At 46.2% G+C, this 71519-nt stretch overlaps 1 protein-coding gene and 2 non-coding genes across 3 annotated transcripts; all 3 read left to right on the top strand.

Annotated features, from left to right (window-relative positions):
* Nucleotides 1-13525: 13525 nt before the first annotated feature.
* Nucleotides 13526-59095, top strand: GMEB1 (glucocorticoid modulatory element binding protein 1). The gene is made up of 10 exons (XM_049774775.1): nt 13526-13544; nt 26734-26888; nt 33699-33781; nt 37576-37700; nt 39961-40064; nt 45708-45865; nt 47281-47409; nt 50116-50253; nt 53542-53664; nt 56752-59095. Exons 2-10 carry the CDS (start codon nt 26761-26763, stop codon nt 57450-57452), a joined length of 1689 nt encoding a protein of 562 aa, XP_049630732.1. The 5' UTR covers nt 13526-13544; nt 26734-26760; the 3' UTR covers nt 57453-59095.
* A 7281-nt stretch (nt 59096-66376) lies between these two features.
* LOC126012566 (small nucleolar RNA SNORA51) lies at nt 66377-66509 on the top strand. The gene has a single exon (XR_007497021.1). It is a non-coding gene; the product is annotated as a small nucleolar RNA SNORA51 (small nucleolar RNA).
* A 414-nt stretch (nt 66510-66923) lies between these two features.
* Nucleotides 66924-67087, top strand: LOC126012425 (U1 spliceosomal RNA). The gene has a single exon (XR_007496900.1). It is a non-coding gene; the product is annotated as a U1 spliceosomal RNA (small nuclear RNA).
* The last annotated feature ends 4432 nt before the right edge of the window (nt 67088-71519 follow it).

The raw sequence follows: 71519 nt of genomic DNA, 5'->3' as shown, positions 1-71519 counted from the left end.
GGAATAATTTTGAGCACCACAGATAGAGGCCCTAAACACTCCAGGAAATAAACAATGTTTTTAACAGGACCAGGGAGATAGCACAAGTGCCTTGCATGTGGGAAGCATGGGTTTGAGAGCCAGGCCTTTTCTTTTCTTTTCTTTTCTTTTTTTTTTTTTTTTGGTTTTTGGGCCACACCGGCGGTACTCAGGGGTTACTCCTGGCTGTCTGCTCAGAAATAGCTCCTGGCAGGCACGGGGGACCATATGGGACACCGGGATTCGAACCAACCACCTTTGGTCCTGGATCGGCTGCTTGCAAGGCAAACGCCGCTGTGCCATCTCTCCGGGCCCGAGAGCCAGGCTTTTTCATAGTAATCCTTGAGCACAGAGCCAAAAGTAGTCAATGAGTATCACTGTATGTAGGTCCAGACCAAAACAAAATCAAAATAATGTTTCTAGGGGCTCGTGCAACAGTACATCAGGTCGGGCATCTGCCTTGCAAGTGGTCAACTCAGGTTTAATCTCTGGCGTCACATATGTTCTCCTGAGTGCCCCCTCCCCCCAAAAAAAGCCTCCATAAACAAGCTCCTATCAATGGCAGATCTATACACACTGGCTCCAGGAAGCTATACCATGTAGCTTCAGCATGTTGGTGAGCTGTACCCTCTAGCTTTGTGTAATCTGACTCTATGACATTTGCACAGCAACAAAATTGCCTAAGAATTCTCATCTCAGGGTCCGGAGTATTATGCAGGCAGTAGGGCATTCGCCTTGCACACGGTAACCTAGAATGGACCACAGTTCGATTCCCCGGTGTCTCATATGGTCCCCCAAGCCAGGAGTGATTTCTGAGCACATGACCAGAAGTAACCCCTGAGAGTCACCAGGTGTGTCCCAAATAGCAAAAAAAAAAAAAAAAAAAAAAAAAAATTCTCATCTCAGAATGCATGCAGACATGATTACATGTGATCACTGTATTGACATTTGCTACATCAAAGATGAGCCTTGAAGATGTGACGCTTGGTAAAAGACACCTCTGGGAGAAAGCCCTAAGCACTGCCTAGTACTATCTTACCTGCTCTCCTGCAAAAAAGGGGAAAGAAACAAGACTTACAATAAAATACCAAGTGAGAATTCTTTCTTTTTCTCGTATTTTGGGTCATACCTGGCGGTCCTCAGAGACTTCTGGCTCTGGACTCAGAAATCACTTCTGGCAGGCTCAGGGAACCATATGGGACACCAAGGATCGAACCTACGTCAGCTGCATGCAAGGCAAGTGCCCTACCACTATGCTATTGCTCCAGCCCCTCAAGTGAGAATTCTGTGTTTAAAGTATCTAGAAGGGGCCGGAGAGATAGCATGGAGGTAAGGCGTTTACCTTTCATGCAGAAGGTCATCAGTTCGAATCCCGGTGTCCCATATGGTCCCCCGTGCCTGCCAGGAGCAATTTCTGAGCATGGAGCCAGGAAAAACCCCTGAGCACTGCCGGGTGTGACCCAAAAACCACACACACACAAAAAAAAGTATCTAGAATATTATAAAGAAATACAATTGATGAGGGGCCGGACAGATAGCACAGCAGTAGGGTGTTTGCCTTGCATATGGCCGACCCAGGACAGACCTGGGTTCGATTCCCAGTATCCCATATTGTCCCCCCAGCCTGCCAGGAGCGATTTCTGATCGCAGTCAGGAGTAACCCCTGAGCACTGCCAGGCGTGGTCCTAAACTCCCCCACCCCAAGTAGAAAAAAAAAGAAATACAGTTGATGAGGCTATAATGAGTAAGGAGCTTTACCCATGTTTGATCAACCCAGGTTTGATTCTCAAAATCCCACGTTCCTCCAAATATGAAATGATTCCGAGTGCAGAGCCATCAGTAACACCTGAGTACCTGAGTTTATGGTATATGGCTCAAATACGCACACACACACACACACACACATACACACACAGACATACATAGACACTCACACAAAGACAAAAAGTTGACTTTAGGGAGTGGAGCGATGGCGCAGTGGTAGGTCATTGCCTTGCACATGGCTGACCCAGGACTGAACACTGTTTGATCCCCTAGTGTCCCATATGGTCCCCCAAGCCAGGAGCGATTTCTGAGTGCATAGCCCGGAGTAACCCTTGAATGTCACCAGTTGTGGCCCAAAAACCAAAAAAAAAAAAAAAAAAAAAAAAAGCTAATGGGTCTGGAACAATAGTACAATGGGTAGGGTTACTTGCCTTGTATGTGGTCAACCTAGATTTGATCTCCAACATCCCATATGGTCCAATTGGCCTACCAGGAATGCTTCTTGAGCACAGAATCAGGACTAGCCCCTGAGCACTGTTGAGTGTGGACCAAAAACCAAAACCAAACAGAACAAATTAGGTTGAGGGCAGAGGAAAGGGAAGAACAGCTAGTTTCTGTTTGGGAAAATGAAAAAGCTCTTAAATAGAAGGCGTAATGGTTGCACAATCATGTGACACTACTTCCTACCACTGAAATGCTCACTGACATGATAAAATTTTATTATATACAATTTTGTTACATTTTACCACAATTAAAAACAATACCAGTAGGGGGCCAGAGAGATAGCATGGAGATAGGGCGTTTGCCTTCTATGCAGAAGGACTGTGGTTCAAATCCGGACATCCTATATGTTCCCCCAAGCCTGCCAGGAGCGATTTCTGAGCGTAGAGCCAGGAGAAACCCCTGAGCGCTGCCGGGTGTGACCCAAAAACAAAACAACAACAAAATACCACTAGGGCTGCAGTGATAGTGCAGTGATTAAGGCAATTGCCTTGCATGCAGCCACCTGGGTTTGGTCCCTGTCATCCTATATGGTTCCCTGAGCATCACAAGAGTGATTCTGAGTGCAGAGCTAGAAGTAAACTGAGTACAGCCAGGTGTGACCCAAAAAGAAACTTTTTTTTTTTTTTTTTTGTATCACATCTGTTGGTGCTTAGCACTTACTTCTGACTCTGTGGTCAGGGTTCACTCCTGGCAGTGCTTAAAGCAGTTCTCAAAGCTTTTGACCTCGGCAAACTCTGTCATAACAAGCTAAGCCCTGTGTTTATGTCTTTGTATGTCTCTGGAGCTGAGAGTTGCTGTGTCCTGCTTCAAACCACCGCTTCGAAAGCTATGCATTACAAAACATGCTCATTGTAGCCAGACACCACTTCTGTTTTCTTTTTCTTTTTTTTTTTTTGGGGGGGGGGGTGGGGTTACACCGGGCAGCGTTCAGGGGTTACCCCTGGCTCTATGCTCAGAAATCGTCCCTGGTAGGCACAGGGGACCATATGGGATGCCGGGATTCGAACCACTGTCCTTCTGCATGAAAGGCAAACACCTTACCTCGATGCTATCTCTCCGGCCCCACCACCTCTGATTAAAAAATCAGCTCAGGGGCTGGAGGTAGAACATTTGCCTGCATGCAAAAGGATGGTGGTTCGAATCCCAGCATCCCATATGGTCCCCCGAGCCTGCCAGGAGCAATTTTTAAGCGTAGAGCCAGGAGTAACCCCTGAGCACTGCTGCTAGGTGTGACCCAAAAACAAAAACAAACAAACAAAAAAAAATCAGCTCAAATTATTTTATATATTTTTGTTTTGAAGGTTAAAGTTTTTTTTTTTTAATAAAGATACTATTTACAGTTGCGTGGGGGGTGTGAAAAATATTTTCTTCTTCCTAGAGGGGCATGACAGAAAATAATTGAGAAACACTGGCTTAAGGGGTCATATGACAACCCCAGGATGGCTGCATGCAAAACAAGTGCTCTACCCATTGTACTATCACTCCAACTCCAAACTAACTTATATTTTTCAAAAACTGCCAGAGACAAGACCATAGATCTGTCAAGTGTGTACTCATAAATGAGTTGTGAATGGTCTTTATCACAGATGGGGATACTAAGGCCTAGAGAGGGCCTTCATTAAGGTCCTGAAGCTTCTGGAGGCAGTGAGCTAAACTCAGTTCTGTGAAATAGGGAGATTGTATATACCAGTTGCAGTATAAGGGGTTAGAGAGATTTTAAGACGTGTGCTAGCAATGGTAAGGCATTTACCTTGCACACAGCCAACACAGGACAGACCCCGGTTTGAATCCCGGCATCCCATATGGTTACGAGTCTGCCAAGAGCAACTTCTGAGCACAGAGCTAGGAGAGTAACCCTGAGCACTGCCAGATGTGACCTTCCCCCCACCCCAAAAAAAAGTCTTTTTTTTTTTTTTTTTTTTTTGGTTTTTGGATCACACCCGGCAGTGCTTAGGGGTTACTCCTGGCTGTCTGCTCAGAAATAGCTCCTGGCAGGCACGGGGGACCATATGGGACACCGGGATTCGAACCAACCACCTTTGGTCCTGGATCGGCTGCTTGCAAGGCAAACACCACTGTGCTATCTCTCCGGGCCCCCCAAAAAAGTCTTACTTTGCATATGACTGACTTGGATTTGACCCCTAGAACCTCATACGATCCTCAGAGCCCTGCCAGAAGTGAGTGCTATCTGAGCCCAGCGCCAGAAGTAAGCACTGTTGGATGTGACCCAAAATCCAAACCCCCATAAAAACAAACCAACAGGGGCCGGTCGGTGGCGCAAGCGGTAAGGCCTTGTCCTCGCTATCTTAGGGCGGACCACAGTTGTATCTCCAGGAGTCCCTTCTATATGGCCCCCCAAGCCAGGAGCAATTTCTGAGTGCATAGCCAGGAGTAACCCCTGATCATCATTGGATATGGCCCCAAAACAAAACAAAAAAAAAACAAAAAAAAAAACAAACAAAAACAAAAAAACATAAAAAAACAACCCAAACAAAAAAATCCCCCCAAAACCCAACAAAACAATCAGTTGCAGTTTTAAAAGTAACACTGGGGAACCAGAGAGATAGCACAGCATTCGGGCGTTTGCCTTGCAAGCAGCCCCAGGACCAACGATGATTCAAATCCCGACATCCCATATAGTCCCTCGTGCCTGCCATGAGTGATTTCTGAACACAGAGCAAGAAGTAACCCCTGAGCGCCACAGAGTGTGGCCCAAAAACCAAAAACCAAAAAAAAAAAAAAGTAACACTGGGTTAGGGATGTAGCTCAACAGTAGAGAACTTGTCATGTATGTCTGAGCCACGGATTCAACCTCAGCACTGTAAAATAAATAAAATAATATACCACATAGTAATACCTCCTGACATTTCTTGGTTAGACAACATCGCAGACATTATTCTAAGTGCATTTGTGAGCATGGGTCATCTCATTACCTTTCCCAAATACAGATAAGGAAACTGAGACTAAGATAGAGAATTATCGAAGGTCATAATGTTGAATTCCTTGAACATTATCCTCTATGACTCTGAAAGCAGAATGTCAGCCTTTGTCTTTTCCATGGTGTTGGATGGAGGGGTGAGAGAGAGAGAGAGAGATGGCTGGGATGGGAGAGGAGATGATTCACTTCACTTTATCAACTGTATCGGATTCATCTTTTTTACCCCCTCTGGCAGAACTTCTTCCTTTTTTCTTTCTGACTCCTTTTCTGATTCACTCCCCATCTGTTTGTGGCTTCTGGTTTCTGAGAATATAGATGCTGAGCGTTGGGTAAACTGTGGGGGGATGGGAAGATGATTTAAAGTGCAGGCAGTCCTTAATAAACATTTGAGTGCTATGCAGCAGTCAATGTTCTAGGGGCTTAGAGTCCTGCTCTGAATGACACACTAGCCCTGTTCTCAGAGATTCATGGGGGATGGGGGGGTTAGGTGTGCACTTTTTAGTGGGGAGGTTGATGGCTAGACAGGAAGTGGGGTGGAACGGGAAGGGAGAGATGGGTCAGCAGTAGGGCTACAAAGGAAATGTAAGTTGGGGACACTATTATAAATAGAATAAGAAAGGTGCACTCTAGGGCCCGGAGAGATAGCACAGCGGTATTTGCCTTGCAAGCAGCCAATCCAGGACCAAAGGTGGTTGGTTCGAATCCCGGTGTCCCATATGGTCCCCTGTGCCTGCCAGGAGCTATTTCTGAGCAGACAGCCAGGAATAACCCCTGAGCACTGCCGGGTGTGGCTCAAACCCCCCCCCCCAAAAAAAAAAAAAAAAAAGGTGCACTCTAAAGGATACAATGCGATGAATTAAAGATCTGAAAGTATTCCAGAATTTCATGGGAAATGGTCACAAGATCATGTGCTCAAAGAACTCTGAGGACTGTGTGGCTGGGGTTGAGGGCCAGGAAAAGGGTGAAGTTGGAGGTAGAATAGTTGTAGCTTAGTGATCAAGAAAACCAGGTTTCCAAGGGAAAGGGGTCATGTGGAAATATAATTTTTTGGGGGGTCACACCCGGCAGCGCTCAGGGCTTACTCCTGGCTCTGAGCTCAGAAATTGCCCCTGGCAGGCTCGGGGGACCATATGGGATGCCTGGATTTGAACCACTGTCCTTCTGGATGCAAGGCAAATGCCTTACTTCCATGCTATCTCTCCGGCCCCTGGAAATATAAACTTTTATTATTTATTTTTGGTTTTGGGGTCACACCCCGGCTCAGGGGTTACTCCTGGTTCTATGCTCAGAAATTGCTCCTGGCAGGCTCCGGGACCATACGGAATGCTGGGGGATCGAACTGTGGTCCGTCAAGGCAGATGCCTTACCTCTAGCGCCCCCTCTCCGGCTCCAGAAATATAAATTATTAATTCGTGGTGGATATGTTGAGTTTGCAGTCACTGTTAACTGATCTGGAGGCCTGTGGGATCCACAGGCTGTGTATACATAGATGAGTAATGTAGAGCTGAAAGGTAAGTTGTGCCTTTGTATATTGGTGTGTTTTTATGTGTGGGGGTAGTTGGGGAGAGTCACACTCAACTGTACTCAGGGCTTACTCTTGACTCTGCACTTGGTTGTTTTTTGTTGTTGTTGTTGTTGAACCCAAGGTTCCTCAGGGGTTACTCCTGGCTCTGTGCTCAGAAATTACTTGATCACTTCTGGGGGCTAGAGAGATAGTAGGACGTTTGCCTTGCATACAGCCAATCCTGAATCAACCCCGGTTCGATTCCCTGCATCCCATATGGTCCCCTGAGGCTGCCAGGAGTAACCCCTTAGCACCACCTGGTGTGGGCCCAAAACAAAACAAAAATCACTTGTGGCAGGTTCAGGGGACCATACTGGGGATCGAACCTGGGTGGGCCCTGTGCAAGGCAAATACCCTTCCCCTTGTGCTATTTCGTCATCTCCTGTGACTCTGCACTTGTGATTCAAAGAACCCATGGCATGCCAGGGTTCAAGTCCAGATCAGGTGCATGTTCCAATTTCTTTTTTTAATTTTTGTTTGATTTTGTTCTTTTCTAGTTAGTAAAAATTTACAAAGTCAGTCAGGGGCCGGAGAGATAGCATGGAGGTAAGTCAGGAGTAACCCCTGAGCATTGCCGGGTGTGACCCAAAAACAAAACAAAACAAAAAGTTCTGTTCCAATCACTGTTGTTTTAATCAGTCTTCTGTAGTTGGTGGTCTTGCTTTTATTTATTTTTTATTTATTTATTTTTTTGGTTTTTGGGCCACACCCTGTGGTGCTCAGGGGATACTCCTGGCTGTCTGCTCAGAAATAGCTCCTGGCAGGCACGGGGGACCATATGGGACACCGGGATTCGAACCAACCACCTTAGGTCCTGGATTGGCTGCTTGCAAGGCAAATGCCGCTGTGCTATCTCTCCGGGCCCGGTCTTGGTTTTAGTACTGATCCTAGGGTGAAGCCTAGAATAGAGTCTTTCATTATGTTTCCAGAAGTTCTGCTCAGTTGCAGTTGTCTCAGTCTGACCTCTGGAATTAGAGATCTTGGTTGTTGTACAGGTCGTAGGCCAACGACTTTTTTTTTTTTTTGGTTTTTGGGTCATACCCAGTGGTGCTCAGGGGTTATTCCTGGCTATCTGCTCAGAAATAGCTCCTGGCAGGCATGGGGGACCATATGGGACACCGGGATTTGAACCAACCACCTTAGGTCCTGTGTCGGCTGTTTGCAAGGCAAATGCAGCTGTGCTATCTCTCCGGCTCCTAGACTAGGGTCTTATTTTATTGGTCCCGGGAAAGGTTCTGCCCAGTCATGGTTGTCACAGTCTTCTGTAGTGATCTTGGCTTTTACATAGATCAAAGGATGACTTGTCTTCTGATTTCATCTTATCATTAGCTGGTGAAGTAAGACAAACTGCTCTTAGACCAAGTTGTTGCCATTCCTCATTGTCAGGATGTCATATCAAAAGTGGTGCTTGTTGGTTGCTTGTGAGTGTTAAGAATGTCCCAGAGAGTTTGGAGTTTGGTTCCTGGAGCTGTTGCAGAGAATTGTATCGGTCCTGTCTGAGATCTAGGGTTCGGGGTTGAAAGGTCGCCATCTAATCACATGGAGTCTAAATTGGGACCACATGACATATGTTCAAGGTGGGAGGTGCACCTGTATTGTAAAATGTATGAGTTCTTTTTTTTTGAGTTCTTATCCCTAGTAGATAAGAGCTTGTTTCTTTTTTTTTTTTTTGGTTTTTGGGCCACACCCTGTGACGCTCAGGGGTTACTCCTGGCTATGCGCTCAGAAGTTGCTCCTGGCTTCTTGGGGGACCATATGGGACGCCGGGGGATCGAACCGCGGTCCGTCCTAGGCTAGCGCAGGCAAGGCAGGCACCTTACCTCCAGCGCCACCGCCCGGCCCCAAGAGCTTGTTTCTATACGTAAAATTTCCCCTTTCTTAGTTATGCCTGTGCAAAAAGAAATGGTGCTATATTAGATTGCTGATGCATTTGGGGGTGAGATTATCAGGCTCCATCATTTCTGTGCTCTGGTTTTGACCTGAGCTTTAATCCCAGGCAAGACTTTTTCTTGTAGGTTTTTGTACCAAGCAGAACCAAAACAGATGAAGTTAAGGAAGAGGAAAAAAAACAAAAATAAGACAATGTGTGTGTGTGTAAAGGAAAAAATAAATAAAAATGAGTTTAAAAAAAGTAATTAAGGGAACAAAGTGATGCAGGAGAATACCTTACATTTGGGAATAAACAGGTTAAGAGTTAGTATTATAGGGACCGGAGAGATAGCATGGAGATAGGGCATTTGCCTTGCATGCAAGGTGGTTTGAATCCGGCATCCCATATGGTCCCCCGAGCCTGCCAGGAGCGATTTCTGAGTGTAGAGCCAGAAGTAACCCCTGAGTGCTGCGGGTGTGATCCAAAAAAAAAAAAAAAAAATATATATATATATATATATATATATATATATATATATATATAAAGTAGTAGTATAAAGGTCTGAAACTTATTAAGGAAATATAGGCTTCCCCATTATTTTTTTGTGTGTGGTTTTTGGGTCACACCCGGCAGCACTCCAGCCTGGTTCCAGGCTCAGAAATTGCTCCTGGCAGGTACGGGGGACCATATGGGATGCTGGGATTTGAACCAATGACGTCTTCCATGAAAGGCAAACACCTTAACACCATGCTATCTCTCCGGCCCCATTCTTTTTTTTTTTTTTGGTTTTTGGGCCACACTCGGCGGTGTCAGGGGATACTCCTGGCTGTCTGCTCAGAAATAGCTCCTGGCAGGCACGGGGGACCATATGGGACACCGGGATTCGAACCAACCACCTTTGGTCCTGGATCAGCTGCTTGCGCTGTGCTATCTCTCCGGGCCCACATTCTTTTTTTTTTAAACTTGATTGACTGATTGATTGATTGGTTTTTGAGCCACACCCGGGAGCGCTCAGGGGCTACTCCTGGCTCTGCACTCAGAATTCGCCCCTGGCAGGCTGGGGAACCATATGGGATGCTGGGAATTGAACTGGGTCTCCACCTGAGTCGGCTGCATACAAGGCAAATGCCCTACTGCTGTGCTCTCTCAGGTCTGAGGAGGAGTTATTCTTGAGCACAGAGCCAGGAGTGACAGGAATAACCCTTGATAACCATCGGGCGTGGCCCCAAAACCAAAAACCTGGATCTGAAGAGATAGCACAGCAGTAGGGCATTTGCCTTGTATGCAGCAGATCTAGGACAGATAGTAGTTGGAATCCCGGCATTCCAAAAGGTTCTTTGTGCCTGCCAGGAGCGATTTCTGAGTGCAGAGCCAAAAGTAACCCCTGAGTGAGCACTGCTGGGTGTGACCCCCCAAAAAAATGAAAACAAAAATAAACCAAATAAATAAAAATTAAAATAAAAAAATAAATCACATCAAATTAGAAAGCTTCTGTATCTCAAAGGAAATGACTAGAATAACACCCACCACACATCTGATAAAGGGTTAATATCCAAGATTATATATCTCTATCTCTACCTACCTACCTACCTACTTACCTAGCTACCTATGTAAACCAGAAGTAATCCTTGAGTAACACCTTGCACACAGCCAACCTGGGTTCAATCTCTAGAATCCCATATGGTTCCCCCAAACCTGTCAGGAGTAATCCCTGGCTGGTGTTGGGTGTCCCCTCCCCCCAAATAAAAGACACTAATATGGAGACTGATTCTTGTTATTTGATCCTGGAAATAGCCCTGACAGGAGGCTACAGTGGAAAAACTATATATCTTTAAGGCATAAAGAGAGATAGTATAAGGGCGCTTGCCTTGCACACAGATGACCCAGGTTTGAACCCATGAATCCCATATGGTTCTCCAAGCACCACCAGGAGTAATTCTTGAGTGCAGTGCTTAGAGTAACACCTGAGTATCAATGGGTGCGGCCTCCACCCTTTCACCCTCAAACAAAAGAATGAGGAGGGATAGGGTGCTTGTCTTGCACGTACCAAGATGATCCACCTAGCCTGCCAGTAGTAAGCTGTGAGCACAGCTGGTTGTGGCTCCCTCCCGGAAAAAAATGATTTCCAAATTGTTAAAAATAATTGTAGAGAAGGGCCAAGGATGTAGATCAGTGGGGAAGTCCATGCCTTCATGTTTTTTAATTTTTTTGCTTTTTTGGGCCACACCCAGTGACGCTTAGGAGTTACTCCTGGCTATGCACTCAGAAATCGCTCCTGGCTTGGGGGGGCCATATGGGGCACTGGGGGATCGAACCCAGGTCCGTCCTAGGTTAGCTGCATGCAAGGCAAATGCCTTACCGCTTGCACTACTGCTCCGGCCTCCAGGTTTTTTTGTTTGTATTTGTTTTGGGGCCTCACCAGGCTGCATTCAGGGGTTACTCTTGGCTCTGCACTCAGAAATCACTCCTAGAAGGCTCGGGGGACCATATGGGATGCTGGGGATTGAACCCAGGTCCATCTGAGGTCATCTGCGTGCAAGGCAATAGTCCTACCACTGCGCTATCGCTCTGGCCCCAGATCAGGTTCTTGTTTCTATTTCTGGAAACTCAAAATAAAGCAAAACCTAGAAAAAGCTTGGAATACAGGATGTCTGACAACATCCTCTGAGTCCCAACGGTTCACTTCTTGGCTGCCATGCCTGTCCTTGAATCAAGCAAACTTCCTGTCACCTCTTTCAGAAGATAGAGATCAGAGATGTGGCTCATAGGGTAAAAGATGGGGAAGCAATTCTTCCTCTCCCTTAGAAAAATGCCAGCACATCACCATCCCATTGTTCTAGGGTTTTAGATTCATGGACGAGGAAGAGAGTAGGATTTCAGCCTGAATCCCGACTGAATATTTTTATGTTCTGTGACTTTAAGGGATTAGTTAATTTCATTTGACCTTTAAAAAACAAATCTGGGCTGGAGCAATAGCACAGCAATAGGGCATTTGCCTTACACATGGCTGACCCAGGACATCCAGGGTTCAATCCCAGGCATTCCATATGGTCGCATGAGCCTGCCAGCAGCAATTTCTAAGCACAGAACCAGGAGTAACCCCTGAGTGCTGCTGGATGTGACCCATAAACACATTCACAAAGTAAATCTAGGGGTGGGAGCTGATAGCACAGTGGTGGGGCCCTTGCCTCGTAGCCAACTCGGGACTAATCTGCGTTCCATCTCTGGCATCCCATATGGTCCGACGGTCCCCCAAGCCTGGCAGGAGCGACTTGTGTGTGCAGAGCTAGGAGTAGGAGTGGCCCAACCCCACCCCCTCAAATAATAAATGTATACAAGGAAATAAAACAACCTACTTAAGGTTGCTTTGAAGATTATATGAGACAAACACTATCCCAGGCGGGGTATTTGGGCTCAATTGAGAACTTGTTTTGCATGCAGGATGCCCTGGGTTCCATTTCCAGAGCCAGAGGGTTCCACCAGCATTACCAAGAGGGGAACCCCTAAGCACCACAGAATATCAGCCAAAGCACAACTTCCCCCCCCCCCCCCCCGCCCTCCAAAACACAACAACTTTAAAAGAAAAATCTTCCAGGACTAGATGCTGAATGGAGGTAGTGATATCCTATCAGTAAGTGTCTAAAAGAAAGGGGAAGAGGAAAAAGAAAATAGTGCTAGCCATAAAGGCAGGCTGGGGGCTGTAAGTAAACCAGAGATACTGATGGAGGGAAGTAAACACTGGAAAAGGGATTGTTTGTTAAAAGATTGTAAGCATGAAAAAAAAACATGAATAATTTTGTAATTCAAGTGATTATATTAAAAAAAATCTTACTAGGAGAAAGATCAACAAGGAAGCATACATGGAGCCAAAACAGTACAGTGGGAAGGGTAGGGTGTTTGCCTTCTTCCAGGCGGTCAAACCAGGATCTTCCAGAAGGTCCCTGGAGCAGTGCCAGGAGTAATTCCTGAGTGCAGAGCCAGGAGCACCACCAGGTGTGCCCTCCCCCTAACCAAAACAAGACAGCATACATGCCACACACACACACACACACACACACACACACACACACACACACACACACACACACACTTTCCACAAGGCCTGGTCATAGAAAAAAGTTCGCAAACCAACACGCACACAAACACACACACTTTCCACAAGGCCTGCTCATAGAAAAAAGTTTGCAGATGACTGTTCCAAGTCCCAGTAACTTTCCCAACAACTTTTCAGGCAGGCATCATTTCTTTTTGCAGTGGACGAGTCTTGGAGGAAGTTAAATAACTTCCCAAAAGTTAAAGAAATTGAACCCAGACCTCACTCATCAAGAAAAGACTTGAAAATAAGCCTGGGTCAGAGAATATTAGCCATTTGCTCAAAAAAATACACACACGACCCGATCTTCTGCTACCAAACGGAGAGTGGGACCCTAACCTAAGAAAAACTTGCTAAGACTTAAATTTCCTCCAACAGGGATTTGGGGAAGTCGAAAGAGATTCCAGAGTGTCGGGTATGGTGTGGGTCCGGATGGGAGCTGTCATTTTCCTCCTGAACTTAGACGGCGGGCGGGAGAAACTCCTGACCTCCCTACCGTCGTCCTCCCTATCCCTAGCTATCCATCGGCCATGCCCCCTCCCTCCAAAAGCCCCCCCACTGCCTCCCGGCCAGGGCCCCCAAACCGCGCCCGCCCGCCGAGAGGTGGGTTTCCTCCGGGACGCGTCCCCTTTAAGGCGCCCAGCCGGCGGCGGCGGCGGCGGCCGGAAGTGTGGCAGGCCGGCTGGCGGCGGCGGCGGCGGGAGCAGCCGTGGCGGCCTAGTGCGCATGCTCCGTCGCCTCCCGCCCTGGCCGCTCGCAGCCCGCCCGCCCGCCCGCCCGCCCGACGGAGCCGGTGAGGAGGGGGAGGGGGCGCGCGGCGCGGCGCGGGCGGGCGGGGCGGGGGGCGCGCGGCGGGCGGCGGCGGGCGGCGCAGGGCGGGGGGCTGCGGCTGCTGCCTCCGCGGGCGGGCGCCTCCCCACGCCCTGTGCGTGCCGCCGCCGCCGCCGGGGAGCGAGCGGACGTCGCGGCGCCGCGGGGGGGTGGGGGGACGCTGCCGCTGGGTCCGCCCGAGCCGCCGGGCCGCCCCCAGCGCGGACGGACGGGCGGACGGACGGACGGACGGACGGACGCGCGGACGCGCAGCCCGCCTCGGACCCACCCGGCCGGCGGGGGCGGGCGGGCGGGCGGGGGAGTGGGGGCGGGGCGGGCTCCCCAGAACCCCGAGCCGGACGGCCCGACCACCCCGGGAGGCCTGGGCCGAGGGGGACATCTTGGGCATCTCGGGGTGCTGGTAGTGGTGCTAATGGTGGTGCAGAGGCCCGGCCTGCGAGCACTCGAGGGGGCCCTGCAGGGGTGCAGCTGAAGACAGAGGCCTCCGTGGGGTGTGGGGGCGCCCGAGGCAGAGTTTTGGGGGCGCCGGAGGTGAAGGGACCCCGGGGAGGGAGCCTGCGAGGCCTTCGCCATCCATCCCCGGTGGTGCTCAGTCCCCAGGCCCAGTGACAGCTCCAGGCGCTGGGACCCGGACCGGATGGGCAGAGGGGCTCCGAAGACCGACTGAGCCAGGCTTCCCCGGGAAGGAGTCGCTCCCAGGGGCACAGGCTCCACGTAGCACCCCGATGGGGAGTGAAGGGATCTCTTCTGGAGGATGGTTTTTGAAGGGGCTGTGCCTGGCACCCCTGCTTTACAACAGGCTTTAGTCGGGAGCCAGGTGGGAGGCAGCAGAAGGGAGGTTGGTATCTTAGAAAGGGAACCTTGGAAAAGGACTTACTTAGCTTTGACCTTGGGCCAGGGGACAGCAGGCAGGAAAGGCCTGGACTGGCCCCTAAACGCACACACACACTAGGGGCTTTGGTGGGAGTGGATTCATCAGCACCCAGACACACACACACACACACACACACACACACACACACACACTAGGGGCTTTGGTGGGAGTGGATTAATCAGCACACACACACACACACACACACATACACACACGGCTTTGGTGGTAGTGGATTCATCAGCACGCACGCACACACACACACACACACACACACACACACACACACACACACACACACACACACACACACACACACCAGCACCCAGAGATGGGGGTTTCCTCCTATGAAGGGTTAGGGGAACTGTTGAGTAGATGGATCATTCTAGGCTCTGGGGTTCTTCCACTTCCCCCTATTGCCTATTCTAATGGTTACCGAAGTGCTGGAGAATTTATTAAATTTTTGGACCTTCTTCCCATATTTGTCAGCCTTTTTTTTTTTAATCAGTTATACATATTTAATAATACTAATACAGTGACTTTCATGTAGTCATTAACCAGTTAGTTTACTCACATTTACTCCCAACAAATATGTAGTGAATTCTAACTTGTAGTTGATTTCAGTGGATTTGTTGAAGTCCCATTTTGATATTGTCCTAGGGTGTAGACTTTAATAGGATGAATCTTCAATGAAACCCTTTACCCCATTGGTTTCTCTGAACATCTATATAATAGTCTTCAATGTATGACTTATCTGAACTTAATGTACTCTGGCTATTTCCCTGTTGGTGGTTGGCTTCATTACCTTTGGTAGCATTCTAGGTCACCTACTTCATGAATGAAGGAGAATAAAGGGACGGGGAAGGAGTTTTGGCCTTAAGTAATAACACAATTTTAATTATTAATTTTTAAGAATTCCTACACTTGGCTAGAGAGTTCAGAGGGCTGAGCACATGCTTTTAATACATGAGTTTGATTCCCAACACCCCTTTGTGTCCATCCCCCCACAACACTTAGGTATGACTGCAGGACAGGAGAGATTCTAGAGCAGGCTGGGTACTAGCCATGCACATGGCTAACCCTCACTTGATTCCCACATACCACATAAGGTTTCTTGAGCCCCACCAGGAGTGATCTAGTACTGCGCCCAGGAGTAAATCCTGAGAAAAGCAGGTTTGGCTCCAATGCAGAATAGACTGCACAAGGGCCCAGGGATGTGACTTAGTGGTAGAGCACTTACTTTATATGTTTGAGTCTTGGGTTTGAGTCCCTGTACCTCAAACAATAGGGTACACATAGTTTATATAAAAATTATAATACGTGGGGCCAGAGAGATAGCCCAGTAGTAGGGCATTTGCCTTGCATGCAGTCAACCTGGGAGGTGCCAGACCCCGTTTCTATCATTGGCATCCCATATGGTTCCCTGAGCCTGCCAGGGGCGATTTCTGAGTGCAGAGCCAGGAGTAACTCCTGCGCTGCCGGGCTTGACCAAAAAACAAATATATGTATATACATATATATGTTACAGTGGAGTATATATATATTACAGTGGAGTAAATATAGTGGGGTTAAATTTCAGGATATACATATACATTTCTGTTTCTTTTTAACTACCAACTCTGATATCCTTAAAACATGTGACACTGGTTTTTATTTAATTTTTTTTGAGCCACACCTGTTTGATGCTCAGGGGTTACTCTTGGCTAAGCACTCAGAAATTGCCCCCTGGCTTGGGGGGACCATATGGGACGCCAGGGGATCGAACCACGGTCCTTCCTTGGCTAGCACTTGCAAGGCAGACACCTCACCTCTAGCGCCACCTCACCGGCCCTGTGACACTGGTTTTTAAGCAGCTTTCTAAACAATCTAGAGTAGGTCAGATGTCATTTGTTTAGTTTCTGATAACATGTGAGCAGTTGGGTGCTTACTTTCGAGGTATCTTTTTAATCTGAAAATAACTGTAAAATGATTTTTTTCTTTCACATAAATTTTTTATTTCCTTTATGTGGAATTACAGTGTTGTATGATTCCACAACAAATACTTTTAAGGTAGTCCTCCATTAAATACCCAAAGGAGCCACTCAGTCATCTTTCCTCAGGAGTTTTTGTTGCTATAAACAAGAGCCACTTTTCACTTAGCTGAAAGAGATGACCTTGCAGTTAGCCAGTATAGTCTGTGGAGCTGGTTTCAGGTTACTTGCTAGAATATGGTATTTAGGGTAATAAGAGATGTTCAAACCCAAACTTGCTTCTCTGAAGAATGTTGAATCAGACCTGTGTCTGATGGCACTGAGAAATATACTGTAAATGATTATAATTATCCTCTTTGAGGATAAACCTCTCAGGTTAGAGAAGCATTCAAAACATTGTGCTTGAGTTACAAAATGTGGCAGGGATAACGAATAAAACCTGAGTGCAGGGGCTGGAGCAATAGCACAGCTGGTAGGGCATTTGCCTTGCACACTGTTGACCCGGATTTGATCCCCAGCATCACATATGATCCCCAGAGTCTGCCAGGAGCAATTTCTGAGCACATAGCTGCTGGCTGCAGGTCCCAAAAAACAAAAAATATGCATTCATACTGAGGAAAGAATAAAATATTATTGACACTCATTCAAAATATTAGGGGCCGGAGAGATAGCATGGAGGTAGGGTGTTTGCCTTGCATGCAGAAGGCCGGTGGTTTGAATCCCAGCATCCCATATGGTTCCCCCAAGCCTGCCGAGAGCGATTTCTGAGCATAGAGCCAGGAGTAACCCCTGAGTGCTGCCAGGTGTGACCCAAAAACCAAAATAAAAGTAAAACCCAACCCGAAAAACAACAAAATTATAAAAAAGAGTCAGGTACTAGACTGAAACTAGAAGCATCCTAGATTGGACAGTTAGTACAGGCTTAATTAAGGAGGCTTTATATGTGGCAAACACTCAGTCCCTTTGTATTTGGTCAACCCCAGTGTATAGTCCCATGAGCACAGCCAGATGTAAGCCCTTAATCTTGCTGGGAGTGGCCCCAAAACAAAAAATAAAGAAAAGAAACTAGAAACGTCCTCCTAATTCTGCTTCTGTATTCCATTACTTAATTTAAGCAATTTGTTTGTTTGTTTGTTTTTTGGGCCACACCCAGTGACTCTCAGGGGTTACTCCTGGCTATGCGCTCAGAAACGCCTCTGGCTTGGGGGACCATCATATGGGACACGCCTGGGGATTGGACCTTGGTCTGTCCTAGGTTAGCTCATGTAAGGCAAATGCCATATTTCCTGCACCACAGCTCTGGCCCCAACCTAAGCAAATTTTTAAAAATTAACCCCTTCCGCCATATATATATATATATATATATATATATATATATATATATATATATATATTTTTTTTTTTTTTTTTTTTTTTTTTTTTTTGGTTTTTGGGTCTCACCCGGCAGTGCTCAGGAGTTACTCCTGGCTCCATGCTCAGAAGTCGCTCCTGGCGAGCACGGGGGACCATATGGGACGCCGGGATTCGAACCGATGACCTTTTGCATGAGAGGCAAACGCCTTACCTCCATGCTATCTCTCCGGCCCCTTTTTTTTTTTTTTTTTTTTTTGGAATATATATATATTTTGTTTTGTTTTGTGTTTTTGGTTTTTGGGCCACACCCAGCGGTGCTCAGGGGTTACTCCTGGCTGTCTGCTCAGAAATAGGTCCTGGCAGGCACAGGGGACCATATGGGACACCGGGATTCGAACCAACCACCTTTGGTCCTGGATCGGCTGCTTGCAAGGCAAATGCCGCTGTGCTATCTCTCCGGGCCCGCCTTATATTTTTTTTAACACACTGAACACATCTTTTAATTATGAGGCCCAGAATATGCTCAGTATTTAAGCATACACCTCATGGATGAGTTCCTGGATTCTCCAGCGCCTCTCCAAAAAAACTCAAATTCTGTAATGTTAAAATAGGGCCCGGAGAGATAGCACAGCGGTGTTTGCCTTGCAAGTAGCCGATCCAGGACCAAAGGTGGTTGGTTCGAATCCTAGTATCCCATATGGTCCCCCGTGCCTGCCAGGAGCTATTTCTGAGCAGACAGCCAGGAGTAACCCCTGAGCAACGCTGGGTGTGGCCCCCCCCAAAAAAAAATACAGTAGGAGCCGGACCACTGCAGTAGGGCATTTGCTTTGCAAGCAGCTGATCTAGTGGTCCGAATCCTGGCATTCCATAAGGTCCCCCGAGCCTGCCAGGAGCGATTTTTTTTTTTTTTTTTTGGTTTTGGGCTACACCCTATGACACTCAGGGGTTACTCCTGGCTATGCGCTCAGAAATCGCTCCTGACTTGGAGGACCATATGGGATGCCGGGGGAATCGAATCGCGGTTTCATCCTAGGTTAGTGCTTGCCAGGCCTTACTGCTAGCGCCACTACTCCAGCCCACCAGGAGCGATTTCTGAGTGAAGTGCCAAGAGTAACTCCTGAGCACTGCCAAATGTGATCCCCCCCCCCCCAAATACAATAAACAAGTGTTCAACAAATGTTGCTGCAATTATTTTAATTTAGCCTATGTTTCTATATTCCAAGCTTTGAAGAGATTTATTTGTTCAGTTAATTTAAGATTTATTTATTTATTTATTTTGTGGTTTTTGGGTCACACCCGGCAGTGCTCAGGGGAAACTCCTGGCTCCATGCTCAGAAATTGCTCCTGGCAGGCACAGGGGACCATATGGGAAGCCGGATTCGAACTGATGACCTTCTGCATGAAAGGCAAACGCCTTACCTCCATGCTGTCTCTCCGGCCCCCAGTTATTTTAAGATTTAATGGCATTTTTATGCTTTACCATGCCCCTTTTTGACTTTCGTTTGATTCCGAAGGCCTAATTATTTGGTCTGTTGCTGGCAGCCAGCCAAACCAGTCCATTAATTCTTTTCTTTTTTCCTAGATTTTTGGTTTTTTTGGGGGGCCACGTCTAGGGGTGCTCAGGGTTTACTCATGAAGGAGTTCAGGGACCTCTTGAGATGCTGAGGATTCAAGCTGAGTCAGGAAACTTAGGAACAGATTTGAAAGAGATTCTGAATTCAATTTAGGGAATGAAACGAGACATAAAAGAGCCCAGAGCAATAGTACAGCGGATTTGGTGCTTCCCTTGCATGCTGTCCATCAAGGGTTTGATCCCTAGCAGCTCATGGTCCTCTGAACCTGCCAGGAGGATTCCTGAATGCAGAGCTCAGAGTAAGCTCTAAGAACATCTGAGTCTGGCCTAAAATCCTTTTTATTAAAAGAAACTTGGTTAGACACAGTATGGAGTTCAGGAAAAAATGTTTGAATGTGAAAATCATAAAGTCAGAGTTGTAAATCAGATATGTGAAGTTTTAAGAGTTTAACAATACCTTCTAACAAAACCACATAACTTGAACCATTTTGTTCTGCTTCACAAATTGAGGGAGAAATAATGGAGGGTTCCAAGACCAAACAGTCTGAACATTGAGTAGAAATAAAAAAATGATTAAAACAAAACAAAACAAAAAGAATTTAACTGAATAAATACATGAAAGTTGAATAAACTAACATTTGTTAGAGTCTATGCTGAGCAGAGCCAAGGAAGACAAAGATTTTTAGATAAGCAGCACCTGTCTTCTCAAGAGTGTAGTTCAGTTACGGAAATATATGCAATAGAGGACATTACTGTAGTAAACTCTAGAGGATCTATACAAGCCAACTAATGGAGGATTTCAGAAAAGAAAATATTTTGGGGGCCCAGAGAGATAGCACGAAGATAAAGCGTTTGCTTTGCATGCAAAAGGATGGTGGTTCAAATCCTGGCATCCCATATGGTCCCCTGAGCCTGCCAGGAGCGATTTCTGAGCTTAGAGCCAGAGTAATCCCTGAGTGCTGTTGGGTGTAACCCCCCCAAAAAAAAAGAACCCCCAAAACTTTGGGTTTTGGCGATATCTTAGTAGTAGAGCATTTGCCTTGCTCAGACCCTGAGATTGATCACACACACACACACCATCCACACACACAGAGTAATAGAAAGGAAAAAGGGGCTAGAGCTATAGATTGATCACACACACACACACACACACACACACACACACACACACAGTGTAATAGAAAGGAAAAAGGGGCTAGAGCTATAGTAGAGCAGGTAAGATGCTTACCTTGCATGTGGCAGAGCTGGGTTCTATATCTGAAACTACAGACTATATGTTCAGAGTGCAATGGTTGGTTGATGTGATGGGAACTTTGGATTCTTTGGGTAATAGAGTTCAGATAAGTTAGAAAAATATTTCAGAGCTAAATGAGAAGACTTGAGTGCTAAGCCAAATATAATGGCAGAGCTGAGATGTGGATTAGGTTATTAGATTACTAATTTCACCTTCAAATTGACATTCATCATATATCTACTCTATTCAGCACAATCCTTCTATCTTCACAAGTATAAGTAAATACAGTGCTTTTACACTCCTTTATTTTCTTTTTTTATCCTTTTTTTTTTTAATTTAATGTAATTTAATTTTTTTGGTTCTTGGGTCACACCTGGCAGTGCTCAGGGGTTACTCCTAGCTTTAAGCTCAGAAATCGCTCCTGGCAGGCTCGGGGACCATATGAGATGCCGGGATTCGAACCACTATCTTTCTGCATGCAAGGCAAACGTCTTACCTCCATGCCATCTCTCCAGCCCCTTACACTCCTTTTTTTTTAATATGGGGACTGACAGCTGTAAAATATCCTGGGGCCCTATGAGTTTTCGTAAATTCCTAACAACACAACCAGAGAGATAATACAGGAATTAAGGTGCTTGCTTTGTGTTTTGCCAACGTAGGTTTAATTCCCAGCAGGCACCAAAAGTGGTCTTCCAAATGAACCAGGAATATTCCCTGAGCTGGGTATGGCCCAAAACCAAAATAAAAGATCTAAACATTTTGCCTTAGGGGTTAGAGATAAGAGTACAGCTGTTAGAGTATTTGCCTTTACTGGGCCAACCTGGATTTAGTCCCTGGCATTCCATATGGTCCTCTGAGCATTGTTAGAAGTGATTCCTGGGCCCGGAGAGATAGCACAGCGGTGTTTGCCTTGCAAGCAACCGATCCAGGACCTAAGGTGGTTGGTTCGAATCCTGGTGTCCCATATGGTCCCCCGTGCCTGCCAGGAGCTATTTCTGAGCAGACAGCCAAGAGTAACCCCTGAACACCTCCGGGTGTGGCCCAAAAACCAAAAAAACAAACAAAAAAAAAAAACTTAAAAAAATAAAGAAGTGATTCCTGTGTGCAGGGTCAAAAGTAAACACCCGAGCATCCCTCGATGTGGCCCCAGAACAAAAAATTTTGAGTTATATTTTTTCCAAAATTTGAAAGTTACTATTTTGTTTGTTTGTTTTTTGTTTTTTTTGGGTCACACCCTGGCTCTACACTCAGAAATCACTCCTGGCAGGCTCGAGGAACCATATGGGATGCCGGGATTTGAACCACCGTCCTTCTGCATGCAAGGCAAACACTTTACCTCCATGCTATCTCTCTGGCCCACTGAAAGTTACTATTTTTATTCTTTCTTACCTTCCCCCACTTTTTTGATAGGGACATTGTGGTGCCAAGAATGGAAATGGGGTGGCCACATGCAAAGCCTGTATTCTCTCTCCATCCCCATCTACTCCCTGCTTAAATTTTTAAAATTTTGCTTGTTGTTGATGTTGTGATGACTGGGGGTGTTGTGTAGCTTGCTTTGCTCTAGTGCTTGTTCACATGCTTACCAGCACAGACATTCTCAATTGAGGCATACAAGGTCTTGTTGTGGTCTGGGAAGATAGCTCAAAGTTATGTCAAAAAACATGTCTTTTGGGGCCGGAGAGGTAGTAAGACGTTTGCCTTTCATTCAGAAGGTTGGTGGTTCGAATCCCGGCATCCCATATGGTCCCCTGAGTCTGCCAGGAGTAACCCCTAAGCGCTGCCGGGTGTGACCCCCCCCCAAAAAAAAAAAACCATCAAACAAAAGCATGTCTTTTTGCTTTGCCTCTTTGGGGGTGGGTCACCCTGCTTGTGCTCAGTGGTTATTCTTAGCTCTTCGCTGAGGAATCATTCCTGGCTGTGTTCAGGGGACCATATGGGGTGCCAGGGATTGAACCAGTGTTCGCTCTGTTTCAAGGCAAGGGCCTTGCCCACTGTACTATTTGTTCAGGCCCAATCCTGCTTTCAGGGGTCTCAAACTTGCGACCCGCGGGCCGCAAACGACCCTCCATACAACATTTTGTGGCCCTGCCCTAGAGGAATCTCTTTTTGTTCTGTTTTGTTTTGTTTTAGTTGTTTTAGTTGTTTGGGTCACACCCCCCAATGTTCAAAGCTTACTGCTGACTTTGCACTCAAGGATCTCCTCGACTTTGCCTCCTGTGGCCCGCAGGTAAATTGAGTTCGAGACTCCTGTTTTAGAATCAGGAAACATTGTAGTTTCCTGATCATGGGAAACACTCATTTTTCTATGAATTCTGTAAAGGAAATGCCTGGTGAGATAGTCTCTTCATTTAGTCTGAAGCAGAGATATTAACTAGTTTCTAGAAGGATCACAAATGAAGTTCATTAGTAGAATATATGCATTACTTTGTATAAAGCATTGGTCTTGATCTTCACTAAAAAAAGAATTAAAAAAAAAAGTTCAGGGCCAGAGAGATAGCATGGAGGTAGAAAGTTTGCCTTACATGCAGAAGGACAGCAGTTTGAATCCCAGCATCCCATAAGGTCCCCCGAGCCTGCCAGGAGCGATTTCTGAGCATAGAGCCATGAGTAATCCCTGAGCACTGCCGGATGTGACCCAAAAACCAAAACCAAAACCAAAAAAAAAAAAACGAAAAAAAAAAAGGTCTTGGTGGGAGAGAGATAGCATGGAGGTAGAGAATTTGCCTTGCATACAGAAGGACTGTAGTTCCAATCTTGGCATCCCATATGGTCCCCTGAGCCTGCCAGGAGCAATTTCTGAGCATAAAGCCAGGAGTAACCCCTCGGCACTGCTGGGTGTGACCCAAAAATCAAAAATAAGGGCCCGGAGAGATAGCACAGCAGCTGCCTTGCAAGCAGCCGATCCAGGAGCAAAGGTGGTTGGTTCGAATCCCGGTGTCCCATATGGTCCCCCGTGCCTGCCAGGAGTAACCCCTGAGCACCGCCGGGTGTGGCCCCAAAACCAAAACTAAATAAATAATAAATAAATAAATAAAATATTCAGGGGCCAGAGAAATAATTGGAGGTAGAGTATTTGCCTTGCATGCAGAAGGATGGTGGTTTGAATCCTAGCATCCCATATGGTCCCCCAGCCTGCCTGGAGCGATTTCTGAGTGGAGAGCCAGAAGTAACCCCTGAGCACGCTGGGTGTGAACCAAAAACCAAAAAAAAAGTTCTTGTCATACATCTGGATTTGTCACTTACTAAATAACTACATAATGAAGCTAGTTACTTTGTTTTGTTTTTGTTGTTTTTGTTTTTGGGTCACACCTGACTCTACGCTCAGAAATCGATACTGGCAGGCTCAGGGGACTATACAGGATACCGAGATTAAACCGCAGTCCTTCTGCATGCAAGGCAAACGTTCTACCTCCATGCTATCTCTCTGGCCCCTATCTTTTTTCTTATACAGCTGCCCAAAACAACAACAAAACAAAACCTGGGGGCTGGAGAGATAGCATGGAGGTAAGGCTTTGGCCTTTCATGCAGAAGGTCATTGGTGGGGCCGGGCGGTGGTGCTAAAGGTAAGGTGCCTGCCTTGCCTGCGCTAGCCTTGAACGGACCACGGTTCGATCCCCCGGTGTCCCATATGGTCCCCCAAGCCAGGAGAGACTTCTGAGCGCATAGCCAGGAGTAACCCCTGAGCGTCACCGGGTGTGGCCCAAAAACCAAAAAAAAAAAAAAAAAAAAAAAAAAAAAGAAGGTCATTGGTTTGAATCCCCGCCTCCTATGTGGTCCCCTGAGCCTGCCAGGAGCAATTTCTGAGCGTGGAGCCAGGAGTAACCCCTGAGCTGCTGGATGTGACCCAAAACCAAAAAAAAAAAAACCTGATTTGGGACCAGAGTGATTGTGCAGCGGTAGGGCGTTTGCCTTAGATGCGGCTGACCCAGGATGGACCACAGTTCAATCCCCAGCATCCCATGTGGTCCTCAAGCCAGGAGCGATTTTTTGAGTGCAGAAATCACTGGTTTTGGGTCACCAAGTGTGGCCCAAAAAATAAAATAAAAAACAAACCTGATTTGTAATGCTTGCCAATTTCTTTGAATAATATGTTTTCAGTGTTTGTTTGTTTTGGGGCCATACCTAGTGGTGCTCAGGAGCTACTTCTGGCTCTGCACTCAGGAATCACTCTTGGCAGTGCTTGGGGGACTACATGGGATGCCGGGGATAGAACCTGAGTTGGCAGCATACAAGGAAAAGCAACTTATTCACTTTATTATCTCTCCAGCTTCTCAGTATCACTAAATTTTTTTTCTTTTTGTTTTTGGGCCACATCTGACAGCACTCAGGGGTTGCTCCTGACTCTGTGCTCAGAAATTGCTCCTGGGGGGCCAGAGTAGCACAGTGGTAGGGCGTTTGCCTTGCACAAAGCTGACCCAGGACAGACGCCTGTTCAATCCCCAGCATCCCATATGATCCTCTGAGCCAGGAGCTATTTCTGAGTGTAGAGCCAGGAGTAACCCCTGAGTGCCACCAGGTGTGGCAAATAAAAAAAAAAAAAAGAAAGAAATTGCTCCTGGTAGGCTTGGGGAATCATATGGCAAGCTGGATCGAACCTAGGTCTGTCCCAGGTTTGCCGAGTGCAAGGCTATCACTCAGGTTCCAGCATCACTAATTTCAAGCAACCAATTTGATATCAATAAACTAGGTTTGCTGTCAGTTTCAGGAGCTGGTAGGGCTGACTCCAGCACACCACTGGTTGAATCACATATACTGAGAAAAATCTATAATACCGAGTGAATGTGAGGATATTTCTGCTACTATCAGAGCCTGTATCAGTTCCTATCCTTTTCAGAGGACAATGATCTCCAATGTGCTCTTTCATTTTCGTCCTTTGCTTTTTTGTTTGTTTGTTTTTGTTTTTTCAGTCACGCCCAGTGACACTCAGGGGTTACTCCTGGCTATTTGCTCAGAAGTCACTCCTGGCTTGGGAGACCATGTGGGACGTCGGGGGATCGAACCTGAGGTCTGTCCTAGGCCTTACCGCTTGCGCCACCGCTCCGGCCCCCTCCTTTGCTTTCTGTCTTGTTTTGTTTTTTTTGTGTGAAGACCCCCAGTGGTGCTCAGGGTTTACTCCTGGCTTTGCACTCAGGAATACTTCTGGTGGGCTCTGGAAACCGTATGAGATGCTGGGGACTGAACCTGAGTATATCACATGCAAGGCAAGCACTCTACCTGCTGTACTATTGCTCCTGTCCTCCTTTGGCTTTTGAGCTATGCTTAGCAGTGCTCAGGGCTTATTCCTGACTCTCTGCTCAGGACTTATTACTGGTGGGTTTGGGGAACAATATGGGATGTAGGGGATTAAGCCTAGGTCAGCTTGGTATTAGGCAAACACCCTTCCTACCCTTTACTATTATTTCATCCCTCCAGTGTGCTCTTGAAATTGAGTCATTAATCTAAGTTTTCATATCCAGTGTTGCCATTTTTTTTAAAGCAAAGTTACTCGTGAATTCTACCTTTAAAAAATTATGTGGAGGGCCTGGAGAGATAGCACAGGGTGCTAGCCTTGCAAGCAGTCGATCCAGGACCTAAGGTGGTTGGTTCGAATTCCGGTGTCCCATATGGTCCCCCGTGCCTGCCAGGAGCTATTTCTGAGCAGACAGCCAGGAGTAACCCCTGAGCACCGCCGGGTGTGGCCCAAAAACCAAAAAAAAAAAAAAAAAAAAATTATGTGGAGCCAGTGAGGTGGCGCTGGAGGTAAGGTGTCTGCCTTGCAAGCGCTAGCCAAGGAAGGACCACGGTTCGATCCCCCGGCGTCCCATATGATCCCCCAAACCAGGGGCAATTTCTGAGCGCTTAGCCAGGAGTAACTCCTGAGCATCAAATGGGTGCAGGGGCCGGCGCGGTGGCGCTAGAGGTAAGGTGTCTGCCTTGCAAGCGCTAGCCAAGGAAGGACCACGGTTCGATCCCACAGCGTCCCATATGGTCCCCCATGCCAGGAGTGACTTCTGAGTGCATAGCCAGGAGTAACCTGTGAGCGTCACTGGGTGTGACCCAAAAACCAAAAAAAGAAATTATGAATTACAAAGTTATTCTTTTTTTTTTTTTTTGACAAAGTTATTCTTGCTGAATTTCTGGCCTACAATGAGTTCTTGTTTCTGACTACAGCCCCAGCTTGCTGACTTCATGTGAAAGATGGCTAATGCGGAAGTGAGTGTCCCAGTGGGGGATGTGGTTGTGCTACCCACTGAAGGAAATGAAGGGGAGAGCCCTGAAGATACTAAAACCCAAGTGATCTTGCAGTTACAGCCTGTGCAGCAAGGGTAAGTGATGAGATATTTGAGTATTTGAAAATCTTGGGAGGCACTAAGGATGGAGAAATGACCAATTTGTGATTGCTTAGCCCAATAGAACATTCAGCATTGATATCCCATCTGTCTACATTTTTATATGTATAATGTAGTAGGTCTGTATTTGTCTTTTTTTTTTTTTTTTTTTGGTTTTTGGGCCACACCCGGTGACGCTCAGGGTTACTCCTGGCTAAGCTCCTGGCTTTGGGGACCATACGGGACGCCGGGGGATCGAACTGCGGTCCGTACTAGACTAGCGCTGGCAAGGCATACACCTTACCTCTAGCGCCACTGCGTCCGGCCCCTGTATTTGTCATTCTTGAGAGCTTGTTTGGAGGTTCTAGCAGGGGAGCGCAGCTACTCGTATACCCTCGACCGAAGAACGGTCCGTCTCTATTCGGGGAAGGCTGTCCTCTTCGACCGAGCGCGAAGCTTCTGGAGAGACACACATGGAGTGGTGAGGGAAGAAGGAGACACTCCCCTAGCCAGCCAGATCAGCCGAATCAACCCTGGCGATCAATGGGGTGACAGATGTCGCAGCCAGATCGCCCTCACATCCTGTATTTGTCATTCTTAATTGCAACAATTAGCCTTTCTCCCTTTTCTCCACTGTGATCTTGAGGATAAGTTACATGATTTTTTTTTAATTTTATTTGTCAATAATCCTATTATCCTACTAATATGAATAATCCTATTATTATTTTGGTTTTTGGGCCACACCCTGCAGCTCTCAGGGGTTACTCCTGGTTCTTTTTTTTTTTTTTTGGTTTTTGGGCCACACCCGGTAACGCTCAGGGGTTACTCCTGGCTATGTGCTCAGAAGTTGCTCCTGGCTTGGGGGACCATATGGGACACCGGGGGATCGAACCGCGGTCCGTCCAAGGCTAGCGCAGGCAAGGCAGGCACCTTACCTTTAGCGCCACCGCCCGGCCCCTACTCCTGGTTCTATGCTCAGAAATCACTCCTGGCAGGCTCGTGGGACCATATAGGATGCCGGGATTCGAACCACTGTCCTTCTGCATGCAAGGCAAATGCCTTACCTCCATGCTATCTCTCCAGCCCCAGGATTTTTTTTTTTTTTTTTTTTGCCACACCTGAAAATGCTTAAACAACACACCTGTTGGTGGTGCTGGGGAACCATATGCAGTACAAGGGTTTCAACCAGAGTTGTAGCAGCAGCTGCATACTATGAAAGCATCTTATCCTTTGTACTCTCTCTCTGGTTCCAATTGTTTTCAATATAACCAGTTTCCTAACATTTCTGAATATTGTTAAACAAGAAGAAATATTGTAAGATCTATAAGGAAAAATCATAAGAAATAACTAAAATATTTGGGAGTGCTAATAGATTATATGTGCATATTCTAATTCACTTGTTTGGAAATCTTATTTGTAGTTTATTTTGGGCTGTGGGGCCACACTTAGTTATATTTAGAGGTTACCTGGCTTTTTTTTTTTTGGCCACACCCAGCAGTGCTCAGGGTTTCTCCTGGCTGTCTGCTCAGAAATAGCTCCTGGCAGGCATGGGGGACCAGGATTCGAACCAACCACCTTAGGATCAGCTGCTTGCAAGGCAAACACCACTGTGCTATCTCTCCGGGCCCGGTTACCTGGCTTTTTGATGGGGGGGGGGCACTCCCAGAGGTGCTGAGGAACCATGTAATTCCATAGATTGAATTTGGGCCTCCCAATTGCTTCAACTCTTTTTGTATATTTCACTGACATCCATGCTTGATGTTTTGTTGGGGCCATACTCAGTGGTTACTCCTGGTTCTGTACTCACTAATTACTCCTGGTGGTGCTTGGGGGACCAGAAGGGTTGTTGAGGATGGGCAAACACCCTACCAGCTGGATTATCACTCAGGCCTCACTTATTTTTCCCCCTGGTTTTTGGGCCACATCTGGTGGTGCTTAGGGGTTACTCCTGGCTTTGCACTCAGAGATCACTCTTGGTGGGCTCAACAAATCATATAGGATGCTGGGGAACAAACCCAGGTTAGCCATGTGAAAGCAAATGCACTACCTGCTATATTATTACTCCAGCCCCTCTGCTTTATTTTAATATCAAGTAGCAAGTTCTTATAGGAGATGTATGATCACTGGTAAAAATACAGATGAGGTAGAAGCAAAAGATTATGATCATTTAGCTTGAATCATTTATTTGGGCATATTAGAAATAGAAAGAAGGAAGATGCATAGTTTTAAAGAAATGCATCTTGGGCCCGGAGAGATAGCACAGCGGCGTTTGCCTTGCAAGCAGCCAATCTAGGACCAAAGGTGGTTGGTTCGAATCCCGGTGTCCCATATGGTCCCCCGCGCCTGCCAGGAGCTATTTCTGAGCAGATAGCCAGAAGTAACCCCTGAGCAACGCCGGGTGTGGCCCAAAAAACCAAAAAAAAAAAAAAAAAAAAAAAAAAAAGAAATGCATCTTTTTTTTTTTTGGTTTTTGGGTCACACCCGGCAATACTCAAGGGTTACTCTTGGCTCTGCGCTCAGAAATCGCACCTGGCAGGCTCGGGGGACCATATGGGATGCTGGGATTCGAACCATCGTCCTTCTGCATGCAAGGCAAATGCCCTACCTCCATGCTATCTCTCTGGCCCCAAAGAAATACATCTTTAAGATTTGGTGTCTGCCTGTGTGGGAGTTGAGAAGGAGGGGAAAAAAGGTATGTTGTGTGACTCCCTGATTTTTGGCTACATTGTACTGTGTGATGCTATTAATGAGCATTACACAGTATGGAAAAAAAGAGTATACTCTATAGAGTATAGAAAGAAGAGTAAGTAATTTGGTAGGTGGGAGTGAGGACTTGGTTATTTATTTATTTATTTATTTTATTTTTTGGTTTTGGGGCCACACCCAGCGGTGCTCAGGGGTTACTCCTGGCTGTCTGCTCAGAAATAGCTCCTGGCAGGCACGGGGGACCTTATGGGACACCGGGATTCGAACCAACCACCTTTGGTCCTGGATCAGCTGCTTCCAAGGCAAACACCACTGTGCTATCTCTCCGGGCCTGGACTTGGTTATTTAATTAAAAATTTTTTTTTTTGGTTTTTGGCTTACACCCGGCAGCACTTCTGGCTCTGTGCGAGAAATCATCCCTGGCAGGCTCAGGGGACCATATGGGATGCTGGGATTCGAACTGCTGCCTGTCCTGGTTGGCTGCATGCAAGGCAAACACCCTACCACTGTGCTATCTCTCTAGCTCCTTAATTAATTTTTGTGTTGTCTTTTTTGTTTGTTTGTTTATTTTGGGGCCACACCTGGTGGCACCCAGGAGTTACTCCCGGAAGGCTGAGGGACCATATGGAATGCTGGGAATTGAACCTGAATTCGTCCCAGGTCTGCCGCATGCAAGGTGGCCTTACTGCTGTGCTATCTCTCTGGCCCTAATTAAGTTGATTTTTAAAACTTTCATGTTTGGGGCCAGAGAGATAGCATGGAGGTAGGACATTTACCTTGCATGCAGGTGGTTCTAATCCCGGCATTCCCATATGGTTTCCCGAGCCTTCCAGGAGCGATTTCTGAGCGTAGAGCCAGGAGTAACCCCTGAGCGCTGCTGGGTGTGACCCCAAAACTAAAAAAAAAAAAATTCATGCATTCAAGGGAGAGATAGTATAGCTGTTAGGGCACATATCTTGTGTACAACTAACCTAGGTTTTCAGTACTGGATATGGTCCTCTGAGCACTGCTGTGAATGATTCCTGAATGAGTACAGAGCCAGGAATAAGTCTGAGTGCTTCCAGATATGGCCCCAAATCCCAAACAATAAAAAACAAACACACAAAATGCAGGGATTCATTATAATACTTTGTATTGCTTAGGGTAAAACAAGGTATAATCTAACACCCCCACCAAGCATCCCCAGAGAGCCCTTTTTAAAGAACAATTATAAGGGTCAGACACATTTAGAAGGAGCAATTCAGAGCCACCCAGGAGTACCAGGCCTGCTTCAGCCAGTTCATCCTTATATCATGACCCCATGATGACCCACATCATGACCCCTGTGGGCCAAGAAGAAGATGGTGGTCATGAACTCCAATAATATCAGTGTGGAAGTGGATTCGGTGGTCATGCACCTCATGCCATGTGTCAGTAAGATCAGCACAAAAATGGACTCAGACCTGTGCACAGCTTACTTCCGCCAGGCCGAGATCAGCATGTACATCTGCATGGCCCTACTGGCCACCGTGCTGGATTGCTGATGGCCAGGGGGACTGATGCTCTCTCGGGTCTGTGTTGGGGCCCTCTCCCTCTTCCCTCTTCTCCCCTCCCAGGTGGCATCTCTTTTGTACCGACTCAACAAAGCTAAGCTTCCTCTGTGGAAAAAAAAAAAAAAAAGCAATAATCAAGGGTCAAAGCAATAGTACAGTGATTCGGTTACTTACCTTGCATGTGGCCGACCCATGTTTGATTCCTGAGCACAGAGCCAGGGAGTGAGCCCTCAGCATCACTGGGTGTGGCCTTAAAACAAACAAAGCAACTGGAACAATGACTGAATTGGAGTGTGGCTCAATAGACTAAATACTTGCTTTGCTGTGGGATGTGTAGATTCAATCATAGTAGCATGTGATTTCCAGCACTATTGGGAGCAACCCTCTGAGCACTGATACAATAGTCCTCAAGTATCATTGGGTGTGACTCAAAAACAGATTGGAGGGGCCGGAGAAATAGCACGGAGGTATTTGCCTTTCAAGCAGCCGATCCAGGACCTAAGGTGGTTGGTTCGAATCCCGTCGTCCTAGATGGTCCCCCGTGCCTGCCAGGTGCTATTTCTGAGCAGATAGCCAGGAGTAACCCCTGTATACCGCTGGGTGTGGCCCAAAAGACCCAAACCCCCCCCAAAAAAACCAATAAAACAGATTAGAATAAAGTGAAATAAGGGGCTGGAGAGATAGCATGGAGGTAGGGCATTTGCCTTGCATGCAGAAGGACGGTGGTTCAAATCCCAGCATCCCATATGGTCCCCCGAGCCTGCCAGGAGGAATCCCTGAGTGCTGCCAGGTGTGACCCAAAAACCAAAAATAAATAAATAAAGTAAAATAGGGGCCGGCGCAGTGGCGCTAGAGGTAAGGTGCCTGCCTTGCCTGTGCTAGCCTAGGACAGACCGCGGTTTGATCCCCTGGCATCCCATATGGTCTCCAAGCCAGGAGCGACTTCTGAGCGAATAGCCAGGAGTACCCTGAGCGTCACCGGGTGTGGCCCAAAAACCAAAAAAAAATAAAAATAAAGTAAAATAAAATTAATAATAGGGGCTGGGCGGTGGCGCTGGAGGTAAGGTGCCTGCCTTGCCTGCGCTAGCCTAGGACGGACCGCGGTTCGATCCCCCGGCATCCCATATGGTCCCCCAAGAAGCCAGGAGCAACTTCTGAGCACATAGCCAGGAGTAACCCCTGAGCGTCACAGGGTGTGGCCCAAAAACCAAAAAAAAAAAAAAATAATAAAGGGACCGGAGAGATAGCACAGCAGTAGGGCATTTGCCTTGCAGGCAGCTGATCCAGGACAAAGGGTGGTTTGAATCCCAGTATCCCATATGGTCCCCCAAGACTGCCAGTAATGATTTCTGAGTGCAGAGCCAGGACTAACCCTTGAGTGCTACTGGGAGTGACCCCAAAACAAAACAAAAAATAACAAAAACAAAAAAGAACAACAAAAAAGTATTACTGGGCCCGGAGAGATAGCACAGCGGTGTTTGCCTTGCAAGCAGCTGATCCAGGACCAAAGGTGGTTGGTTCAAATCCCGGTGTCCCTTATGGTCCCCGTGCCTGCCAGGAGCTATTTCTGAGCAGACAGCCAGGAGTAACCCCTGAGCACCACCGGGTGTGGCCCAAAAACCAAAAAAAAAAAAAAAAGTATTACTGTGGAAGCTGGAGAAATAGTGCAGTGGTAGGTCACTTTCCTTGCATTGGCTGTCTGGGTTAATACTCAGCTCCATATAGGGTCTTCTGAGCTCACCAGGAGTGATCCCTGAGAACAGATCCATGAGTACACAGCCAGATGTAATCCAAAAATTAATAAAAAGAAGAAAAGAGCCGATGGGGCTGGTGAGGTGGTGCTAGAGGTAAGGTGTCTGCCTTGTAAGCGCTAGCCAAGGAAAGACCGTGGTTCAATCCCCTGGCATCCCATATGGTCCCCCCAAGCCAGGAGCGACTTCTCAGCATATAGCCAGGAGTAACCCTTGATAAAATAGAAGAAGAAGAAAAGAAAAAAATCAGTAGCAAATGGTGGCTTAAATACAATAGCAAGAGAAGCTTTTTTTAAGGTGAGGAAAATAGTTTTATTTCTCTGATTCAGGCTGCTAAAATAATCTTGGGCAGTTTGGACTATATATAAAGTGGAAAGCAGTCAAATCACTATGGGCAAGGATGTGTCTTGTATGCATGAGACCCCAAGTTTGATCCTTGGCACTACATGCACGTGTGCGCACACGCGCGCGCGCGCGCACACACACACACACACACCTACACAAACCAAAAGGGGGGGGGGCAGAACAATAGTACTGCAGGTAGGGAGCTTGCCTTTCTCAAGGCTGACCTGGGTTTGATCCCTGGCATCCCATATGATTCCCTGAGCCCCTCCAGGAGTGATCCAAGAGCAATGCCGGTGTTACCCAGAAACAAAACAGACCAAAAACAAGGAAAGAAAAATACTAGTATTGCTGTAAAGTATATAGATTTTATTCCATTTGAGGTAGATTAAAGAAAATTTCTTACCCCCATGATGTGAATATTAATTATTTCATGATTTATATAGTTTGTTTATCGATGGACACTTTTACAACAGGATTTATGAAGCTGGGTCGGAGAACAACACAGCAGTTGTGGCAGTAGAAACTCACACAATACACAAAATTGAAGAAGGGATTGGTAAGTATTTGTTTAATTTAAATACTTTTTTTTGTTTGGATTTTGGGTCACACTCAGCAGTGCTCAGGGGTTCCTCCTGCCTCTACTCTCAGAAATTGCTCCTGGCAGGCTCGGGGGACCAAATGGGATGCCGGGATTTGAACGACCATCCTTCTGCATGCAAGGCAAACGCCGTACCTCCATGCTATCTCTCCGGCCCTTCATTTAAATACTTTTAACCTTATTTTAGATTTATTTGACTTTTGTTGTCTTTTGGTGCTGAGGATTGGACTTAGGGTGTGACATATGAGTCACACTCAAATTTGAAGTTTCTTAGCTTTTGTGGTTTATGGTTTTTTGCCCACCCTTTGGCTCTACTGATTCTGCAGTCTTCAAATGATGGTGGCATATCTAGGAACACCACAGGCTATGATGCTTAGTGTTGCCGCTGTTGCTTTAGTATTTACAACTTTAAAAGTTTGGGGCTGGAGCGATAGTACTGCTTATAGAGCTCTTGACCTGTATACTATTGACCCAGTTTTGATCTCAGGCACCCTGTATATATGGTCCCCCAAGCTTCATCATCAGGATTGATTTCTTGAGCAATGCAGAAAAATAAACCTTTACAAGTTTAAAACTTTTCAGCCTTGGAGCATGAGTAAATAGCACAGTAGGTAGGATGTTTTGCCTTGCACACCACTGACCTGGGTTCGATCTCCAGCATTCTTTATGGTCTCCTGAGCCTGCCAGGAGTGATTTCTGATTGCTGAGCCTGCCAGGAGTGATTTCTGATTGCTGAGCCAGTAGTAACCCCTGAACACCACTGGTTGTGGTCCAAAAAACCAACCAACCAAACAAACAAACAAAAAAACATGGGGGCTGGAGTGATAGCACAGCAGTAAGGCGTTTGCCTTGTATGCAGCCAACCCAGGACCTCATCCTGGTTTGATTCCTGGCATTCCATATGTTCCCCTGAGCCTCACAGGAGCAATTTCTGGCACAGAGCCAGGAGTAACCCCTGAGTGCTGCTGGGTGTGACCTAAAAACCCACCCCCTCCCAAAAAATAGCCCAACTTTTCAGCCTTCAGGAATAGTAGATCTCTCTATACAAGTCATTTCCTTAGGAAGGCAGGAAGAGGGGCCGGGAAGGTGGCGCTGGAGGTAAGGTGTCTGCCTTGCAAGCGCTAGCATAGGACGGACCGCAGTTCGATCCCCCGGCGTCCCATATGGTCCCCCCAAGCCAGGGGCGATTTCTGAGCGCATATCCAGGAGTAACCCCTGAGCGTCAAACGGGTGTGGCCCCAAAACAAAAAAAAACAAAAAAGAAAGAAAAGAAAAAAGGAAGGCAGGAAGAAAAGGCTGAAGAGGTAGTACCTGGGTGAAGTTAAGTTCTATATATTTTCTTTTTTATTTTTATAAATATATATTTTCTTTTATTTTTTTTTAAGTTCTATGTATTTTCACTGTAGGAAGCAGACTTAGATTTGATCCTAGCACTGCATATTGCCCCTGAGCACCACCAAGAGTGACTCTTGAACCAGGAGTAAGTTCTGAGCACGGCCACTTTGACCCAAACCTGAAAGAAAAAATCAAATAGAGTAGTTGGAGCTTGAAATTGATCTCTGTCATTTAGGGAAGTTGTTGATAGGACTGATTTAATGTTGACTAGAAGAAACTGAAAAGAGGGCCAGAGAGATAGCATGGAAGTACCGTGTTTGCCTTGCACGCAGAAGGATGGTGGTTCAAATTCCACCATGCCATCCCATATGGTCCCCCAAGTCTGCCAGGAGCGATTTCTGAGCGTAGAGCCAGGAGTAACCCCTGAGCACTGCCAGGTGTGATCCAAAAACCAAAAAAAGAAAAAGAAAGAAAAAAAGAAAGAAACAGAAAAGAAATTATGAATTTAGACAAACTTGGCTTTGTTTTCTTTTGTTTTTTTTTTTATTTATTGATCAATTGATTGATTGATTGGACCACACTTGGCAGTACCAGGAGCAATTTCTGAACATAGAGCCTGGAGTAACCCCTGCGCCCTGCCAGATGTGATCCCCCCAAAAAAGAAGTCACTCTTTGCAGGCTCAGGACCATATGGGATGCTGGTGATCAAATCCAGGCCCACTGCATGCAAAGCAAGTGCCCTACCACTATGCTATCATTCTGGCTCCCCTAGCTCTATGCTTGAAGGTCATTCCCAATGGTGTTTAGAGGACAGTATGATCTTGGCTCGATCCAAGGTCTCCTATAAGCAAAAATGTGCTTAGACTGTTGAGATATCTTCTCTCAAGTCCTAAAGTTAAACGTTAATGCCTCTTTCTAACATTTTAGTTCTACATACATGAATAGAAAACATTCACTGCCTCTCAATATTTTTTTAAGAACTAAATAAATAAGATTAAGAATGTAGCACAGCAGGGGCTGGAGAGATAGCATGGAGGTAAGGTGCTTGCCTTGCATGCAGAAGGACGGTGGTTCAAATCCCGGCCTCTCTTATGGTCCCCCGAGTAATTTCTGAGCATAGAGCCAGGAGTAATCCCTGAGCGTGTCAGGTGTGACCCAAAAACAAAACAAGACAAAAAGAATATAGCACAGAACTGAAGAGATAGTGTAGTGGTTAGGCAGGTGCTTTACATATAGCCAACCTGGTTCAATCCCAGCACTCCATATAGTCCCCCTCAAACCCAATAGAAGTGATCCTTTGGTGAGTGAGTAAGCCCAGAACACAGCTGGAGTGATGGGGAGGGTATTATCTAAAAATAAATAAATAATAAAACATGTATCACTGGGCCAGAGAGATAAGATAGAGGCTGAGGTGTTTGTCTTGAATGTAACTGACTTAGCCTTGATTGCTGGCACCACAGAACCCCTGAGCACTGCTGAACGGTTTGGGTAGGCCCCAAACCTCCATTTCTCCCCAACCAAAAGCATATATCATAGTGTCTGTGTTAAGGAGGTTATTATATCAAACTTCCTTTATTTTTTCCTGCCATAACTACCAGTGCTTAGAGTCTTCTTTTAACTACCTGCTCATGGTTACTCTCAGCAGTGCTAAGGAAATCATGTGTTTTTGCTTTGTTTTGAATTTTGGCCCATACCCAGTGGTGCTCAGGTTTTCTATGACTTTGCTCTCAGGGATCATTCCTGGGGGATTATATGGGATGCTGGAGATCAAACCCTGGTCAGCCACCTGTGTGCAAGGCAAATGCAAATGCCCTCCCTCTTGTACTATATCTCTTGCCCCTCGGGGAATCATGTAGTTACCAGGAATTGTAACCTGCATTCAAAGCATGTTCTCAGCCCATTGAGCTATCTTTTCAGCCCAGTTATCAGCTAGTTCCTCAGGAGGAAACAAGTAGAGATATTTGATTAAAACTTTTGGATAAGGAGCCAAAGTGGCATTTGTCTTGTGTTTGCCTTGTGAACAGCTGATCCAGGACTTAAGGTGGTTGGTTTGAATCTTGGAGTCCCATGTGGTCCCCTGTGCCTGCCAGGAGCTATTTCTGAGCAGATAGCCAGAAGTAACCCCTGAGCACCAGAGGATGTGGCCCAAAAACAAAAAACAAAAAACAAAACAACAAAAAAAAACTTTTGGATAAGAAGGGACCGGAGAGATGGCATGGAGGTTGGGCATTTGACTTGCATGCAGAAGGACAGTGGTTTGAATCCCGGCATCCCGTGTGGTCTCCCAAGCCTGCCAGGAGCAACTTCTGAGCTAGGATGAACCCCTGAGTGCTGCAGGGTGTGATCCCCCCAAAAAACACCACAACTTTTGGACAAGAATGTATAATAAGTTACTGATTTTATTTTTCTATTTTTAGATGCAAGCACTATAGAAGCAAATGAGGATATGGAAATTGCTTACCCCATAACATGTGGAGAGAGCAAAGCTATTCTCCTCTGGAAGAAATTTGTTTGTCCAGGAATAAATGTGAAGTGTGTCAAGGTAATTGTTTTCTCTTCAGGACCTATTTTGGATTTTTTTTTTTTGTTTGTTTGGTTGGTTTTTGGGTCATACCTGGTGGCGCTCAGCTCAGGGGTGACTCCAGGCTATGTGATCAGAAATCACACCTAGCAGGCGAGGGGACCAAATGGGATGCCAGGATTCAAACTGCCATCCGTCCTGTGTTGGTTGCATGCAAAGCAAATGCCTTACTGTGCTATCGCTTTGTCCTCCCTATTTTGGGTTTTTCTTGTTTTCATGAGGTATGGTTTCTATGCCTTTTCCATCAAATCAGTACTTTCAATTTTGGGGCTATAGTCTTGTTGTGTTACAGAAGAAACATAGAGATTTTGGGGTAAAATTGACTGAGATTCAAATTGTACTTTTTGTTATTTTTAGGGGGCCCATGCTGGTAATTCTCAGGGGTTACTCCTGGCAGTTTAGTGGGGACTGAACTCAGGTCAGCTGGTGCAAGGAAAGCACCTCACTTGCTGTAATATCTCCTTGGTCCCTGAATACTAGTTTTGTGAGAGTTATAAATGTGTTATGTTTAGAATGTGTTTTCAGCACCTTAAATGATTATTGTTCTGTTTATAAATAAATATTGAATGAATGAAGTTCCATATCTTACCACAGATCAGCTGGATGATCTTGAGCAAATTATTTAATATTTCAGAGTCTCTTATGTTCAAATATAAATAGTCATATGGGAGCCTGAGATATCATACAGTAGATAGAGGTCTTATCTTGTAAGTATCATAGCCAAGTTCAATCTCAGGTATCCCATGTGATTCCTTAAGTATTGCCAAGAATGATCCTTGAGCATCGAGCCAAGAGAAAGCCTGATTATCATTGGGTATGACCCAAAACTCCCCTCTCCCAATAAATCAAAAATTCAGGAGGAGGGGCTACACCTGGCAGTGCTCAGGGATTACTCCTAGTCTGCATTCAGAAATTGCTCCTGACAGGCTTGGGGGAATCATATGAAATGCCGCAATCGAACCTGGGTCCATTCCAGGTTGGCCACATGCAAGGCAAATGCCCTACTGCTGTGCTATTTCTCTGGCCCTAAGTCAAAATTTTTTTTGGTTTTTTTTTTTTTTGGACCTCACCTGGTGATGCTCAGGGGTTACTCCTGGCTATGCGCTCAGAAATTACTCCTTGGGGGCCCATATGGGACACTGGGGATCCAACCTCGGTCTGTCCTAGATCAGCTGCCTGCAAGGCAAACGCCCTACTGCTGCACCACTGCTCTGGCCCCTAAATCAATTATTATTGATAAAAATATTCTCACAAGGGCCAGGGAGAGAACTTAGCAAGGATAGATGGAGCATATATTTTGCATGCTGGAACCCATGGTTTAATCCCTTGAGCACCACTAGGAGCTACTTCAGTCTCTGAACGCTGCCAGGTGTGTCCCCAAAGATACTCCCCCCCCCAAAAAAAAAAAAACCTTATGAGAATACAATGCAGGAACATTTGTTCAATCTGTTTCCTTTGGCAGCCAATAGGTAAATAGTAGTCATCATTAGTGGGCATCATCCTAGAATTATAAAGGATCATAATGTGTTATGTTTTCTACCATATTTTTGTTTTGTTTTGTTTTGGGGCCACACCCAGTTGCACTCGGGTTACTCCTGGCAGGCTTGAGGGACCATATAGGATGCTGGGGATCGAACCTGGGCTCATCCCAGGTTGGCTGCGTGCAAGGCAAATGCCTTACCTCTGTGCTATTCGAGCCCCCATACTTCTTTATTTTATTCATATTGATACTTTTCACCATAACCTGAATCTTGTCATTAGGGCCTGGTTGTTTATTTTATTCTTTTTACTGGGGCAGGACCCCACACCCATGCTTAGGAGTTACTCCTGGCATGAATTACTCCTGGAAATGCTTGGAGTATCATATGTGGTGCTGGGGATCAAACCCAGGTTGGTGATGTGCAAGGTAAACATCCTACTGCTATACTAATGCTCCAGCCTGATGACTTCATTCTTTACAACAGTACTTGATTAAAAGCATTCATGGATTTTTAGATGCTAATTAATCTCTGCTCTTCTGTGTGTCCTTTTTGTACCAGGACAGGGCACAGTGTTCAGAGAAGTGTCATCTTCTTTGCCACAGCAGGGCAAGAGGCTTGAATAATGCAATGTCATGAGTTGAGATGTTGTTTATATACTCTTTGTACTTAATAGCTTCAGTTGATTTCTTTTTGGCTGCCTAAATTGACACTGAATTACTTTGAATTTTTTTTTTTTTCAGTTCAATGATCAGTTGATCAGTCCCAAACATTTTGTTCATCTGGCGGGTAAATCTACCCTCAAGGACTGGAAAAGAGCCATTCGTCTGGGTGGAATCATGCTCAGGTAAGTACATATCTTCCAGCATGCATTGGAGCACTTACTCGTGGTAGAATTCAGAGAATCCAGGCCCGGAGAGATAGCACAGCGGCGTTTGCCTTGCAAGCAGCCGATCCAGGACCAAAGGTAGTTGGTTTGAATCCTTGTGTCCCTATGGTCCCTCGTGCCTGCCAGGAGCTATTTCTGAGCAGACAACCAGGAGTAACCCCTGAGCAACGCCGGGTGTGGCCGAAAAACCAAAACCAAAAAAAAAAAAAAAAAAAAAGAATTCAGAGAATTCAATCTTTATTTTGTTTTAGTAGTGGTGGTGGTGGTGGTGGTAGTGGTAGTGGTTGGGGGCCGAAATCATCTGCTTTACTATTACAGTCAGATCCCCTGCCCCAGTCTTTTATTTAATTCCAAACATTGGTTCTGTCTGAAGATCACTTGAGTAATGCATGCTTTTGCCTTTATCAACTTGTTTTAAAATTACTGGGACTGAAGGAAAATTTCATTAAATTAACCCTTTGCAACATCTAGGTCAAATTTTTTTGTTTTGTTTTGTTTTTGGGCCACACCCATTTGATGCTCAGGGGTACTCCTGGTTACTCCTGGCTAAGCGCTCAGAAATTGCCCCTGGCTTGGGGGGACCATATGGAATGCCGGGGATCGAACCGAGGTCCTTCCTGGGCTAGCGTTTGCAAGGCACACACTTTACCACTAGTGCCACCTCACTGGCCCCATAGATCAATTTTTTTTTTTTGAACATAAGACTATTGAGTAAAAAGCTCTTTGGTAATACATACTCAGAAGTAGTATCTGATGGTTCTACTTGAGATCACCAAATGAGAGAGAGAGAGGGAAGAGAGGAGAGGAGAGGGAGAGAGGAGAGAGAGAGAAAGAAGAGAAGAAGAAGAGAGAGAGAGGAGAGAGAAAAAAGGAGAGAGAGAGAGAGAAAGAGAGAGAGAGAGAGAGAGAGAGAGAGAGAGAAGAGAGAGAGATAGATCAGGTTTGATCCCTGGCATCCCATATGGTCCCCTGACCCTTCCAGGAACTATTTTGAGCGCAGAGCCAGGAGTAACCTCTGAGCACCGCTGGGTATGACCGAAAAACAAAAACAAGAACTAAACAAATAGAAAGCTCACCAGGGGCCGGAGAGATAGCATGGAGGTAAGGTGTTTGCCTTTCATGCAGAAGGTCATCGGTTCGAATCCCGGCGTCCCATATGGTCCCCCGTGCCTGCCAGGAGCAATTTCTGAGCATGGGGCCAGGAATAACCCCTGAGCACTGCCGGGTGTGACCCAAAAACCACAAAAAAAAAAAAAAAAAAAAAAGAAAGCTCACCAAACATATGCTGAGCTAAGCCTAGTGCTATGATTCATGGCAGTCATATGGAAATGTAAGCTGTTGGTCCAATCCTGGGGTATCCTAATAAGGTAGAAATGTACTGTTTATAAGGAACAATTATGCACAGTGAATATAATCTTTGCCATCATTATACCACAGAGTTAAATCACAGAATTTGTAATATTCCCTCATTCCTCTTTTATTTTTAAAGTAAAACAAGTTTATCTGAGAAATAAAGGGAGAGTAAAAGAGAGGTAGATAAGAAATATGCTCAATAGAGAACATGGGCCTTTCTAGAGTGGAAAAAAGGGCAAATCATGTCCCCTACCAGGGACTTGCTAGCTGTTTCCCAGAATGGGGAGTTTCCCCTAAAGTAGACAACTCAGGCAAATACAAGGCCATAAGATGCCCAACCCATTTATGTGTGCATGTGTGTGTGAGAAAGATATCCATTGCTCAGACCTTACTCCTGGTGGGTTTAGGGACCACATGGGTCCTGGAGATTGAAACTTGAACCTGAGTTCACTGCATTAAAGGCAAATACCCTATTCACTATGCTATTATCTTTTGTCTCCCAAAGACACCCCCTTTTTTTGTGTGTCCACACCTGGCTATGTTTAGTAGTTAATCCTGGCAGTAAATTGGGGAGGGGGCATATGGGATGCCAGGGATCAAATTTAGGTCTACCACATGCAAGGGCAAATTATGTACAATAATACACTGTACCTTTTTTTTTTTTTTTTTGGTTTTGGGCCACACCCGGTGACGCTCAGGGGTTACTCCTGGCTGTACGCTCAGAAGTCACTCCTGGCTTGGGGGACCATATGAGACGCTGGGGGATCGAACCGAAGTCCGTCCTAGGCTAACGCTGGCAAGGCAGAGACACCTTACCTCTAGAGCCACCACCCCGGCCCCACTACACTGTACCTTATCTCTTATCTACTTATACTATTGCTCCAGCCTTCCATTTACCTTTTTCTTTCTTTTTTTTTTTTTTTTGTTTGTTTTTTTGGGCCACACCCATTTGACGCTCAGGGGTTACTCCTGGCTAAGTGCTCAGAAATCGCCCCTGGATTAGGGGGGACCATATGGGACGCCAGGGGATCAAACTGCGGTCCTTCCTTGGCTAGCGCTTGCAAGGCAGGCACCGTACCTCTAGCACCACCTCGCTGGCCCCCCATTTACCTTTTTTTGAATTAAGTTTACTGTTGTGATTTTTTTTCCATCTGGTAAAATTGTTTTGTTTCTTAGCCACACCAAAGGAGCTACTTCTTACTTTGCTCCAGGCTGAACTTGAGGAATTATGCCTTGCAGAATATATAACCAGGGCCTATTACACGCAAAGCATGTGGTTTAGTTGATGTTCTTGTTTATTTGTGTTTTGAACAACAATAAAACCCCAAAACTTAAAAGTGATACCCAGAAACTTATCCCCTTGTGGTACTTTGGTATCACTCCTTGCAGGACCTGAGCAACCATGTGCCAATGTTCTAACTGAGGGAACCACAGTCGACAGGCTTAGTGGCCATTCTAGCTTTACACACAAGGCAACTTCTGACAGACTCAGGACATCCTATGTGGTGCCAGGAATTAAACTGGAGTACATTGCATGCAAGAGGATGCCTTATCCACTGTGCTATGTCTCCTATCCTGCTTTATTTTGTTTTGGGGCCACATTCTTCAGTGCTCAGAGGTTACTCCTGGTAGAGCTTGGGGGACTATATGAAGTATAGTATTGTGTTGGTCATGTGCAAGGCAAACAGATTAATTCATCTCTCCAGCCCATATTTTTGTTTTTGTTTTTGGGTCACACCCGGTGGTGCTCAGAGGTTACTCCTGGCTGTCTGCTTAGAAATAGCTCCTGGCAGGTACAGGGGACCATATGGGACCAACCACCTTTGGTCCTGGATCGGCTGCTTGCAAGGAAAACACCGCTGTGCTATCTCTTCAGGCCCACCAGCCCATATTTTTAACTTTTTTGAAAAATATTCCTATTTTGCCTGAAGAGATCAAGCATAAAAATATTACCTGTTGGTTAGTTCGAATCCCAGTGTCCCATATGGTCCCCCATGCCTGCCAGAGCTATTTCTGAGCAGACAGCCAGGAGTAACCCCTGAGCACCGCCGGGTGTGACCCCCCCCCAAAAAAATTTATCTGTAATATTATGATGATGCAAATTATAGTCTGCTTTTAATAAAAGAACAGGTAAAGTAAATTAGGTCTTTTCAAAAATACTTGACTATAGGACCAGAGTGATTACATAGCGAATAGGGCATTTGCCTTGCATGTGGCCGACCCATGTTCAATTCCCAACAACCCATATGGTCCTCTGAGTCTGCCAGTAGTGATTTCTGAGCACAGAGCCAGAAGTAACCCTTGAGCACCGCCAAGTGTGGCCCAAATCCCCAAAATAAGACAAAGCAAAAACTTGAATATATACTACAGATATGGTACAGTTGTTAAAATAAAAGTTTTTTGTCTGCTTCGAGATTATATGTGGTGCTCAGGGGCTACTTATTTTCTTTTTTCTTTCTAGCCACACTCCGAAATGCTCAGAGATAACTCCTAGCTCTGCACTCAGAAATCACTCTTGGCAGTCCTTTTGGGACCCTATGGGATGCCAATGATTAAATCCAGGTTGGCCCTGCAAGTGCCTTACCTGCTTTATTATAGCTCTGGCCCCTCGGGATCTACTTTTTTTTTTTTTTTCTTCCAGTTTTTGGGCCACACTGTGCAATTGCTCAAGTGTTACTCCTGGCTCTGCACTCAGGAGTCACTCCTGGCAGTTATCAGGATGTCGGGATTGAACCTGGATTAGCTACATGCAAGGCAAATGCCCTCCCTACTGTGTATCACTCTAGCCCTCAGGGACTCCTTTTTAGCCTGTGCTTAGGGGTCACTCTTGGCAGCAGTAAGGAGAAAATGTAGGGTGCTGAGGATTGAACCTGGGTTGGCCACATGTAAGGCAAGTACCTTCCTGCTATATTACCCTATCAATTTTTTTCTTAAGAAATTTGTCAAACTGGGCCAGAGTGATAGCACAGCTATTGCCTTGCATACGTCTGATCCATGATGGACCTTGATTCGATCCCTGGCATCCCATATGGTCCCCCAAGCCAGGAGCGATTTCTGAGCGCATAACCAGGAGTAACCCCAGAGCGTCACTGGGTGTAGCCCAAATCCACTACCCACCCCCCCCCCCCCCAAAAAAAAGAAATTTGTCAAGGTTGCCGGAGTGATAGTACTTGCCTGGGTTGATCTGTTTTTTGTTGTTGTTGTTGTTGTTGTTGTTGTGGGTTTTGTTTTTTGTTTCTTTGGGTTTTGTTGTTTTTTTGGTTTTTTTTTGGTTTTCTGGGCCACACCCAGTGACACTCTGGGGTTATTCCTGGCCATGCGCTCAGAAATTGCTCCTGGCTTGGGGGAACCATATGGAATACCAGGGGATCGAACTGAGGTCCATCCGAGGCCAGCACCGGCAAGGCAGATGCCTTACTGCTCCGCGCAACCACTCTGGCCCTGACCTGGGTTTTATCCCTGGCACATCGTAGGGTCCCCGAACCCATTAGGAGTGATTTCTGAGTGCAGAGCTAGGAGTGACCCCTGAGCACTACCACATGTAGCCTAAAAGTAGAAACAACAGGGGCCGGAGAGATAGCATGGAGGTAAGGCGTTTGCTCTTCATGCAGGAGGTCATCGGTTCGAATCCCAGCACCCCACATGGTCCCCCGTGCCTGCCAGGAGCAATTTCTGAGCCTGGAGCCAGGAATAACCCCTGAGCACTGCCGGGTGTGACCCAAAAACCACCAAAAAAAAAAAAAAAAGTAGAAACAACAACAGAAAAATATGCTAGGGATTAAGCGATAGTACAGAGGGTAAGGCTTTTATCTTGCACATAGCTAATCTGGGCTTGGTCCCCAGTACCCCATATGGTCTTCCAATCACCACAGGGAATTTCCCCAAATCCAAAAAACAAGTATGCTGATATTTTTGTGATTTCAGTAGTGTCAACAGGGCCCTGAGCAATAGTACAGTAGGTAGGAAATTTGCTTTGCATATGACTAACCAACCCAGGTTTGATCTCTGACTTCCCATGTGGTCCCCTGCACCCACCAGAAGTAATCTCTGTATGCAGAATGTGGACTGGAAAGATAGTCTAAGATAAGGTGTTTGCCTTGCACACAGCCAATCCAAGTTTGATTCCCAGTATCCCATATGGTCTCCCAACCTCACCTGGAGTGGGCTCAGTATCTTTTTCTCCATTTGTCCCAGAAGCCTAATTCTATCTAGTTGAAGTGCAGGCTGAACTTGTTTCTCTTTGCACAGGAAAATGATGGACTCTGGACAGATTGATTTTTATCAACATGACAAGGTTTGCTCCAATACCTGCAGAAGCACCAAATTTGATCTTCTGATCAGCAGTGCAAGAGCACCAGTGCCTGGACAGCAGACAAGTGTGGTGCAGACACCCACTTCGGCTGATGGTAGGGGGTAGGAAACCACCTGAAAACCCACTGTGTTTTTCAGTACTTCATTTCTGCTTTGTGCTTCTTTCTGTTTAATTTTATTGATCTTTGGGTCACTCCTAGCAGTGCTTTGAGCCTGCTCCTGGATTGTGCTTGGGGGTTGCTTGGGTGGTGCTGGGAAGACATGCAGTGCCAGGGATGGAATCTCGGCTTCCTGCAAGCAAAGCATGTGCTTTAGCCCATTCACCTCTCTCTTTGGTGGTCCTCTATCTGCCATGTTACTGAGTTTTGGCTAGGAATCCATAATGTCTAGGAGAAATGTAGCCATGTAAGAAGGGGTTACTCGGGCTGGAGCGATAGCATGGAGGTAAGGCATTTGCCTTTCATGCAGGAGGTCATCGGTTCGAATCCTGGCGCCCCATATGGTCCCCTGTGCCTGCCAGGAACAATTTCTGAGCCTGGAGCCAGGAATAATCCCTGAGCACTGCCGGGTGTGACCCAAAAAACAAAAACAAAAAAAAGGGGGGGGGGGGTTACTCCTAGTTCTATATTCTGGAATCATTCCTGGAGGGTTCAGGGGACCATATGGTATGCTGGGGATCAAACCCGGATTATCTGCATGCAAAGCAAACACTTTACCTGCTGTACTATCTAGCTCCATAAAATTATTATTTAGGAAAGTGTATTATTGAAGATTCAGTTAATACCATGAGTGCTTAATTACAGTTGGATAGAGTGTCTCAACTATACATAAGAAGCTGACTTAATGATGACTTAATGATGACTTAATTGATCATAGTAAGGCTAAAGAAAATAAAAAATGTAGAATATTTAGTATTTTACTTATTTTGTTTGTTTGTTTTTGGGGAGAGGGGATGTTTGGGCCATACCTGGAGGTACTCATTCACTTAGTGCTGGTTGTGCTCTGGGATCACTCCTGGCAGTGTCCAGGGAATCATATAGGGTGTAGGGAGTTGAACCCAGGTTGGCTTTTTGGAAATTAGCACCCTACCCTCTCCAGCCCTTTCTATTCACTCAATCATTTTTTGGGGGGTGAGGGGGCACATCTGGCAGCACTCAGGGGTTACTCCTGGCTCCTGGCAGGCACGGGAGATCATATGGGATGCCAGAATTCAAACTGGGGTCCGTCCTGTGTTAGCCACGTGCAAGGGAAATGCCCTACTGCTGTGCTATCTCTCCGGCCCTCTTGTTATAATTTTATGTTATCTTTCACTTTTCATACAGATCGCAAGGCAGGATTATTTTAGCAAAGTCAGTGTTCTTCCTAGCTTACCTAGGATTCTAGTTTTTAAAATATGAACTTGCAGGCAAAATATAGACTCAAACTGTGTGTATGAGATAGAGATAGCTATGACTTTTTTCATAAAATTTATTTTCCTTATATTCATATTTCTGTGATGGAATGCTTTTAGGTATCACACAGATTGCAATCTCAGAGGAGAGCATAGAAGAGGCAGGGCTGGAATGGAACTCGGCTCTCACTGCTGCTGTCACCATGGCCACAGAGGAGGGCATGAAAAAAGACTCAGAGGAAATTTCAGGTACTTTCTGTGGGGCTTATGTATTGTGAAAAGATTTTGTTGTTTTTGCGTCACAACTGGCAGTGAACAGATAATGAAAGATAATACAGTGGATAGGGTGCTTGCCTTGCACGTGGCCAACCCTGGTTCAATCCAAGTGTCTTATACAGTCCCCCCAGTTCAGCTACACGCAGGCAAATGTCCTAACGATGTATTATTGTTTCAGTCCCTCATGCAAGATTTTTTTTTCTTATGTGTTCTCTAAATCATCTTGTTATTTATTTATTTTGAGCCACACCCTGCAGCACTTAGAGGTTACTTTTGGCTCTGTGCTTAGAATAATTTATTTTTGAGCCCGGAGAGATAGCACAGCTGCGTTTGCCTTGCAAGCAGCCTATCCAGGACCGAAGGTGGTTGGTTCGAATCCCGGTGTCCCATATGGTCCCCCCCGTGCCTGCCAGGAGCTATTTCTGAGCAGACGGCCAGGAGTAACCCCTGAGCATCACTGGGTGTGTCCCAAAAACAAAACAAAACAAAAAAAAGAATAATTTATTTTGAATCACTGTGAGACAGTTACAAAGTTGTTCATGATTGAGTTTCACTTATACAATATCCAACACTCGGGGCTGGAGAGATAGCACGGGGGCATTTGCCTTGCAAGCAGCCGACCCAGGACCTAAGGTAGTTGGTTCGAATCCCGGCGTCCCTTATGGTCCCCCGTGCCTGCCAGGAGCTATTTCTAAGCAGATAGCCAGGAGTAACCTCTGAGCACCGCCGGTGTGGCCCAAAAACCAAAAGAAAAAAAAAACAAAAAACAATATCCAACACCCATCCCTTCTTCACCAGTGCACATTTTCTGCCACCAATGTCCTCAGTTTGCTTCCCACCCTCCCCCCATTAAATCCCCACTGCCTGCCTCTATAACAAACATTTTTCTTCTCTCTCTGTCTCTGTCTTCCTTTTTTTTCTTTTTGGTTTTTGGTTTTTGGGTCATACCCAGTGGTGCTCAGGGATTACTCCTGGCTTTGCACTCAGAAATTTCTCAGGTTCAGGGGACCATATAGGATGCTAGGAATTGAATCTGGGTAGGTCCTTGTAGGCTGCCTGCAAGGGAAACACCCTACAATTGTGCTATCGCTCTGGACCTTTTCTCTTCCTTTTTTCCCCTTTTTTTTTTTTTTTTTTTGATTTTTGGGCCACACCCGTTTGACGCTCAGGGGTTACTTCTGGCTACGAGCTCAGAAATCACCCCTGGCTTGAGGGGACCATATGGGATGCCGGGGGATCGAACCGTGGTCCGTCCTACACTAGCACTTGCAAGGCACATCTTACCTATAGTGCCACCTTGCCGGCCCCCTTTTTTTCCCTTTTAAACACTGGTTTCATGCAAGGTTTTTTGATTTATTGTAATAATGATTATGAGTACAGAAGACCTCTAATTTTGCTGGGTTTTTTTGAGAGGGTTTTGGGTCACACCCAGCAGCGTTCAGGGAAACTCCTAAATCTATGGTCAGAAATCGCCCCTGGCAGGCTCGGGGGACCATAGGGGATGCCAGGATTTGAACCACCATCCTTCTGCATGCGAGGCAAATGCCTTACCTCCATGCTATCTCTCTGGCCCCAAAATGAGTAATTCTTTTTTTTTTTTTTTTTGGTTTTTGGTTTTTTGGGCCACCTGGTGATGCTCAGGGGTTACTCTCCTGGCTGTCTGCTCAGAAACAGCTCCTGGCAGGCACAGGGGACCATATGGGACACCGGGATTCGAACCAACCACCTTAGGTCCTGGATCGGCTGCTTGCAAGGCAAACGCCACTGTGCTATCTCTCCGGGCCCTTTGGTCTATTTCTTAGATAAACCAGGCTGTAAGATGTTAGAAGAAATAATTAAGTGATTGAAACTCAGGCATGACTCCTGGCTCTGGACTCTAGAATCACTCCTACCAGTGCTCAGGGGACCATATGGGATGCCAGGGATCAAACTGGGGTCAGCCATGTGCAAGGCAAGCACCTTACTGCTGTACTTACTCTGGCCCCAGAACTGAAATAAATTTCTTTTGTTTTTTTTTTGGGCCATACCTGTCAGTGCTCAGGGGTTACTCCTGACTCTGCGCTCAGAAGTTGCTTCTGGCAAGCTTAGGGGACCATATGGGATGCCGGGAATTGAGTCGGGGTTCATCCAGAGTTGGCTGCATACAAACAAATGCCCTACCACTGTGCTATTGCTCCGGCCTTGAAATTTTTTTTTTTTTTTTTTTTTTTTGGGTTTTTGGGTCACGCCTGGCAGCGCACAGGGGTTCCTCCTGGCTCTACGCTCAGAAATTGCTCCTGGCAGGCTCGGGGGACCATATGGGATGCTGGGATTCGAACCACTCTCCTACATTGCAAGGCAAACGCCCTAACGCCATGCTATTTCTCTGGCCCCTTGAAATAATTTTTTCAGACTTTATTTAATGATTAATTGATTGATTGGTTGTTGGGCCATACCCACTGGTGCTCAGGGATTACTCCTGCTGCACTCAGAGATTGCCCTGGCAGGTTAGGGGATCATACGGGTGCCGGGAATCTAACCGGGTCCCTCCCAGGTCAGCCGCATGCAAGGCAAATGCCCTACCACTGTGCTATCTCTCTGGCGCCCCCAAATAATTTTTAATTTAATGGGTGTACGGGTGTGCCTCAGTGTATATAGTATTGTTTGTTTATTTACTTTCTCTTATCCCTCTTATGCTAGAAGACACTTTGATGTTCTGGAAAGGAATAGCTGATGTAGGGTTGATGGAAGAGGTTGTCTGCAATATACAAAAGGAAATAGAAGAATTACTCAGGGGAGTTCAACAGCGGCTCATTCAGGCTCCCTTCCAGGTCACAGGTAAGTGCTCTAATTCTAATAACAGTGGTCCTTTATTAAGCATTAACAAAGGCAGATCCTGTAAGCCTCACGGAAATACTGAGATATAGGTATTATTACTCCCGTCTTACAGATCAGCAAATTAAGGCTCATTAAAATTGAAGTTACTTGTGTAGAGTTTGTTTGTTTGGTAGATTTTTGGTTTTTGGTCACACCTTGTGGCACTCAGGGTTATGCCTAGTTTGCACTCAGAAATCTCTCCTGCAGGCTCGGGGGACCATATAGAATGGCACTGTTCATCCTGGATTGGCTGTGTACAAGGCAAATGCCCTACCACTGGGCAATCTCTCTAGCCCCATGTTTTTTTGGTTTTATTGTTTGTGGGGTTTTTTGTTTTGTTTTGGTTTTGGTTTTTGAGCCACACCCGGCAATGCTCAGGGGTTACTCCTGGCTGTTTGCTCATAAATAGCTCCTGGCAGGCATGGGGGACCATATGGGACACCAGGATTCAAACTAACCACCTTTAGTCCTGGATCGGCTGCTTGCAAGGCAAACACCGCTGTGCTATCTCTCCGGGCCCTTGTGTTTGTTTTATGGGCCACATGCAACAGCACTTGGGTTATTTCTGGCTCTGTACTCAGAAATTGCTTTTGGTAGGCTGGGTTTGATCCCTAGCATCCCATATGTACCCCGAGCCTGCCAGTGGTGCTTTGGGGTTACTCCTAGCTCTGTACGCAAGAATTATTCCTTGTGGTTGGGGGCGGAGCAGTGGCACAGCAGTAGGGCATATGCCTTGCACAAGCTGACCTAGGATGGACCTCGATTCAATCCCCTGGTGTCCCATATGGTGCCCCAAGCCAGCAGCAATTTCTGAGTGCATAGCCAGGAGTGGACCCTGAGCATCACAGGGTGTGGTCCAAAAACCAAACCGAAATAAAAAGTATTATTGCTGGTGGTGATTAGGGCACCATATGGTATGCCAGGGATTGAACATGAGTTGGCTGAGTGCAAGTAATTTTTGTTGTTGTTTTGTTTTGGTTTTGGTTTTGTTTTTTTTTTGGTTTTTCAGCCACACCCATTTGATGCTCAGGGGTTACTCCTGGCTAAGTGCTCAGAAATTGCCCCTGGCTTGGGGGGACCATATGGGACACCATGGGATCAAACCATGGTCCTTCCTTGGCTAGTGCTTGCAAGGCAGACACCTTACCTCTAGTGCTACCTCACCGGCCCTGCAAGTAATTTTTTTAAAGAATTATAGAAGCTCAGATATATTTGCAGAAGACAAATCAGTGGAGACAGTTTGTTTGTGGTTTTGTTTTGTTTTTTTATTTTTGGGCCACACCCAAAAACTCAGGGGTTACTCCTGGCTATGCGCTCAGAAATCGCTTCTGGCTTGGGGACCACATGGGACACTGGGGATCAAACCCAGGTCATTCTGAGTCAGCCGAGTGCAAGGCAAACACCCTACCGCTGTGCCAGTCTCTTCAGCCCTAGTGGAGACAGTTTGGATAAACTTTTGTCAATACCTTGGGTTATATTCTAATGATGGTAAGCCATCATACTGATTTCCTCCATCTTTTACTTTTTTTTTTTCCATCTTTTACTTTTTTTTTTTTTTTTTTTTTGGTTTTTGGTTTTTGGGCCACACCCAGCAGTGCTCAGGGGTTACTCCTGGCTATCTGCTCAGAAATAGCTCCTGGCGGGCACGGAGGACCATATGGGACACCGGGATTCAAACCAACCACCTTTGGTCCTGGATCGGCTGCTTGCAAGGCAAACACCGCTGTGCTATCTCTCCGGGCCCTCATCTTTTACTTTTATTGCTGTTTTTGCAATGACCTAAGGTTCATGATACTTCACAGTGGTGTTCTTTTTAATTCAATTTAATTTTTTGTTGTTGTTATTTTGGGCCACACCCAGCTGCGTTCAGAGGTCACTCCTGGCTCTGTACTCAGAAATCACTCCCGGCAGTGCTGGGAGACCATATGGGATGCCAGGGATTGAACCCAGGTCAGCCACGTGCAAAGCAAACGCCCCTAACTGCTGTGCTATCACTCCAGCCTCCAAACACTTTCTTTTTGTTTGTTTGAGCACTCATCGGTGCTTAAGGCTTACTCCTATCTCTACATTTAATAATCACTTCTGAGATTTTCCTGTGCCAGCCGTGGGCCCGGAGAGGAATGTGGTCTTCTCCGCTGCTGCCATGGCATGTGCTCACCCACTGATTTCGGTGTACTCCGAAATGGGTGAGTCAGCTGGTAAAAATATCAATTTGCCTGCAGTGTTCAAGGCTCCCATTCGACCAGATATTGTCAATTTTGTTCACACCAACCTGCACAAGAATAACCGGCAACCCTATGCAGTCAGTCAGCTCGCAGCTCACCAAACCAGTGCTGAATCTTGGGGAACTGCTTTTGCTCTGGCCCCAAAACCTGAGATTTTACATTTAGAAGACAAATGCTCTAGACCACTATTGTTAGTCCAGAGAGATAGCACAGTGTGTAAGGATCTTATTCCCCAGCACCACATACGGTCCTCCTGAGCACCGCCAGAAGCAAATCCTGAGTGCAGAGCCAGGAGTAACCCCTGAGCATCACTGTGCATAGCCAAAACAAAATCTAAAACAACAACAACAAAACAAAAACAAATAAACAAAACCCTCCAACTGTCTCCTTAGTTCCAGTCATCATAGTGTTTTGAGTAGGATGTAAAGTGATCATATTTATATTATTTCAAACAGCTCATACATAGATGGGATGTGGCTCATTGGAGAAGTACTTGTTTTGCATTTGTGAGGACCTAGTTAAATTCCCAGTACTAAAACATATAAGATAATACAATAAGGGACCCGGAGAGATAGCACAGTGGTGTTTGCCTTGCAAGCAGCTGATCCAGGACCTAAGGTGGTTGGTTCGAATCCTGGTGTCCCATATGGTCCCCCGTGCCTGCCAGGAGCTATTTCTGAGCAGACAGCCAGGAGTAACCCCTGAGCATCGCCGGGTGTGGCCTAAAAAAAACAAAAACAAACAAACAAAAAAAAGATAATACAATAAGGCAGCATGTAGAGAATAGAGTATATAGGACGTGAAAAGCAGTTGGGGATCTCTGAAGGGAATCATTCTGGACAATAGAAGACAGTAGCATGGATTAGAGAGAACACTGGCATGTATACTGGGGAAGAAGTGACTTGGTTTAGTGTAGTGAAAATAATCCTGCCATTTTTGGTGGTTTGATATTTATAAGTAGTACACAGAGAATAGTAGAACATTTTTGTTTTGATTCAACAGACATGCATTTTGTTTTAAACAGATGCCGCTGTTCTCAATAATGTAGCTCATACTTTCGGCCTAATGGACACAGTCAAGAAGGTTTTGGACAACAGACGGAACCAAGTAGAACAGGGAGAAGAGCAGTTTCTCTATACTTTGACAGGTGTGTATCTCTCTTTTTTTTTTCCTCCCACCTCTTTTTTCTCTCTTCTTAAGTAATATTATACTGATATCCTTGATGCTTGGATTTCTTTATTGTTTTCAGTTATGACTGACTTCCCTTTGTTTCTTTCTTTCTTCCTCCCTCGCTTTCTGTTTTTTGCCTTTCCTTCCCTGCCTTTTCTTTTTGGTGAGTCTTATCCAGCAACACTCTGAGGGGCTATTATGGTGGTGCTTAGGGCACTGTGCTGTGCAGGGCTGGAACCCAAACCTCTTGCATGTAAAGTAAAATATAAAGTAAAGAGGGGCCGGAGCGGTGGCACAAGCGGTAAGTAAGGCTTCTGCCTTGTCCATGATAGCCTAAGAGGGACCGAAGTTCGATCCTCCGGTGTCCCATATGGTCCCCCAAGCCAGGAGTGATTTCTCAGCGCATAGCCAGGAGTAACCCCTGAGCATCACTGGGTGTGGCCCAAAAACCAATAAATAAATAAATAATGTAAAGAAACTAGGAGCAGGGCCGGGCGGTGGCGCTCGAGGTAAGGTGCCTGCCTTACCTGCGCTAGCCTAGGAGACGGACCGTGGTTCGATCCCCCGGCGTCCCATATGGTCCCCCAAGCCAGGAGCGACTTCTGAGTGCATAGCCAGGAGTAACCCCTGAGCGTCACCGGGTGTGGCCCAAAAACCAAAAAAAGAAAAAAAAAAAAAAAAAGAAAAGAAACTAGGAGCTACAGGGCCCGGAGAGATAGCACATCGGCGTTTGCCTTGCAAGCAGCCGATCCAGGACCAAAGGTGGTTGGTTCGAATCTCGGTGTCCCATATGGTCCCCCGTGCCTGCCAGGAGCTATTTCTGAGCAGACAGCCAGGAGTAACCCTTGAGCACTGCCGAGTGTGGCCCAAAAACAAACAAACAAACAAACAAAAAATTACTTAAAAAAAAAAAATTACTTATGGGGCCGGGCGGTGGCGCTAAAGGTAAGGTGCCTGCCTTGCCTGCGCTAGCCTTGGGCGGACCGCGGTTCGATCCCCCCAGTGTCCCATATGGTCCCCCAAGCCAGGAGCAACTTCTGAGCACATAGCCAGGAGTAACCCCTGAGCATTACCGGGTGTGGCCCAAAAATCAAAAAAAAAAAAAAAAAAAAAAAAAGAAACTAGGAGCTACAATGATAGTATATAGTGGCTAGGGTGCTTACCTTGCATGTGCCTGGCCTGGTTTCAATCGCTTGTACCGGATATAGTCCTCCCCCTCTCCCAAGCCCCACCAGGAATGATCCCTGAGCATAGTCAGGCACCCAAATAAAACAAAAGAAAATATAATAAAGAAAATTTGCCAGAGGCCTATGCATTCCCTGGGCCTAGTTGTCTCTGCTGCTTGCATGTGTTGCCTGGGTGTAAGGTGACTAAGCAATGTTACCTGCATCTCCATTCTTGAGATGTGGATGAAATTTCCTATTCTTATACTTTAATGCTGGAATGTGTAGTGGGACTCTCTCCTTCTCTGGAATAGTCTGCATTCTCTCTTGAGCATGTTACTGAGCATGTTACAAGGCGGCAAGCCTAAAAAGACCTGAGTAAGGTCTAGGACTGACTTTCCTTCTGACAAAGAGCAATTCCTTACTCCAGCCTGAATTCACAGCTCCTGAAGGAATCAGGTGGTAGGGATAAACTCCCTTGCTAGACAGAACAAATGGACATCAGGTGTGGCCTCATGGTTGCCTGGTTGGACTGACAGGACATGAGGTCTGTGCCCTTTAGGAATCACCACAGACTTTATCAGTCCCAAAATCTCACTAGCTTTCATTGGGTGGCAAAAGTGGAGAAAGAAAGCTATAGATTTCCTTCTCAGGACTTCTGCCTTTCTTCTCTCACTTGACATACATTACCCAAAGACTCTCCCCACCCCCACTGGCACCAAAAGGAACTGGCCCTCTCCTTTCAACTTCTGCTTAAATGTTATAGTCTAAGGACTAAAGCGATAACACAGAGGGTAGGGCAATTGCCTTGCACACAGGCAACACAGATTCTATCTTTGGAACCCCAATTGGTTCCCCAAACTCACCAGGAGTGATCCCTTAGTGCAGACCCAGGAGTAAGTCCTGAGTACCACTGTGTGTAGCCCAAGAGCAACATTAACTATACCTGAGAGATAGTACAGAGGTTAAGGCACATTGAATGGGACCGGCAATAGTTTGCTCTCCAGCACCACTAGGAGAAATCCCTCAGCAATGCTAGATATTGCCTCAAACTTCCCCAAACAAACAATCCAAATAAAATCTGAGCCTTACTTGCAGCTGACCTGGGATGGACCCAGGTTTGATTCCAGGTATCCCATATGGTCCCCTGAGCCTGCCAGGAGCAATTTCTGAGCAGAGTCAGGAATAACCCCTGAGCGCCTCCAGGTGTGGTCCAAAAACACAAAAACAAAATAAAAAACCAACAAACCAGAGGACGGATACGGGTTCAGTCCCTGGCATATCCCAACCATGTCTCATATGGTTTCCTGAGCCAGGAATGATTTCTGAGCGCAGAGCCTGGAATAACCCCTGAGCGCTGCCGGGTGTGGCCAAGAAAACCAAAACAAAATGCAAAAAAAAAAAAGCCAAACACACACACACACACACACACACACACACACACACACACACACACATGCCAGGTGTGGCCAAAAAAAGCAAAACAAAATGCAAAAAGAAAAAGCCAAACGCGGGGCCGGGAAGGTGGCGCTAGAGGTAAGGTGTCTGCCTTGTAAGCGCTAGCCAAGGATCAGGACCGCGGTTCGATCCCCCGGCGTCCCATATGGTCCCCCCCAAGCCAGGGGCGATTTCTGAGCGCATAGACAGGAGTAACCCCTGAGCATCACACGGGTGTGGCCCAAAAACCAAAAAAAAAAAAAAAAAAAAAAGAAAAGAAAAAGCCAAACACACACACAGCAAAACAAAATGCAAAAAAAAAGCCACACACACACACACACACACCCCAAATAAAATCTGAAATGAGTTCTCAAAATCTGTCGAGTGGCAAAAGTCTCCCGACTTCCAGTTTACTGTTCCCAAGATTACACTTCCCTCTACCCAAAATCTTTTCTTTTCCACAGACTTGGAACGCCAGTTGGAAGAACAAAAGAAGCAAGCTCAGGATCACAGGCTGAAATCCCAGACAGTTCAAAATGTGGTACTGATGCCTGTGAGCACTCCCAAGCCTCCAAAAAGGCCCCGGCTCCAGCGGCCAGCCTCGACCACTGTCCTGAGCCCTTCTCCTCCTGTCCAACAACCTCAGTTCACCGTCATCTCACCCATCACCATTACCCCAGTGGGTCAGTCGTTTTCCATGGGCAATATTCCAGTGGCCACTCTCAGCCAGGGCTCCAGTCCTGTGACTGTACATACATTGCCTTCTGGCCCTCAGCTCTTCCGCTATGCCACAGTGGTCTCCTCTGCCAAGAGCAGCTCACCAGACACAGTGACCATCCACCCGTCTAGCTTGGCTCTGATTAGTTCCACCGCCGTGCAGGATGGGAGTACCCTGGGCAACATAACTACCATGGTAAATCCTATGGAATTGGTGACCATGGAATCTGGCATAACCTCAACAACAATCCAGGCAGTCGAAAGCACCTCAGAGGACGGGCAGACCATCATCGAAATTGATCCGGCCCCTGACCCAGAGGCTGAAGATACTGATGGCAAAGCCGTCATTTTGGAGACCGAGCTGAGGACTGAGGAGAAAGTTGTGGCAGAGATGGAAGAACACCAGCACCAGGTCCACAATGTGGAGATTGTGGTCTTAGAGGACTAACTGGGAATCTTGGGGCCAGGAGATATATTTTGGCTTGAAATTTTAATTATTTGTTTATTTTCATCATTGTCCCACTCATTTCCACATAGTTATTTTTTTTTTTAAGAAACAAAACAAAAACAGCAACAAAATCTTGTTTGTAACTAAAAATGTTGAGTCCCTCCACCCTGTCATTGAAAAATGGACAAAAACAAGCTGCCCTTTTGAATTTGAGAGTAGGTCACTCGATATCCTAATCCTTTACCAAGAATGTTATTACTTTTGGGGAGCCATCATGATAATCGGAAATCCTGTCCAGAAAGCCCTTTTCAAGCTAGTCTGTGTGGTCATACAGTTTTGTTTTGATAAAGATTTATTGACCAAACTTTGGACTGCAGATTTGACACTGGAAGCTAACTCCCTCAAATGTGGATGCAGGACACTTTATTTTGTCTCCTGGAAAGGCCCCTCTGAAGCCAGTGCAAAACGCTGGAATTAAAGGAAGTTGAACTTTGCTTGGAGGGAAAGATGACTTACCAGCAGCAGCTTAAAAAGGGGAAGTGCTTTGGCCAGGATGGGGCAAGGAAATTATCTTAACTTCTAGAACTGTATCTGATGCCTCTTTATCTCTGAGGGTTACTGCCATGGGTGCCATTTTTAGGAATGGACTGAGCTGAGTGGAAGTGCACGTCTCAACAAAGCAAATGGCATCAGAAATGGAAAACCTGTGACTTTGCAGAAATAGAAATCCAGGCAGTCACAGCTATGCTGTGGGATTCAAGGTGGTAGCCTCCTTGGTTCCCCACTTTGTCAAAGCACTTATCCTTCTAAAGTAGAATGAATTCATTCATTTGCAAATTGTCTAATGTGTTGAAAGGTGTTTTTGGACTATGGCTGTTGTGGGGATGGGGCTCCAAGCCATCTTTATTGCATGATTCCAGGAGAAGGGGAGAACCTTATCCATACCACCTGTTCCTTATGAGGGTCCCTCTTTTGGCTTTAGAACCAAAAGCAGCCACTCATTTGGTGCTTCCTTTGTTGTTCCCTCCAGTCCTCAACTATTAGTGGCATCTGTCTCCCGAATCCCACACTCTTCAATTTTTTGACTGATTTGGAGGACAGTGATGGGTGACTGCCAGCCTTTATCCCTTTTTAGATTTATTTATACCACAGATGGTTCTGTGAGATACTGAGTTCATAATAAAGCCTTAGGCTTGGCAGGGAAGACTCCATACCCCCAGCCTATCCTGAAGTTTTCAGTAGATGTCTCCTCCTTGAGTGAGCTGGATTCCTGGGAAAGAAGCATTGTCAGCAACACTATATTATAAGAACACCAGGAATGTCAGTAATATTTCCTGGCACGGGGCAGTGTACTTTGTATTCTTTCTTTTTTTAAATTTTGTTTGTATATTTAGAGCTGGGCCATTTTTCTGTGCTGTGATTTCTTCTCTGACCATCTTCAATGTTTGGAGCAAGAATAGATCCTGGTTTTAATTTCTTTGACTGCATTGTTTATTGCACTAGAAAAAATATAGGAAAACTGTTGGCAATTAAAGAAAAATAGGTCCAAAAAAAAAAAAAAAAAAGGAAGCACACACTAGGTGTTGGAGGGCTTTTGTTTTGTTTTACTTTTTTTTTTTTTTAATTAAAAGCAAAACTTTGACATGTGGTTTCTTTCTTTTATTTGCTCCCACTTCACCAAGAGAAAGTGCCCACCTGAAGTCATGTTTCTTCCAATCAGTGTTGGAAATGCTATTATAAAGCAAGTGGAACTCTATCCTGGCATCATTCAGGTGGTTGTACATAGTTTAAGAAGCTCCCTGATGGGCCGGAGAGAAAGCATGGAGGTAAGGCATTTGCCTTCCATGCAGAAGATCGGTGGTTTGAATCCTGGCATCCCATATGGTCCCCTGAGCCTGCCAGGAGCGATTTCTTAGTGTAGAGCCAGGAGTGACCCCTGAGCACTGCTGGATGTGACCCAAAAACAAAACAAAATAAAAGAAGTTCCCTGACGTAGGACCATGCATCTGAATATCCTTAAGGGTGGACCCATGTAGTTGTGGTTTTGTGAATCCCATGCAATTGTGGTTTCAGCTTTAAAGTTTGGCATGGGTTCTACATTTCATTTCAGAATATTTAATATATGTAGCAGTCAACTTAGGACGAACCTTTAGCCCGTAATATAATCTTTGGTGAAGAGAGTGGCTTTTAGTTCTTGCTGTTTAAGTTTTTTTTCTTTAGTACATTAACAAAAACTAAATTTTTGCCTGCACCTAAAACTATTACTTGGACCTAGAAAGACATGTGTCAGGGCCGACATGGTGGCGCTAGAGGTAAGGTGTCTTCCTTGCCAGCGCTAACTTAGGATGAACCGGGGTTCAATCCTCCCCGGCATCCCATATGATCCCCCAAGCCAGGAGCGACTTCTGAGCGCATAGCCAGGAGTAACCCCTGAGCATTACCGGGTGTGGCCCAAAAAAAAAACAAAAAAAAAAAGAAAAAGAAAGACATGTGTCATCCCTCTAGGATTTTTAGAGACACTTCTCTTTTTCTCAAAGATGAAAGGCCTGGGGCCAAAGTGATAGCATAGCACTAGGACATTTGCCTAATGCAGGGGTCCTCAAACTTTTTAAATAGGGGGCCAGTTCACTGTCCCTCAGACCATTGGAGGGTCTGACTCTAGTAAAAACAAAACTTATGAACGAATTCTTACGCACACTGCATATATCTTATTTTGCAATGAAGAAACAAAACAGATACAAATACAATATGTGGCCTGCGGGCCATAGTTTTAGGACCACTGGTAATGCATGGCTAACCTAACCCAGGAAGTTCTGGATTCTATCCCTGGCATTTCATATGGTCCCCCAGGCCTGCCAGGAGCAATATCTGAGTACAGAGCCAGGAATAACCCCTGAGCACTGTCAAGTGTGCCCCCCCCCCCCCAAAAATCAAAGATGAAAAGCTCAGGGGCTCAGCATGGAGGTAGGGTGTGTGCCTTGCATGCAGAAGGATGGGTTCGAATCCCAGCATCCCATATGGTCCCCCCCCTTGAGCCTGCCAGAAGTAACCCCTGAGCACTGCTGGGTGTGACCCCCCCCCCAAAAAAAAGATGAAAAGCTCAATTCAGAGTAGAAGAGGAACTGTAGGAACCTCCTACTTGCCAGCTGAGGTTCCTGCCTCTCTATCAGAGATGTTGGTTGTATTATACAGTACCATGAGTATCATGCTTCCAAAATCAAGAGATCTCCTGAGGTCTGAGCTTGTTAACTTTCACTATCTGAATATTTTGACTGGTGAGGTACATGAGCTTTATTGCTTTCCTGATTTTCTAATAGCCTGTCATTAATTGCCCTCATGAAGTGTGAGTTCTCAACCTGTTCCAGACCAGTGTTTATTAGACTTTTTCTTCCGGTGGCTCCCTTCCAACCTTGTTATCCCTGTCCTACTGGTTGACCCCTTAGTCTTGTGCCCTGCCCCTCCATTGAAGTGATTTTCACCTTTGACCCTTTGGAACATCTTGGCAGAGAGAAGTAGTGAAACCAGAGGGGGACCATGTGGCTCCTGGCTGAGAAATGCAGGACTAGATCTCAGATCAAGTAAGGAATATACAAGCCATTGGCATAAAGAACAACAGCTGCAATGAATCATTCATCAGGCTGACTTGGCACAGGCCATCTATCTTCCTGTTTATTCATTAAATAAACACTTTTTTTTGCGGGGGGGAGGGAACCACTCCCAGCAGCGCTCAGGGGTTACTCCTGGTTCTGCTTTCAGAAATTGCTCCTGGCAGGCATGGGGGACTATCTGGGATGCCAGGATTCGAACCACTGTTCATCCTGGATAGGCTGCATGCAAGGTAAATGCCCTACCACTGTGCAATCTCTCTAGCCCCAATAGTTAATTTTACGTTGTTTATTTACTTTTTTGGTTTTTGAGCCACACCCAATGACACTCAGGGGTTACTTTTGGTTATGCACTCAGAAATCACTCCTGACTCGGGACCATATGGGACGTTGGGGATCGAATCCAGGTTCGTCCTGAGCATACATGTACAAGGCACACGCCCTACACTGTGCTATCACTCAGGCTCTCCAATAGTTAATTTTAAAAGTTGTATAGGTGGGGCCGGGCGGTGGCGCTGGAGGTAAGGTGCCTGCCTTGCCTGCGCTAGCCTAGGACGGACCGCAGTTCGATCCCCCGGCATCCCATATGGTCCCCCAAGAAGCCAGGAGCAACTTCTGAGCGCATAGCCAGGAGTAACCCCTGAGCGTCACAGGGTGTGGCCCAAAAACCAAAAAAAAAAAAAAAAAAAGTTGTATAGGTAAGGCATTTACATTGCATGCGGCCAATGTGGGTTCGATTCCCAGCAGCCATTATGGTCTCTAGAGCCTGCCAGGAGAAATTTCTTTTTTTCCTTTTTTTTTTTGTTTTGTTTTGTTTTGTCTTTGGGTCACTCCCGGCAGCAGCACCCATGGGTTACTCCTTGCTCTGTGCTCAGAAATTGCTCCTGGCAGGTTTGGGGGACCATATGGGATGCTGGGATTCAAACCACTATCAGTCCTGGGTGGGCTGCATGCAAAGCAAACACCCTACTGTTGTGTTATCTCTCTGGCCCTAAATAAGCACTTTTTTTTTTTTTTTTGGTTTTTCGGGCCACACCCGTTTGATGCTCAGGGGTTACTCCTGGCTAAGCACTCAGGAATTGCCCCTGGCTTGGGGGGACCATATGGGACCCTGGGGGATCGAACCAAGGTCCTTCCTTGGCTAAGGCTAGACACCTTACCTCTAGTGCCACCTTGCCGGCCCCAAATAAACACTTTTTTTTTTTTTGGGCCACACCCGGTAACGCTCAGGGGTTACTACTCCTGGCTATGTGCTCAGAAGTTGCTCCTGGCTTGGGGGACCATATGGGACACCGGGGGATCGAACCGCGGTCCGTCCAAGGCTAGCGCAGGCAAGGCAGGCACCTTACCTTTAGCGCCACCGCCCGGCCCCTTTTTTGTCTTTTTTTTTTTTTTTTTTTTTGATTTTTTGGGCCACACCCGGTAATGCTCAGGGGTTACTCCTGGCTATGTGCTCAGAAGTTGCTCCTGGCTTGGGGGACCATATGGGACACCGGGGGATTGAACTGCGGTCCACCCAAGGCTAGCGCAGGCAAGGCAGGCACCTTACCTTTAGCGCCACCGCCCGGCCCCCTTTTTTTGTCTTTTTTTAACCACACCCGGCTATGCTCAGGAGCTATTCCTAGCTTTCTCAGGACGCCTGTGACCGAACTCAGTTCGAGCGCGTGCAAGGCAAGCGCTCTACCCGCTGTTCTATCGCTCTGGCCCCCCAAATAAACACTTTTCTCTTTTTTTTTTTTTTTTTTTTTTTGTTTTTGGGCCACACCCTGTGACGCTCAGGGGTTACTCCTGGCTATGCACTCAGAAGTTGCTCCTGGCTTGGGGGACCATATGGGACGCCGGGGGATCGAACCGCGGTCTGTCCTAGGCTAGCGCAGGCAAGGCAGGCACCTTACCTCCAGCGCCACCGCCCGGCCCCACAAATAAACACTTTTAAGTACCATCTATGTGCTAGGCTTTGAGCTAGGTACTGATAATACTGAGGTGAAGACAGTCCCTGAATTTAAGGAATTCATACTCAAGAGACTGGTTGGAGTTAAGTACATTTAAATATAATTGATTTATTTTGTGTCCTATGTAATTTTTTTGTTTGTTTTGTTTTGATTTTGGGTCACACCCGGTGTTGCTCAGGGGTTACTCCTGGCTGTCTGCTCAGAAATAGCTCCTGGCAGGCACAGGGGACCATATAGGACACTGGGATTCGAACCAACCACCTTTAGTTCTGGATCGGCTGCTTGCAAGGCAATTGTGCTATCTCTCCGGGCCCATGTAATTTTTTTTTTGGGGGCCACACCCGTTGACGCTCAGGGGTTACTCCTGGCTATGCGCTCAGAAGTTGCTCCTGGCTTGGGGGACCATATGGGACGCCGGGGAATCGAACCGTGGTCCGTCCAAGGTTAGCGCAGGCAAGGCAGGCACCTTACCTCTAGCGCCACCGCCCCGCCCCTCATGTAATTTTTTTTCATGCATTGAAAAACATTGTTCTGGGCCGAAGAGATAGCATGGAGGTAGGGCGTTTGCCTTGCATGTAGATAGAAGGGTGGTGGTTCGAATCCCGGCATCCCATATGGTCCTCCCCCCGCCCCAGCCTGCCAGAAGCGATTTCTGAGCATAGAGCCAGGAGTAACCCCTGAGCAACACCGGGTGTGGCCCAAAAACCCTGAGCACTGCTGGGTGTGACCCCTCCCAAAAAAAAAAAAAAAAAGAAGAACATTGTTCTGGAACCAGAAAGATAATACAGCAGACAGGGGCATTTGCCTTGTACACAACCAGGTTTAATCCTTAACACCTCATAGGTCCCCAAGTTTCATCAGGAGAGGTCCCTGAGCACAGAGCCAGGAGTAAGCCTTGAGCACCTCCAGATGTTACCCAAAAAGAAAATTTTTTCTGATAATAAGTCCATAGGTTTCAACAGACCCTTTTCTAGTGATACAATGAAGCAAGAGTGGCAAAATAAAATGATAGAACAAGTTATTTGCTGAGATCTAAAAGAACAAAATAAGGGGACCGGAGAGATAGCATGGAGGTAGGACGTTTGCCTTTTATGGAGAAGGACTGTGATTTGAACCCCGGCATTCCACATGGTCCCCCAAGCCTGCCAGGAGCGATTTCTAAGCATAGAGCCAGGAGTAACCCCTGAGCACTGCCAGGTGTGACCCAAAAACCAAGAAAAAGAAAAATTGTGTGTGTGTGTGTGTTTGTGTGTGTGTGTGTGTGTGTGTTTGTGTGTGTGTTTCATTTTCGAGTAGATAGAGTAGAGAGCTTGCCTTGCACGTGGTGGACCCAAGCCCTGTCATCTCATATGGTCCCCAGAACAAAGAGTACTTCCTGAGCACAGAGCCAGGAGTAACCCCTAAGCACAGCCAGGTATGTGACCCAAAAAGAAAAACAAACAGACAAATAAAAGGAGAAAGGAGCTAGAGTGATAGCACAGTGGTATGACATTTGCCTTGCACATGGCCAAACTGGGACAGACTGAGTTCAATCCCCGCCATCCCATATAGTCCTTCTAGCTTGCCAGGCGTAACCCCTGAGCACTAATGGGTGTAGCCCAAAACCCAAGAGAATAAAATCCTTAGTCACTTGCTGTTTCTGTATCCAGAGCTAGGCAAAGTAAGCAGTGTGAGCAGTCTCCCCTGAGATTATCACACTCGAGAAATGTGTCAGCTTCTCCAAGTTTCCATCATATGAATCCAGGACTGGAATTTAGCTGATTTAAAGTAAATGCCCCACGGGGGGCTAGTCCCCCAAGCACCACCAGGAGTAGTTCCTGATTGCAGAGCCACAAGTAACTCCAAAGCATTGCCAGGTGTAGCCCGAACCTGCCTGCCTCTCCACAAGGAAAAACAAATACTCCAAAGCTTCTGTTCATGTGGTTTCCATGAAGGCATCAAACAACTATGTAAATGTTTCCTTTATGGCTCAGGGAACCAACCATATGTGGTACCTTAGATCAAACCATATTAGTTACAAGCAAAGCAAGCACCTACCTGCTATACTACCTCACTTGCTTATTCTGAATTTTTTGTTTATTTTGGACAATGTCTGACATTGTTCAGAGCTTATTTCTGGTTTTGCAGTCAGGAATTACTTCTGGTAGTCTCGGTACCATATAGGGTCCCAGATCTGCCACATGCACATGCGAGGCAAGCTCCCTATCTGCTCCAGGTCCTCATTCTGAATTCTTTTGTTTTGTTTTGTCATGCCCGGTGGTGCTCAGGGGTTGCTCCTGGCTCTGCACTCAGAAATTGTTCCTGACAGGCTAGGGGGCATATGGGATGCTAGGGATCTAACCGTGGTCCATACTGGGTCAGCTGAGAGCAAGGCAAACGCCCTACCACTGTGCTATGTCTCCAGCCCCAGAAGTTTCTTTTTATAGTTGCCACCTTGGGGCCAGAGAGATAGCATGGAGGTAAGGTATTTGCCTTTCATGCAGAAGGTTGGTGGTTCGAATCCTGTCATCCCATATGGTCCCCTGAGCCTACCAGGAGCTATTTCTGAGCATAGAGCCAGGAGTAACCCCTGAGTGCTGCCGGGAGTGACCACCCAAAAAAAATAATAAACTGCCACCTTAGGGAAAGAAGGCCAATGTTGTTTCAATATCTTGGAAATTAATATTCAGTTCAGATGGTCGTATACCTTTTAAGTGCCTTAAAAATAAATATATAAGTATTACTATTGATAATATTTGATTATAAAGACAATAAAATCAAGCATGAAATATGAAATAATATTTAAGTTATAGCTAGAGTAGGTTTTGTTTTGGGGTTGCTCAGAAATCACTCCTGGCAAACACCCTCCCTGCTATGCTATTGATCCAGCCTCCAGAGAGGTTTTTTTGGGGGGATTGTCACAACTGGCAGCGCTCAGAGGTCACTCCTGGCTCTGCACTCAGAAATTGCTCCTGGCAGGTTCAGGGGACCATATGGGATGCCGGGATTCGAACCACCATCTGTCCTGGGTCGGCTGCATGCAAGGCAAATTCCCTACTGCTGTGCTATCTCTCTGGCCCACAGTTTTTATTTAATTTAATTTATTTATTTTCTTGGTTTTTGGTTTTTGGGTCACACCCGGTGGTGCTCAGGGGTTACTCCTGGCTCTATGCTTAGAAATCACTCTTGCCGGGGCCGGAGATATAGCATGGAGGTAAGGTGTTTGCCTCTCATGCAGAAGGTCAGTGATTTGAATCCCGGCATCCCATATGGTCCCCCTGAGCCTGCCAGGAGCGATTTCTGAGCATAGAGCCAGGAGTAACCCCTGAGCACTGCTGGGTGTGACTCAAAAACAAACAAGAAAAACAAATAAACAGAAATCACTCTTGGCCTCCCAATTTTTACCACAGGCTATGTTCTTTACATTGACTGTACAGAAAGAGGAAGTACAGTAAACGCACCCCATATACACCTCAACCTAGGCCCTTTGCCTGGTCTGTATTGTGAATTGGGGGACCAAAAAAAATAAAAGAAATCGCTCTTGGCAGGCACAGGGGACCATATGGGATGTTGGAATTTGAACCACCATCTGTCAGGATGGCTGCGTGCAAGTCAAATGCCCTACTGCTCTCTGACCACAGTTTTGTTTTTGTTTGTTTGTTTTTGGGGGGTCACACCTGATGATAATCAGGGGTTACTCCTGGCTATGCACTCAAAAATCGCTCCTGGCTTGGGGGACCATATGGGACGCTGGGGGATCGAACCTCGGTTTGTCCTAGGCTAGCGCTAGCAAGGCAGACACCTTACTGCTCTGAGCCACTGCTCCGCCCCCCCCACAGTTTTTATTTTTATTTAGTTAGCTGGTTTTGGATTTTAGGCCACAGCTGTTGATACTCAGGGATTACTCCTAGCTCTACAATCAAAAATTACTCCTAATACTTATCTGGCAGGGGCGATTCCATGATCACGAAGGTGGTTTCCCCAGGGTGAGGCTCGCCCATTGCACTCTAGGCGTGCTGACCCCTGCGATTTCCCCAAATGTGGGAAACTCAACTGCGTAATTTATGGTAGTGGGGGACTGCGTGCGCGCTATCCCCTGAAAAAAAAATTACTCCTGGCAGGGCTCTGGCTTCTAGAACATGTTTTAATACACTCAAGGTAAAAAGAATAAAGAAGGGGCCGGGAAGGTGGCGCTAGAGGTAAGGTGTCTGCCTTGCAAGCGCTAGCGTAGGACGGACCGCGGTTCGATCCCCCGGCGTCCCATATGGTCCCCCCAAGCCAGGGGCGATTTCTGAGTGCATAGCCAGGAGTAACCCCTGAGCGTCAAACGGGTGTGGCCCAAAAACCAAAAAAAAAAAAAAAAAAAAAAGAATAAAGAAAAGGTTGAATTTTAAAACTGGGCCTAGGACTAGGGAGAGAGCTCAAAGGACTGAGCACATCCATGAGGTATGGATTCATTCCCTAATATCACAATGATCTGTTAAACACCATGGAAAATGACTTCTGTTGACCACATGTGACCCTAAAACAAAAATAAAATAGGGGCCGGAGAGATAGCATGGAATTAAGGCATTTGCCTTTCATGCAGGATGTCATTGGTTCGAGTCCCATATGGTCCCTCGTGCCTGCCAGGAGTAATTTCTGAGCCTGGAGCCAGGAATAACCCTTGAGCACTGTCGTTTGTGACCCAAAAACCACAAAATAATAATAATAATAATAATAATAATAAATAGGAGCTGGAGCGATGTACAAGTAGGGTATTTGCCTTGCATGTAGCCAACCCAGGTTTGATCCCTGGTATCCTATATGGTCCCCAAGACTGCCAAAGTGATTCTTTTTTTTTTTTTTTTGGGGCCACACCCGTTTGACACTCAGGGGTTACTCCTGGCTATGTACTCAGAAATCGCCCTTGGCTTGGGGAGACCATATGGGACACCAGGGGATCGAACCGTGGTCCTGATCCTTAGCTAGCGCTTGCAAGGCAGACACCTTACCTCTAGCGCCACCTTCCCGCCCCCCCCAAAGTGATTCTTGAGTCCAGAGCCATAAGGAAACTCTGAGCACTGCCAGATGTGGCCTCAAAAAAAAAAAGGCAAAAATTGCTTTAGCCCAATATAATTCTCATCCTTTCACAATTTCCTAAAATTTTCATGTTTTTTGTTTGTTTTTGTTTACATTTGGAGTTACTTGGTACCTTTGGATCCTTGAATTGAGCCTCCAGGCAAGTTAGCAGAGAAAGGCAGGAAAATGAAGCTCAGGCCTCCTGAATATCACTTGAAGACACTTCATCAAAATTTTTTTTGTTTTTTTTGTGGTTTTTTTTTTTTTTGCGGGGGGGGGTCACACCCGGCAGCGCTCAGGGGTTACTCCTGGCTCTACACTCAGAAATCACTGTTGGCAGGCTCGGGGGACCATATGGGATGTCGGAATTCGAACCACCGTCTTTCTGCATGCAACGCAAACGCCTTACCTCCATGCTATCTCGCTGGCCCCCGCTTCATCAGAATTTTAAAATATGGGGCCGGGTAGGTGGCGCTGGAGGTAAGGTGTCTGCCTTGCAAGCGCTAGCCAAGGAAGGACCGCGGTTCGATCCCCCGGCGTCCCATATGGTCCCCCCAAGCCAGGGGCGATTTCTGAGCACATAGCCAGGAGTAACCCCTGAGCGTCAAATGGGTGTGGCCCAAAAAAACAAAAAAAAAAAAAAGAATTTTAAAATATGGGGCCAAAGAGATAGCATGAGTTAGGGCATTTGACTTGCATGCAGAAGGTCATTGGTTCGAATCCTGGCATCCCATATGGTCTCCCTCCCCCACCCAAAGCCTGCCAGGAGCAATTTCTGAGTGTAGAGCCAGGAGTAACCCCTGAGCGCTGCCAGGTGTGACCCAAAAACAAACACAGAAAAATAATAATAAAATAAAATGAAAGAATAAAGTAGACAAAATAGCCATTATCAAGTACTGCTTAGAGACTACTCTTGGCTGGGAACTATACAAAGCACGCACTCCAGATCTAGAGCCATCTCAGGCTCGCTCTGTGGTGCCGAGAGTAGCAATGCTCAGAGGCCTCTAGGGCCGTACTTGATGATTCTCAGGCACCTCCAAAACTACACTTAGCAATGTTGATGATGGGCCATGTGAAATTGGGCATAAATCAAATAGTGGAGCTCCTTGGCTATAATTTTTTTGTTTGTTTTGTTTTTGGGCCACACCCGGCGGTGCTCAGGGGTTACTCCTGGCTGTCTGCTCAGAAATAGCTCCTGGCAGGCATGGGAGACCATATGGGACACTGGGATTCGAACCAACCACCTTAGGTCCTGGGTCGGCTGCTTGCAAGGCAAACGCCGCTGTGCTATCTCTCCGGCCCCATCTTGGCTATGATTTATTTTTAAATGTTCTATATTTATATTTACATCTACAGATTATACAGTATAGATGCTCAGGGGTTACTCTTGGCTATGTGTTCAGAAATTGCTCCTGGCTTAGGGGACCATATGGGACTCTAGAGATCGAATCAAGGTCTGTCCACGTGCAAGGCAAACACCCTACTGCTGCGCTATCGCTCCAGCCCCAATTTTGTTTTGGTTTTTGAGTCACACTTAGGGTTGATTAGTGCTCCCTGTGGTGCTGATAAGACCATATGGTACTAGGGATTGAACTTGGGACTCCTGTGCGTCAAGCATGCAGTCCAGCTCTTTGAGTCAATGCCCAGTTCTTAAACTTTAGGTTGAGGTAAGTGCTTACAGGAAATTATATATTTTACAACTGTACAATTCAAAACATTTTTTAGGGGGTCACACTGGAAGAGCTCAGGGGTTACTCCTAGCTCTATGCTCAGAAATCACCCCTGGCAGGCACAGGGAACCATATGGGATGTCGGGATTTGAACCACCTTTCTGCATGAAAGGCAAATGCCTTACCTCCATGCTATCTCTCTGGCCCCTACAATTCAAAACATTTAACAAATTGAATAAATTCCTAAAGTAGGTTTCACAATCAAGAAAAACATTACCGGGGGCCAGGGCGATGGTAAAGTGGATAGGGGGTTTGCCTTGTATGCTGTCAACCCAGGTTTGATCCTTCAGTCCCCTGACTCTGCTTGGAGTGATTCCTAAGTGTAGAGCCAGTAACCCCTTGAGCACTGCCTGATGTGACTTCCAAACAAACAAACAAACAAACAAACAAAAAAAAGAAGAAGAAGAAAGAAAAGCATGATCAAGAATGCAAGAATGTACAGAACTTGGCCAGAATGATAGCACAGCAGTAAGGTGTTTGTCTTGCACGTGGCCAACACAGGACAGACCCCAGTTCGAATACCGGCATCCCATATGGTCCCCCGAGCTGGCCTGGAGTGACTCCTGAGTGCTGCCGCTGCCGGGTGTGACCCCCTTCCAAAAAATAAAAAAAATGTACAGAACTTTAAATGCTTGCCTTACAAGTGTATGGTCTTAAGTTCAAATCCTGGGGTCCCATGTGCATTGAGTGTGATCTGAAACTCTTTTATTTGAGCCTGGCTGCTCTGCTTATCTGCAATTGCCAGCACAAGTGACTTCTGGTTGCAAAACAGTCAGGTCAGTGCAACACCAAAAAAAAAAAAAAAAAAGGATGAGCACCCAAAGGATGAACAATGCAACCAAAAACATGGACCAGGTGATACGGAGATAGTTCAAAGAGTTAGAACCCATGTCTGATATGTGCATGACTCCAATTTTTTATCTTGGCACTACATGGCCTCCTAAGTACTATTAGGTATAGGCCCACAACACTAGGGAGGCCAGAGCAATAGCACAGCATTTGCCTTGCACATGGCTGAATCGGGATGGACCTAGGTACGATTCTCAGCGTCCATATGATCCCCCAAGCCTGCCAGGAGTGATTTCTGAGTGCAGAGCCAGTAGTAAACCCCTGATTATCACCGGGTGTGACCCAAAATCAAACAAAAATAAAATAAAATAAGGAACCACAACTGAAATTGTGATTCCTATAGAGGGGGGAGTTTGGACCACACCCAACAGTGTTCAGGGGTTACCTTCTGGTTCTTCACTCTTTTTTTTTTTTTTTTTTTTTTTGGTTTTTGATTTTTGGGCCACACCCGGCGGTGCTCAGGGCTGTCTGCTCAGAAATAGCTCCTGGCAGGCACGGGAGACCATATGGGACACTGGGATTTGAACCAACCACCTTAGGTCCTGGATCAGCTGCTTGCAAGGCAAACACCGCTGTGCTATCTCTCCGGACCCTGGCTCTTCACTCTTAAACCACTGCTGGCAGGCTCAGGGGATCATATGGAATGCCGGAGATTGAACCCATGTCAGTTGCATGCAAGGCAAATACCCTACCCGCTGTGATATTGTTCAGCCCAAAATAGTTCTTTTTGATTTGGGGCATAACCCAGCTGTGCTTAGGGTTTAATCTTCACTCTGTCCTCATCAATCACTCCTGGATGGGATTGGAAGACTGTTTATGGTTCCAGGAGTCAAACTCATTTGGTAGCATGAAAGACAAGAAGAGAGATAGCACAGCGGTAGGACATTTACC

The sequence above is a fragment of the Suncus etruscus genome, chromosome 6 (assembly GCF_024139225.1).
Source record: "Suncus etruscus isolate mSunEtr1 chromosome 6, mSunEtr1.pri.cur, whole genome shotgun sequence".
NCBI lineage: Eukaryota > Metazoa > Chordata > Mammalia > Eulipotyphla > Soricidae > Suncus > Suncus etruscus.
This window is presented reverse-complemented; position numbering and strand designations above follow the sequence as displayed.

Excerpts from the sequence above, each read along its gene's own strand:
- GMEB1 (XM_049774775.1), top strand. The coding sequence starts at position 26,761 with ATGGCTAATGCGGAAGTGAGTGTCCCAGTGGGGGATGTGGTTGTGCTA. Across the intron at positions 40,065-45,707 it reads CTGGGTGGAATCATGCTCAG|GAAAATGATGGACTCTGGAC; the intron begins GTAAGTACATAT and ends CTCTTTGCACAG. Across the intron at positions 47,410-50,115 it reads AGACTCAGAGGAAATTTCAG|AAGACACTTTGATGTTCTGG; the intron begins GTACTTTCTGTG and ends CTCTTATGCTAG.